The following is a 72,089-nucleotide window of genomic DNA, read 5'->3' as shown; positions in this document are numbered from 1 at the left end:
GAAGACAATGATGGTGCCATGTCTTCAGGGAAACACACATATTGTCATTTTTCTTAGGCCAATATTTTTTATGTTTAATAAAAAAAGGCTCCCAGCATAACATGATAATCTGGTGCTATTTAGCAGAGCAGGGTTCACACACTGCCCCTAGTTTTTCTTAAAGATGAGTATGATATAATAAGATTATATGGTTAGAATATAATCAAACAAATGCTACAATAGTCCTTTATACAAGTGCTCACAATGACCAAGGTGAAATTTTTGACAAGCATGGATGTATGAATCAGCTTCACAATTTATTGTAACCTAATACTACTTGACATACTTAAGACGAGGGAAGGTTTACATTAAAAGATGGTTACAGGCTGTATTTATTTATTTATTTATTTATTTATTTTTCTATTTATTTATTTATTTATTTAATTTCATGCTTGAAGTAGATCATTCCACATTCTTCTGAAATTTAGGATTTACTTAGAAATTCTGTTGTATTCTCCTTCATAAGTAATTTCAACAATTTTCTCTTACAACTTTCAATATCTGTCTTTGTTTTATACTCTTGTTATTTTAACTATAATGTATGTAGAGAGACTCTTTTCTGCATATTTATTTGTGGCTCTAAATGCTTTACTTAGATTTCCATATTATTCCTTATATTTTAAAGAAATTCTGTTGTATTTTCAGCAAACAGTTTTGTACATCATTAGTCTGAATTTTGGTACCTTCTTCAATATTCAGAATTTATACTTCTGGTCTTTAAATCACATCACCAGGGTCTTTAATGTTGTGGCCATCAATTTTTTGTTAGTTTGTTTGTTTTGTTTATTATTATCTGAATGTAATATGTTCTCAGCCTTATCATCAGGACCTGATACTCTCTATTTTCTTTTCTGACATTATTCTATTTGATCTAGTATATTCTTTATCAGCATTTTATCTGCTTTGACATCTTTGAAATACTCATGTTACTTTGCTTTTTAAATTTTTGTGGTTTTCTGGAGGTATTGCCATCCCTGATTTCAAGCTGTACTATGGAGAAACAGTAATGAAAATTACATGGCACTAGCATAGAAATAGAATAGTGGACCAATGGAATCAAATAGAAGACCAAGAAATAACCCCACACAACTACGGAAACTTAATTTTTGACAGACAAGGCCAAAACAATACAATGGAAAAAAAGATAGCGTCTTCAACAAATGATGCTGATCTACTTGGATATATACATGTAGAAAAGTGCAAATTTATCACTCTGCAAAAAAACTAAAGTCTATGTGGATCAAAGACCTCAGCATAAAACCAGACACACTAAATCTGTTAGAAGAAAAAGTGAGGAAGAGACTGGAAATCATTCGCACAGTAGACAGCTTCCTGAACTGAATATCAACAGCACAGGCTCTAAGATCAACAATCAATAAAAGGGACCTCATGAAACTGAAAAGCTTCTGTAAAGCAAAAGACACTCATCAGAACAAAATGCCAGATTACAGATTGGGAAAGGATATTCACCAACCCTATGTCTGACAGAGAGCTAATATTCAGAATATATAAAGAACTTAAGAAGTTAAACACCAACAAACCAAATAGTCTAATTAAAAAAAAATGGGTACAGAGGTAAGCAGAGAATTTTCAATAGAGGACTATTGAATGGCAGAGAAACACTTAAAGAAATGTTCAATGTCCGTAGTCTTCAGGGAGATGCAAATCAAAACAATCCTGAGATTTCACCTTTCATCCATAAGAATGGCTAAGATCAAAAACTCAAGTGACAATACACGCTGGAGAGGATGTGGAGAAAGGGGAACCCTCCTCCATTGCTGGTGGGAATGTAACCTTATACAACCACTTTGGAAATCAATCTGGCGTTTTTCTCAGACAATTAGGAATAGTGCTTCCTCAAGATCCAGCTATACCACTCCTAGATATATATCCAAAATATGCTCAACTATACAACAAGGACATCTGCTCAAACATGTTCCTAGCAGCTCTATTTGTAATAGCCAGAGAATCTGGTAACAATCTAGATGTCCCTCAAAGGAGGAATGGATACAGGAATTGTGGTATATTTGCACAATGGAATATTACTCCACTATTTAAAACAAGAAAATTATGAAATTTTCAGGGAAATGATGAGAGCTAGGAAAGATCCTCTTCAGTGAGGTAACCCAGAAGGAGAAAGGCACACATTGTATATACTCACTTATAAGTGGATATTAGCCATATAATATAAGATAAACATTCTAAAATCTATACTCCTAAAGAAGCTAAACAACAAGGAAGACTCTAGGGAAGATACTCAATCCTCATTCAGAAGGAAAAATGTGATAGACATTGGAAGCAGGAGAAGACAGGGAACAGGACAGGAGCCTACCATAGATGGTCTCTGAAAGACTCTACTGATCGAAGTATTGAAGCAGAGGCTGAGACACATAGCCAAAATTTGGGCAGAATGCATAGAGTTTTATTAAAGAAGGGGGAGATAGAAATATCTGAGGGGCCAGGAGCTCCCAAAGAAGACCAACAGAGCCAAAAACCTGAGTCCTGGGGGCCCTGCAGAGACTGATACCCCAACCAAGAACAATGCATAGAGAGGACCTAAAACTCCTGCACAGATGTAGCACATATAGTCAGTCTCCAAGTGGGTTACCAAGTAAGTAGAGCAGGGGTTTTCTCTGGCATGAACTTAGTGATAGGCTCTCTGATCACCTCCTCCTGGTTGGTGCAGCCTTTGGAGGCCAGAGAGGAAGACAATGCAAACAGTCCTGCTAAGACCTGATAGGCTAGGGTCAAATAGAAGGGGAGGAAGATCAAACCTATCTGTGGACTAGGGGAGGGGCATAAGGGGAGAAGAGGGAGGAAGGGTGAGATTAGGAGGAGATGAGGGAGGGGGACACAGCCAGAATACAAACTGCATAAATTATAATAAATGATAATAATAAAATATTTAAAATATTTTGTGGTTTTCTCTTTTTCAACATAATTAAATTTTTTCTTTGACAATCTCATACTTAAACACAGTGCATACTAATTACTCTCACCCTACTCTCTTAGTTTCCTTTTGCTTTTATCTACTCTGACTTCCCACAAATCTCTTTTTCACACACCTGTTTATTTTGTTTTGTGACCCATTGAATTTTACCAGGACTATCTGTGTGATCATGGATTTAGTGGTATCCATTGGAGCCTGTGTCCTATGCATGGAAACTGAAGATAATGACTGTCCCTCTGGAAGAATCTGTCAGTGGCCTATAGTTCAGCAGGAATGGGTAGAACCTAGTAAGCCCCTCCTTAATCTATGACTGATGTATTAACAGAGCCGCCTTGTGCAAGGCCTTTGAAAGTAACCACAGCTACTGAGAGTTCAAGATTTTGCAGTTGTTTTATCATGCCCAGGGGGTAGATTTCACAGTGTTCTTCCTATACTCCACCTTTTACATTCTTCCCTCTCACCTTTCTGCAGTATTCTTTTAGAGAAGGTGAGAGAAATATCTCATTTCGGGCTTGGGTCTTTACTTGTCACTTACTCTCAAAACTCTGGGCAGCAACAAGTCTCTGCATGCACTTTCATTCACAGCAAAAGACACTTCTTTGATAAGGCTAAAAGTAGCTTTTGCCTATAGGTATAAACATAGATATTTAGAGTTTAGTTTAATTTTAAGCTAGTAAAATATCTTTTATAAGTTTCCTCCTTGGACCTATAACCCCTCAAAACATCAATTATTGATGAGGTATACTATACATAGATATAGTATAGTGGAGTTGATCTCAATTCATATTAAAGAGTTCTTTGGTTCCACTAAAACAACTGTGTCATTATTGGACAAACAGGTGCACCTTGCCTGGCAGGTTTGTTTTGTAGTTCATAGGACACCCAAGTGAGTAAGACCATTAATGCCCCTTTCCCCTCAGATACCTGCACCATATCTTCCAGCCCTGTGAATGTTATTCACTAATGAGGAAATTTCTGACTCAGTTCCAGCTTGCTTTGTATCTTGTAATAGAAGTCTGTGACACCAACAATAGGGTCTTAATATCTAGTTATGGTGGGTAACAAAGAGTAATGCCAGTAAAGGCCCCTATTGTATATGGGGCGTGTAGGACCTCCCTGACCAACAATTTATAAGGAGTTATCGAAAACCTGGCATTGGAGACTTTGTTTTGCAGTCTAGTAAGCAGCATTTCTCCATGGATTCTGCTTCAGTTCCTTCAGGTTTCTGCCTTGACTTCCCTCAATGAGAGACTGTGTGAAGTGAAAGTTTCTCTCAGTTGCTTTTGGTCATGGTGTTTAGCACAACAATGGAAACCCAACTAAGGCAGTAACCCTGCTTTGTATATCTCTTATTTCAATTAACCCTGAACTCCATTCCTTTATCCTGATAGTCCCAAATCCCATCTCTGTTTAGTATTTTTTCTACCCAGTTTTCTTCCCCTCTACTTTTATTTTTCCTATCATCTACTATAAATACTGACCTATGTTTTTATAAGTTCCTGCATTAACAATAACACAAAACTAAACTAAATGTGTAAACATAGTAAATAAAAATTAAAGCACAACCTACCCAATAATAACAATGGAAAATAAAGGAACAAAAGTAATAAAGGATAACCAGTTGAGTCTTGGTATGGTGTGAGATAGGAGGATGGTTGGCCTACATGAGAGTCTGGATTACAGGGAGAGACTTCCTGTCATACAACCAATCAGACAAAAAGTAATACATAAATTAATCTAAGAACTTAAACACCAATAAAGTAAAAACGCTAATAAATAATGGAACATGTTGAGGGAATGGAAAACATAAAAGTACAAGAACAAAAGAATTATAAGGTAAAAACAGGGGTAAACAAAAAATGAAGAGGGAGATTGAGTTATTGATTCTGTCTTTGTCTTAGCCTTATGATTTTCAAAATTTCTAGGTAGGTAACCTTGTTACTGCTTTCCTTTGTTCCTGCCTTGTAAACCCTTCTGTTCTTCCTTGGTGTAGTCCTTGGACCAAGTCTGGTTAAGGGCTCTGAGTAGGTGTGCACATAAATTCTTTAACTTTTTAAGTATGTCTTGCGTTATCTTTTACAGAGTTATAACTTGTACACTTTGCATCATTGAAAAAGTTCTCTTCCTTTTTGAAAATATGCCTTCACCCTTCTAGGCAGGTTTTGAAAACCTTTAATGTTCAAAGACAGGTGAGTTAATCTGCTATATATTATTAGTTATTTTTTTGTTTGGTTTTACTTTAAAAGAGAAAACAGTACCATTTAAGTTAATAGTAAGTTTTGAACCCAGGGCATTTTACATGCTAGGCAAGTACTCAACTCAGCTACAATTTGACCCTTCAATTTGTAGTATTATGATATTCCATTACGATGTTCATTTATTATTTCATGAATGCTATTGATAGAATGTATTGGGGCCATTGCACTCTATGAATGAAAAAAAAAACACTTACCATATCTAAACTTAAAATAGTAATGTTAATTCAGCATACTTATTTTCTCACTTCTGTCTTTTTCCCCTTTTATTTAAAGTAAATTTTTTTTGTCACATAATATATCCTGATTACAGTTTCCCCTTCTTATACTCCACCAAGTTCCTCCCCATCTCTTCTCCCATCTGGATCCACTCCCTTTCCATCTTTCTTTAAGAAACAGACTTATAATGAATTTAATATAATATAATATGATATAATATAATATAATATAATGTAATGTAATATAATACAATAGTATAGTATAGTATATAATAGTATAATACAATATAAGAATATAATATGATAAGATAAAACAAAAACTAACATATTAGAATTGAACAAAACATCCAGAATGAAAAAAGCCCAAAGGAAAAAAAAAAAAAAAAAAAAGCCCAAAGAAGATGCAAGAAACAAGACTTACTCTTTCACACACTCAGGAATTTCATAAAAACACTAAACTGGAAGTGATAATACATACACAGAGGACCAGGTAAATACCAGTGTAGGCCCAGTACTTGTTGTTTCATATGAGCTTGGCTCAGTCGATTTAGAGGGCCTTGCTCTTCTCTGTCTTCCATCCCCTCTGGCTCTTAAATTCTTTCTGCCTACTCTCCTGTGGAGTTCCCTGAGTTCTGAAGGATTGATGGAGATAACTCATTTAGGGCTGAGTGTTCCAAGGTCTGTCACTCTCTGTGTAATGTCTAGCTGTGGGTTTCTGTATTTGTTCCTATCTGCCACAGGAGGAAGTTTCTTTGAGGATGAAATTGACTGTGTCTTGTGAAATATTTACCCGATACATACACTCTCTCTTTCCCCACCCACTCCCTCTCCCACTCTTTCTCCCATCTCCCTCCCTAGATATATATTCTTGATCCAAGCAGAAATACAGCATGCAATTCTTTATAGTTGATGAATGGATTCTACCAGATTCTACACTTCTTAACAAGCCTGTATATACTTTTTGTCATACTAAATTTGTATGAGGACAAAGTTTTCACCCCATTACAAAGTTTATTCACTGAAAAGAATGAGAAATGATATTTCTGATGCCTTTGAACTACAATGTTAAGTTAGAAAAAGCAACTGAAGCCCTTCAGACGTTTGTCTCACAGGCATTTTCATTGAATGTGGTGAACCTTTGAGTTTTAAAGACCATTTGTGATGAAAGGATCCTGTATAGCTATAAGACTAATGATGTACATCAAAGCCAACATTTACATTTTGTGAAATAGCTAAGAGCGGAACGAAGATCATCATTACTAAAGAAGGCAGTTTGTGAGTCCATAAGTTGCTTCCATTGCAGTTTTAAGTGATGCCATTGATAGATCAGTAACTGTTATCTAAAGTAAACAGGCACCCTCCAGAAAGGACCAGAAGAAATGAGTTTATTATGTGTCTTTTAATCTTTATGGATAGTTGCCAGAAATGGTTTTCTCTGGCTAAGCATTAGTATTTTAGTCTTAATTATTAGAAATGTGTAACTTACTGAAATTTGAGCTATGTTTTCATTTACATGTTTATCTTTTTGGAAGTTGGTATGTAGCCACAGGAGACAGGGTTCCATATAAAAGCAGTCCTCTAGAGAACTGATAGTACAGATCAATGCACCTTCATCTGAAAGAACTTCCAAGAAGGAAAATACAAAGAATGATCATATAGACAAAGGGTAGTTGAATGTGCATCAGAATGGTCTTTTTTTTGGCATATATCAAAGATGTGGAAGTATTTCTCCCATTGAACACTTTTTTGGCAGTGTTAGAAATGCAATCCGGGCCCTTGTTCTACTATAAGGTGACGTCACTTTTATTTTTTTCTTTCTCTTTTAGATTTTTTAATGAGAGTAGAGTTATTTAATATTTTACATGAAGTAAAATACTTTGCTTAATCAAAGTTCCAGTTTTTTAGCACTTTAACAAGACACATTTTTCTACATGTTAGGAATAAGATGCAAGAAATAAATTCATGCTGTTTTTGTAAGGGTTTAAAAAGTAATATCACTGAGTATTACCCAATTTAGTTGTGCTACTCAATTTAGTGTGCTGCCCCTTTTAATTTAATGTTCCACGTGGTTTCAGAGAAAAATATAATTTAGCTTGTCCCTGTACTTTGGAGAGATAAGATGGACTGATTGGCAGAGACTTCCAAGTAATAAATGGTTGCTAAGAAATTTCATTACAAGTAATGTAAAAGGGAAGAAAATGTTCAAAGAAGAACATCATAGAAATTAAAATTACAGGTATGTTTAAAATTAAATAGATTCTAGTGAATTGCTTTAATCTTTTTCAGTTTGATGGGTAAGCCAATCACTATGAGTCACTAAGGAAACTGAGACCACAGGGTACATGTAAATAAAACGTAGCCATTCATACCTCCAGCTGCTAGTGAGGATACACTAGCTGGAAAATATCAACATTTCTTCAGCACATGTATAAAGACCTTATGCAAATTACTAAGCAAAATGGGGCACTAATGCATACTGATTAGAAAATTAAAATAAAAGGTCTGGACTGCAGAAGTGACACAGTGGTAAAACAGTTGTCTAGCATGTATAAGTTTATGGGTTCTATTCCCAGCGCTATAAATAAATAAATAAGCACAGAAATTAAAATACATGATTATCTCTATATCTATCAAATGGCAATATATATACATATATAATTGACAAATTTTAATAAGCAGGTATAACAATGAATATTCTCATGCACTATTAGTGGGAATATACATTATAAAGTCAATTTTGATTATATTTTAGAATAAAGCATAAAATGTGTACAACTTATGAGACAGCTGTACATAAAATGTGTATAGCTTATGAGACAGCAATTCTATCTCTGGCTCTTTGTCCCACAGAAATTTGTGCTTACACATAACCAGGAAATATGCCCAAGCATGTTTCCTAAAGCATTGTTAGACAATTCTCCGGATAGGATAAGCATATAATTCACCTAGAGACTGGATGAATTAGACCTCTGCACAACATGGATAAATTATTAAATGCAAATGAAAGACTGAACTAAACAAGCTAAGCTGTATACTAAATGATTTGATTGATACACATTTCAAATATTGACCGGATGAAGTAATTGTTATTCATTATGAAAGTCAAGATAGTTTTGGCAGGGGATGGTTTAGGATTATGATCAGGAAGAGACAGATAAACGACTTCTAGGGAGCAGACATCATTCTATTACCACAGCACGGGAGGGAAGATACAATGGTGTTTTTCATTAATCTGTTAAATAAGAGAGTTATTCATTATGGTTTTGTTTTTAATGCCAAAATAATACATTAATGAAATAGGTCTTAATACTGTTTCAGACATATGAACATATTTGTACCACAAATGGGTGCCTACAGAGTTTACTTTGTTTTTCTCATTCCTCTGGAAAGCAAAACAAAACACCTGAAAAGCAACATAAGGAAGAAAGGGAGGAAGGAAGAAGGGAAGGAAGGGTTTTCCTTTGGCTCATAATTTGAGGATACAATCTGTCATGGCAAGGAAGGTGTGCTGGCAGAAGAATGAGGCGGCTGGTTGCATTGTGTTCACAGTCAGGTAGCAGAGAAAAATGAATGCTGGTGCTCACACATTTTCCTTTTAATTCAGTCTGAGACACCAGACCTTAAGGCGGTTCCAGATGGGGGTTGAGGGGAGGCTCCAAGGTGGTGGCAACCATCAGGCACCATACTGAGGAGCAGAATATCTGAAACTCTAAAACTGGTAAGTGGAGGGGCTGCTGAAGCCACAATATCGATATTGAGTTTTCCTGGGCTGAGCTGGGACAGTTTGGATCCAGGCACGAACCTCCATTCTTGGCTGCTACTGTGGTGGCTGCCATTGCCCCAAGCATGAGCCTCCCTGCTTGGTGACAGAGACAGTATAAGGAGAGGCTGTATGGAGTTCCCATCTCAGTGACTGAGACAGTGGAGGCCACCCCAAGTATGGGAGTCCCTGCTTCACCACTGCAGCAGGCAGCTGCTGCTCCAAGCATGAGTCTCCACTGTGACTGAGTTGGCAGAGGCAGCCCCAACTCCAGGCCTCCCTGCAAGGTGGCCAAACACTGGACACAACTGACCGATCTCCTACACTTTAATTTGCACCTAAGGGTCCAAATCTGAAGTTAAAGAAAGGGGGAGGGGGAAGGGGAGGATCCTGTGCTTTCCACATAGGCCTGCGAGTGAGTAAGTGTGGCTTCAAGTGAGTGTATGCAGAGCCCCAGATCCAGGATCCCTCTACACTAGCAGCCAGACATTATATCCATCCCATCCACACCCCCACTGTGTGCAACATAAGGATTCCTGGGACAGGAAGTGCCTGTTCTGCCAGTCTCCCAGTGGAGTCCAGGTAAACAATTCCTGGAGTCAAGATGATGCAACCCAGAAAGATCTGAGTGCTTGGTGCACAACACCACCACAGCCTGTAGGCCACTGAGCCATCCAGGGCAAGCTGCAAATATGCACTATGCTTTTGAAACTCTCCAGCAACCCCATCTGTGCTTAAGCTCCACCCTCCCAGGCATCTACATGTGCTAACATCTGGTCCTCCAAGGCACACCTAACACACTCCTACACTTGCGTACATGCACTTGCGACCTTTCCCCCTTAGGGACAACTGAAACACTAACATCCCACAAGTAGAGCAACAGAACCAAAAAAATCTGGGCCCAGAGGTCTTTTCTGAGACTGATACTCCAATCTAGGACCACACATGGAGATAACCTAGACCTCTTGCTCAGATGTAACCCATGGCAGCTAAGTGTCCAAGTGGGTTCCATAGTAGGGGGAACAGGGGCTGGCGAGAACTCAGTGGCTGGCTCTTCGATCACCTCCTGGTAAGGTGGTGGAAAGCCTCATCAGGCCACAGAGGAAGACAATGCAGCCAGTCCTGATGAGACCTGATAGGCTAGGGTCAGATGGAAGGGGAGGAGGACATCCCCTATCAGTGGACTGAGGGAGGGGCATGGGAGGAGAAGAAGGCAGGAGGGTGTTATTGGGAGGGAATGAGGGAGGGGGCTATAGTTAAGATGCAAAGTGAATAAATTGTAATAATCAAAAAATTAAATTAAAATAAAAGATGGTTCCAGACACATTCAGAGTAGGGTCTTTGTTCCTCAATTAAACCTTCCTGGAAACACCTTCACAAACATAGCTGAAGGAGTTTTTCTTAGGTGACTCTAAAGCCTATCATGAAGATGAGCTATTTTACTGAGCCTCTGCTTTAGATGTCTCATTATTTAACCCAGGTGAGCTAAAAGACAACAACAACAACAACAACAACAAATAGAAGAGTTACACGTCATTTAGTTAGTTATCAACATAGAATACGATTGGGAAATGCTGTAGTTCAAAATGAAGGAAAAAGCAAGTCACTAAAGACAGCCCAAGGCTAGAAATGGTCCCAGAAGCCTCAAACGTCTAGGAGGAACTCTATCTGCTAATGAATTTCTTTCCCAGGTTTGAACTATGTCCTCAAGCCTATTTGAAAATTGCTTGATTTTATTTTTCATCCTTTATGCTTTTCCAACATTGCCTGTAAGATGTTTCGATTAATTTTCTTAAACTACTGACCAAGCACTTACAACATTTGTTATTTGGAAGAATATAAAGAAATCAAATTCAATCATTTTGAAAGCCCCTGATTAAGTGTTGGAGCCTACGGGGTAAACACAAAAATCAAACTTGAGAACTTTTGACCTTCCTCTCACTGATGTACGTTGAAAGCAATTACATGAATATGTGTTCCTGCCCTAGAAAAAAGAAAAAGCAAAAACAAAACAAAACAAAACTACTTGGTTCAAACTAAATTTCCTACCAACAGTTTACCTGTGCTGTTGACATTTTTGACATCTCTCTACTATTGTAATTTATAACATTGTGTGTGACAAGATATTTATTGGCAAAGGTCATTTGAGTTAATAAATTTAGAAGTTTTAGAATCCTGAACAAAAGAGTAGATCCTCATGTGCAATGTATTTATAAATCAACCAATATAGTGCCTAAAAGAATATAACATTTAACAAATTACAATTCACTAAAATTTTATGATGAAAAAGCAGAGTAAATTAGAATGCAAATTCCTGAATGAAGTCAAGCAACCTTTTCTTTTACTACTGCGTATAAATAATAGCAGGCACTCCAGAATCTTTGACTAGATTTTTATTGTCATTAAATCTATAAGTACTAAAATAAAATTATCATCTCTATTAAAAACATGATATTAAAGTGTATTTTCAAAATATGCTCTACAGCTTAGGTAGTAACTTCAAATCCTTTCAGAAATGTATATCTACTATCCCCATGAAATGTGTGGATCAGTTTTAGTTGCTAAGAAACCAGAGCTTTAAATTACTTCTACTATCAAAGGGCAAAGAATGAAATAATCATTTGTTCCTAGTTGAAAAAGGAGATATGCAATTTCATACCAAATGCTATGAAATGTCTCTCTTTGTCTGAAGATTTAGTTGTATGCTGGAAATCATTTGGAAATATATGTCCACTAGTTCCTGTCAAAGGAATGTTAAGAAAAATGACTTTTTTGTGTTCCCTTTTTATTAATTTATGTTTTTATTAATTACAGTTTATTTACTTTGTATCCCATTTATAGCCCCCTTCCTCATCCCTCCCAATCTTACCCTTCCTTCCTCTTCTCCTCCCTTGCCCCTCCTCCATCCACTGATAGGGGTAGTCCTCCTCCCCTTCCATCTGACCCTAGCCTATCAGGTCTCATCAGACCTGGCTGCAGTGTCCTCTTTTGTGGCCTAGCAAGGCTGCTCCCCCCTCAGGGGAGGTGATCCAAGAGCCAGCCACTGAGTTCATGTCAGAGACAGCCCTTGTTCCTTTCACTAGGGAACCCACTTGGAAACTGAGCTGCCATGGGCTACATCTTGGGCAGGGCTTCTAGGCTACCTCCATGCATTGTCCTTGGAGTATCAGTCTCAGAAAACACCCCTGTGCCCAGAATTTTGTTTTTTGTTCTTTTGCTCTCCTTTTGGAGCTCCTGTCTCTTGTAGGTCTTTCATCTCCCCCTTCTTTCACAAGATTCCCTGCATTCTGCCCAAAGTTTAAAATATACGTAGATAAGGGTTTTTCTTTACTTATGTTTTCCCCAAGGGACCTGAAAAATGGGATATTAGGTATCTTTGATGCTACCTATGAACCACCTGTGGACCTCCTGAAACCACCTGTGTATGCTCTGGGTCACCTTATAAGAGAACTCTCACTACTCCTCTCTCTCTCTCTCTCTCTCTCTCTCTCTCTCTCTCTCCCTCTCCTACCCAGTCCAAAGATGGTCTCTGTGGCTCCTCCCCTTTCCCTTAATAAAACCTCCCATGTGGAACCAGTTGTGTGGTGTGATTTATGAACCCGCCATGTACTTTTGCTGTACAATTTTAACTTTGGTGCATTGGCCAAATAGGCTCTTTCAGCGGCCACACTGTGTGGTGGTTGCTTTTGCACCAGTGCCACAACTGGAGCTCCTGGAAAACTATTTCATTTCAAACCCTCCTGTGACCTACTTTCCAGCAAGCAGTTGCTACTTCCTACATGTAGCACCTGCTGGATTGGTGAGTTCCCCTCATTGGTCAGCATAAACATCTTTCTTGGTAGAGGAAGATTGACTTTTGAGTGTCTGACAACTTCCTGGTACCTTTTGAGACAGAGGAAACCCCAACCACGGCCATCACTGGCCACAGTTAACCTTTTTGCTCACCTCCATTCAGGGCTTCTCTTTCCCTTGGGTGAGAATTTTTTCCCTCTACTAGCACAGTTTCACCCATCACCCCTCCTTGCTCATCTATGAAAATCCTAGCACTAGGTAAACCATGTCTACTATGGGCAGCTGTAGCCTTGGTCTCTGGACAACGCTGACTAGCAGTTGGATCAGGTAGTACCATACTACTCTGTTGAGCTGAGCCTTGCCTTTGGGCTGCCTGTGGCAGGTCACTGACTCCTACCCTCCCAGTGAGAACTGCCCATTCTTCTGTTCCTCCAACATCCCCACTGGGATGTCTTCTGGAGAATTTTAAAACCCTATGCCTGGAGCCTGACTTAAAGGCCTCCAAGCTCATACACCTCTGTAATAAAACTTGGCCTGCATATTCCCTAGATAATGGTTTAAACTGGCTGATTAATGGTATATTAAATTCAAATATTTTATGGGATCTTTTTAATTACTGTCAGCAATCTGGTAAATGGAAGGAGCTTTCCTACTTTCAAGCATTCTCTCTCCTCCTCTCTAAAACTTCTCTCTGTTCTTACTGTTCTCCTACCTAACTTCTTCTAGCTATAAAGTCTCAACCTCAAGAGTTCTCTACCTTTGACCCCACAGATGAACCTCCGCCTTGCTGTTCTCAACCTCCGCTTTTCCACCTTCGGCTTTTCTCTCCTCTTCTGCTTCCTCTTCTTCCTTTTTGGCTTCTCCAGCATCCTCACCCCACTCACCAGCAACAGGCTGTCCTATTCATCCTACTTTGTCACCCACTTTCAGGCCTCCAACAGCGCCCCTGATACCCACTCTTGTTCTGTAGAAAAGCCTCCTCCTTCTTCTACTAAGCTTAAACCAGCCTTAATTCTTCCCTTATGATAGTTGGCCAGAGTGGATGGCTTAGTTAGGGTGCTTGTTTTCTTCTTATTAATTGAACTTTCTCAAGTAGAAAAGAAACTAGGATCCTATGTCTCTAATCCTTCTACTGTCATTAAAGAATTTCAATATTCAATATCTCACTCAATCTTATAGTCTTACCTTCCATTATACATACATACATACATACATACATATATATATATATATATATATATATATATATATATATATATATATATATATATATGTTTCTTATCAACACCCTATTACCTGAGGAGCACAGGCGAGTTTGGGAACAGGCTAGAACGCATGCAGATGAGTTTCACCAAACAAACACAGCACACCTGGTTGGGCTGAGGTGTTGTTAGGACCAGTAAAATGATGATGCAAACAGATTTTATATGAAGGTGATTTATTAGATGGAGAAGATGAGAGAGAGAAAGAGGGAATGAGACATGATGGGAGAAGGGGAGGGCCACCCCAAAAGAGAGAGGGGAGAGAACATGAGAGTGAGAGAGTAAGAGGCAAAGTGGCAGTTTGATCCTTTTAGGGAGCAACTTAACCAGGTGTGGCCCCCTGGGGGCACACAATGACATCATAGGTTGCTAGGCAAACCAGAAGCAGGCTGCCTAAATACTAACATTCCTCCCTTTTTCTATAATTAAAAAAATGAGGAGCTTGGCTTGCTTCTCATGCAAGGCAAGTTAAAGTATATCATCAATTTAGGGTCATTGGAAGCAACTCTTGGTTATTATACAAAGGGCTAAGAAAGAGACAGGAAAAAAAGCAACAGATTATAGATTAAATGGTCAAGAGAAGAAGCGGAAGCCCCTGCCCTGGAAAGTTCAGGGTAGAGGGTTGCCAGTAGAGAGTTGCCAGCCATGCAAGGCAGCAGGTAGCTACTGAGGGATGCTGGGAGAACCTGGACCTGAAGCACACCATTCCAGCCTTTTGTTATTAATAAGTGAATAACAGATGGAGATTCTCTTCTGGCTACTTCCTGCTGACACTGGGGACATTGCAGGGAGGTCAAAAGTCTGAAACACTGGCCATGTCCAGAAAGAACATGCTGTCCAGGGTCTGTGAGAAGGTCTATGGTTGGGAGTAAAGGTGCAGGTCCACTTGAGGCAGTCTGCAAGGTTAGACTGGAACACCTGTGGTAGAGCTTTGGCACTGTCGTGGATGTAGGAAAACTTGGGTCTGGTAGGATACTGAAACATATATATAAGCAGAAGACAAAGTTTATGTAGGTTATGGACAAAATTCCTTTTGTACATTTAAAGCTTTTCGGGAGTGAACAGAGGTAGAAGGTTTGGATCAAAGAGACTTGAACATGGGAACCTTCATTTACTTGAGGGAACCTCCTTTTACCCAACTGCTGGCAGTAATTTAAAAAGTTTTACTTTGGATCTGTCATCTAAGGAAATTGAGGCCAAGTTTGGTTACAGAGGAGTGTAACATTAAAAGCTCTTAAAGCGGCACTAGGTGTAGAAATGTGAAATTCTCCAGAAGACATCCCAGAGGAGAATCTGGAGGAATGAATGAATGAACTATTCCTATTGGGCAGGTAGGAGTCAGTGACTTGTCAAGGCATCCCAAGAACAAGGTTTGACTCAGTAGAGCAGTATGGTACAATTTGTTCCAACTGCTCATCAGCATTGGCCAGAGACCAAGGGCTCAGTTGCCTGTAGCAAACTCATATTACCTAGCACTAGGATTTTCATAGACTAGGAAGAAGGAGAGGGAGAGAAACCATGCTGATAGAGGGAAAATCTTACCCAGGGAAGAAGATGGTCCTAGGTGAAGGGTTTGGATATAGGTCTGTGAGGATGGTAGGAAGTGTTTGCACCAACCAGAAGTGAAGACTCAACAAATGTCTGGTGTTGTGTGCAGGAATGTAGTGATCAGGTAGCCAGGAATTGATACCAACCAGAAGGGAAGACTCACCAATCAGCTGGTGTTGGATGTAGGATTGTAGCAATAAAGTAGCCAGGAAATGGAAGTCTCAAAACCAGGGAAAGGGGAGGAATCCCATCCTCAGAGATAAGAAATAGGTGCGAACTTATCTGGAGCCCAATTGACCTGAAAAGTGGATTTAGAGAAAACAACTATATCACTATCCAAACAAATCTAAATTTTCAAAGCAATGGGAAATTTTATTATTTGACCAATGCCTACATTATACATATCAACAGGGTTTACTTTACTCTTCATTGGTTTCTTCCACTTAACAAGCATTTTAGTAGAACATAAGGTAACCATGGTTACTGAAATAAAACTCCTTTCATGTGTGAAAGCAGAGGCTGAGCATGTTTGAAGTGTTACTCATACCTCTACATCTTAAGAGCATTTAACAAATTGGACTTGTCTTCACTGTTCTGCTTCAAATGGCTTTTGTCATTATTCGGAAGGCATATACTTCTTCATCTGAAGTACCTGCTGCTTCAATACTTGTAAACTGCCTTGATAGCATACTTACAAGAAATTCTCCTGCCCTACTGCTTGATGTTTTCTTCCCCATGAAATTCATTTTCAAGTAAATAGCCTAAGAAGTGATTTTATGAGCATTAAACAAGTAATTCCTCAGTACATTAATTTTTAAAGCGTCGGGTGGCAGTGAGTACAAAGAAAGAACAAATTTCAAGACTGACATTTTCTTGTGTGAGGACAAGAAGGCATTTATCTGAAGATTCTTTAAAGCAGGCAACTGGACAATCTTTAATAAAACCATAAACAACAACTACAATAACTCTTAAATGTAACTACATTATGCAAAAGACATAAATTTTTTTCACTTATAATACAACAGCTTCATAAAGATTTTATCTTCTCAATTAAGCAACCCAACTAGTAAGATCCAGAGTCCCAAATCTCAGTCCAAAATTCTCCTCCAATGCAACACTTGCTACATGCTTTTAAAATTAATTACCACTTAACATTTTTGTTTCTTTTTAAGGCACTGAGACTTTTTTCTAAAAGGTTTATCATAGAGAGGTGATGTTATCTCCCATGTCTTAGTAGACTTTTGCACATGATTTTTCCCTTTCTTGTGAAATATAGGGGTAAACCACAAAAAATAGCTGTTTTTGGGCTTGATTTTGCCTTATCTCCTACTGTCTGCCATACCTAATGAACTAGCAAATGTGTCTTGCTGTTATTTTTATGATGGCAGCATGTCTAAGAATCAATATGATATCCCTATCAAAGTGATGATCATTGGTATAGTAGCAGAATTTGTGTTATTATTATCATTCTCCCTTAAGATGTCAAAGCAACATGAAATGGTTGTGCTTTACAATTAACAAAGCAAACCTTGGTCTAATTCTTATCTCCTACTTATGAAAGAGCCAATATTTCCAATTTCACTAGGTTTCATGAGATTTCTGGGGAAAAATAGGGGCAAGAGCTCAGTGTAAATGGAAATGTATATTCCTGCAGTTGTGGCTAAATTCGGAAATACTTTTCTCTATTTCACTGTTTCATGAATGTGAGTGTGGATGCTTTTGATGAAGAGTTCTCAATACACTTGCCACGAAAACCCACCTAGCACCAAGCTGTTGACAAATGATTCTAAAGAAAATACAATCAGATTTAATTTGAATACTATTTAAAGAACGATCCAAGGCTTTGAAAATCATTAAAATATTCACCAATCTTAACAATCTTAGATTATTCTTCTCTTTGAGAGTGAAGTATTTTGGAGAAGGACAATGACTGCTGACAACACTACTGTCTAACTGCAGTGAATATAGAAAGAAAAGTCAAACTCTGGAGGGTGCCAAAAGATATTAAATACAAAGCAAGTATAAACAAAGTTAATCCTCAAAGATTATAAAAGGCCAGGAGCTGTCAAGACGATTTCATAAAGCAGAATAAATTTTGAATTGTCCTCAGTCCCCTAGACAATCTATTAATATCAGTATATTGTCCAAAAAACTAGACCAGTGACAATTAAAAAAAAAAAAAACAAACAAACATACTGTTCAGCTTTCCACCTGGAGTTAGAATGTATGCCAATGAGATTTCTTAACTGTTTGGAGATTGTTAAGCCAGGTCAGGAACTGGACTCACAGAAATTCCTTCTTTTTTGTTGGATTATTTATTGAATCATTTATTTTCAGCAGCATGGGTTGTGCCTATTTAATATTTGAGGCTATAATTTAGTCCTATTTTACTTATTTTGTTACTCAAATTGTTTCTGTTTTGGCCATTATGAAAGGTTCAGAGTGACTACTGAAACTGAAAGAATGTCACTGTGCTTTTGAAAATGGAAAAAAAAATGGAGGGGGTACTTGGAAAGAGAGGGAAACTCCCAACTGGGAAGCAGAAAAATTCAGTACTAGTCTCAGTTCTGAACCAATTGACTTTTGGCTTCAAGTCAATCACATAGCATCTAAAGCACCGTAATTTAGTAGTTCTAGACAAGAACTAGAGCCAGCCTACCTGTGCTCAGATCAAAGCTCCTTTGTTGGCTATTATCATATCTCTGGAGAGGCACTTAAGCTTTTGGTGACTCAGTATTCTACCTTGGAAAGTAGAGATAAAAGTAGTTCCTCCACTGAGTGGTTGTGATGATTATTTGAACTATATGACATTATATCTAATCTATATGGGGCTGTACCCAACACATAATGAACACAATAAAATATGTGTGACTTTACCACTTGGGATACTCTGATGTGTGAGTGTGGTTTGGAAGAAAATGAAATACAGAATTAAGTTGTTGCTATGAAGCTCCGGTTACCAGTTAACAGCTACCAGTTTTTTCCCACCATTAAGTTGTTACTGTTGCTGTTACAAAGCCCCACATCAGTAACAGACTTTTATCAGTTTTTCCAATAATGCCATTTTCTAGTCCAGTATACCTTGCTGCATTAGCTTCCCTGTTTTCCAAACTCTGTGCTCTCTGATGTTTTTTTAGACTTTTCTTAATCTTAAAAATTTTGAAGACTACTAGCCATGTATTGTCTAGAATGCCCCTAATTTTTTTTTGTCCTTTGATTTCTCTCTCTCTCTCTCTCTCTCTCTCTCTCTCTCTCTCTCTTAGAGATTTTGGAGGGAGAAAACCACACTGAAGTGAAATGCTTTAATCACATGATATCAGGGGATATCCCCATGACCACTGATCCTAACTTTCATAATAACTAGGATGAGATGCTGTTTGCCAGCACTGAATTGTTACCAGTTTTCTCTTATCATACTTTGTTCCTTAGAGTAAGTCAATAAACAGTCTATACTGAGTGAGATTAAGCTCCAAGTTTTGGAGAAGAGGGGAATCTAAATATTACATAAAGAGTAATACATGGTTCTATGTCTTGTCCTTATGTTCTGTTGTGGTTTAAATATGAAAACCCCTCACAAGTTCATGTACTAAGGACTTGTTTGACAGAAGATGGAATTTGGGGGAAATGATGGGATTGTCCTCTGTCTTCACTCATGGATTGTTCTAGGAGTGGCACTAATCCAATTGATGGCAGTGTAGACTTCTGGAGGTGGGGTCCTCTTGAAAAATGTTAGCTGTGGGATTAAGTTTGAGGGGCTGTTTCTTGCCTTGGCCACTTCTTTTTGTATCTCTCTATTTCTTGTTTACTGTGAGATAATAACCCTCTGCTACATGTTCCTACTCCCATAATTCTCTGCTTCACCATGGACCCAGAAACAGGGAGTCATGTGGCCATGCATTGAGCCTTCTGAAAATCTGATCTAAAATAAGTAATTTGTCCTTTAAATTGCTTCTGTCAGAAATCTGCTCACAGCAATGCAAAAGTAACAAAGAAAGGTTATGATCAGACATTATATTTTATTGTTCAGTTTTGATCAATGAGGCGCACATTAAGGTTCACTTGCCTATTAGTCTTGAATACTCTAAACTTTATTTCTTATTTATTTTGTTTTCTGGCACCACAAAGCTATTCCTAGCCTCATTTTGTCCCATTGTGTATTTCTGGCTCCCACCATAGAACTGCTCATTTTTCTGAGAATCACTTATGCTTTTAAATGAGAAATGGAAGGTTTTTGACACATAACATGAAGAGAACAATGTGGAGTGTGAAGACTGAGTTTAAGTTTTGACTTTGTGAACATAGAAACTTGTCCTGTTTACTAGGAACGGGTTTCCTCATTGTAATATAAATATAAGTAGATAAACATCATTTAATGTTCTCATTTTTTGTCACGGTTGCAACAATTCACCATAAGCTTAGTGGTTTCAAACAATACATATGTGATTTTACATTTCTAGTGGTCAAATGTCTGAAATAAGTCTTATAGTGCTAAAAATCAGGGTTTGGCAGATGTGGACACTTCTAGAGTTTTAAGAGAATATGATCTTTGCCTTTCCTACCTTTTAGAGGCTTCTCACCTGACTTGATGTCATAAATCCCATTTTGGTTTAATTCTCCAAATTTGATCCTCCTCCTCCTAGTTTCATCCTGCCTCTGTCTTACCAACTTTTCCTGGTAGCATTGACTTTTCCAGGTTATTTAAGATCATCTTTAAAACTGTTTTCTTTTTTTTCCTAAGGTAAAATATTCACAGGTTCCAGATATTCCACTTTAAGCATTATTGGAAACTGTTATATAGCCTGTCAAACAAAGATTAAGAAGAATGTTAGTATTCCAAAGTTTGATTTTCCAAATTAACAGTTTAGGAGAGAAGATGACACTAAAAATAAAGAGAATTAAAACCCCCAGACATAAAATGACAAAATTACTACAAGGTTTGTAATTTTTATCTTAATGAATACTTAGTTTGGAAATTTGGCAAGAAAGCACCCAAATGTATTGCTTTGATGTTGCTCACCACGTTTGGCAGCTCTGCTTTCCGAAGTCTCTGCCAGAATGAACTCTCCCACCTCCTTCACAAATTTACTTTTGCAGTCAACCCTTTTCTTAGGTGAAGTTCACAGTGTTTTTCTTGACGTCTAGCAAAGGATCATATCTCCCTGAGATCTTCTCCCTTAATCTAGTTCTTCTCCAATCTTCTCATTTTTTTCCCTCTGTTAAGTTCTTAAGAGACTTGCCACACACAGATTTTGTTAGTTATTCTCTTTAAAGGTTGTGTCACAACTACTAAATTACTTATTATGGTCTATACAAGTAGTTGCTGTTTATTAGTCTTTTTTTTTCTAATGGTTTTATTAATATCTCCTCTCTTCTGTTGAAAGCATGTCCTTGAAGTTAATTAATAGGTACCACAGCCAACAATAACACCAGCCATTTCTTTGTTATCTGTGGATATTTGTTAATATGAATTTTGAGACTTCAAGCTTCAAGAACATGGTAGGTTAGATTTTTATTAAACAATAATAATCTCCCTTATTTTATTTCTACAAGATAAATATTATTCTCTGCATATTTTTATTGATAAGCTTGGCCAATGAAAAGTGAGCAAAAATGACAAGGAGTAAATTCAATATCTTAATATTATCTAAGAAGCCCCAAGTTTTTTTTCCCAGATGACTGGAAGTCTCTAAGCCTTGCTATGAAGAGACTTTGCACACACAGTCATGATTTGGAGACCAAGGTATGTTCCATACCTGCTGTAGTCACCTTGCACTTCTATATAGTCTGATTCATGTAGAGTATCCTACATTTTGTGTGTGCAATTGGATGTAGCTCCTTGAAGTGAACTTCCAACTTCAAAAATATGTATTGTGGGTCTCTGTGACCCCTAGAATTCACTGGTCCTATGGCAGTGCAGGTTGGTAATGCCAAGAAACTGATATCTTTGAGAGTAGTGTTCCACTAATGAATGACAGAATTAGTGAAAAATACTATGTTCCTATGTTCCTTAGACAAGATAATGAAAACACATTGTAGAATGATTCCAAGAGTTTCCTGGTAAGTTGAGCTCCTGATTGCCCACAAGACATCTCTCTCCTTCTCTCTCTCTCTCTCTCTAATCCCTGTTTATGTTCCATTCTACATCTCACCTCCCTACCTTCCTTTTTTTTTTTTCCTACCTACCCTTTGACTGGCATTCCTTATATAAGAATTCTAATTTCAGTAATCATACTAGGACACTTAGGGGATTTGACTATTGTGTTGCTATACTACCTAAGATGGCTGCTTACTTACTCAGGTAACCCCAAAACCAAGAAGTGTAGAAATTGAGGTGAAATTGAAAGAAACTGACCTTAGGGTAGCAGAGTGGTCCTTTCAGGTCATGCCTCACCAAGAATTCAAGCCCTCAAACTCCAGCTCCACCAGAGATTCAACATATGGTTTCCCCTGGAGGTCTTCAGTATAAAGATCCACATATGGTGTTAACTAGTGACACTATGATAGGCAAAAAAAAAAAACCATAACAATCACTTTAAATAAGGAGGTACTCCTTATCTTCCTGTGCTTGTTCTCTGTTACTCTCTAGTTAATTCTGGAAATAATATAATGGTAATAGGTCATACCTTAGAACCAATCAAGTTCCTCCTCACCAGTAGAAAACATTGTTCCACATTAAATTTGTTTTATTTTCAGTTAACAGATGATCTATAAATAAAGTCTGAAGTTGAAACTTTAACTTGGGCCACCAGAGCATTCTGAAATATCCATTAAGCAAGACACCATTGTCCAAGAGAGAACATCTTACAGCACATAATAGAAATGAAAAATGAACCCAGTCATGTTTATAGTCTCTTTCTCTCTCTCTCTCTCTCTCTCTCTCAGTAAACTGGTTATTGGAGCAAATTCAGAAATGAACACAATTCAGGCACTTATTTTGGAGTCATTTTAATAAAAATTGTCTGTCTATGAGCTGTTAATATTGACGCATAAATACATCTTTTCTCCTGGCACCTGCCATTACAGAATACAGGTCAAAATGCTTGTTTATGATGATAGAACTTTCATTACACTGCAACTTCTTCTGATAAAACCTGTAAGCTGAAGAAAGTTGTTTGATGTACAGAGACACTTAGCCCAAAGTCTTCAGTATTTTATTGTTGAATCACTTCAGGTCTTAGAGGTCAAGAGTAATATCCTGTTGGAAAAGCAAGATGAGACAGTGCCTATGTAGCTGTTCAGAGTTCTTAACCCCATGGAAGAATATTAAGCCTTGACAGCTTCAAATTATAGGGTTCAGTTGATATAACTACCTCTCTCTTCCTAGAAGGAGAGTGGTATAATACAAAGATTGAAGGGGATAAACTTATCCATCAGACACCATAATATGAGGGTTTCATAAGGATCTTATCACAAAATAAGGCTTCTTTTCTTCAACCATGAAAAGAAAAACTAAGAACGTGCTTCCAAAGTATATAGTCCTATAAAATGTTACAATTGTAAAGGACCTCAGAATGATCTCATGTAATTCTATATATTTTACAAATCCAGAAGTATATCCATCTGATGCCCAGATTATCACTTTCATTATTGACTACAATGTCACTTCACAGACTGCATACTCTTAAGGTTACAGCCTTATGATCATGCAACTAGAAATTCTCTATCCTTAGGCCATGAGAAACAATTAGGGTAAGGGCATTGGTTTTGATGAATCTTCTTGTGTGCACCAGACTGTATAGACATTTCATTCCTTAAAGATAAGAAATTTTACATTGCTTTATAGATACACTGTGAAAATCTTCTCAGGAGCTGAAGGAAGAGGAGAGTGGGGGTGGTTATGAAATGTTTTTTTATTTCACCTTCTGGATATTTGGGGTTGGACAGAAGTAATTCTCAGAAGTTCTGAGAAAAGCAGAAATGGAAACATTTATGTTAAAGACTGTCTCAGTTACTGAATCTATATGTACACACCCATTCACCATTCTTTATCTGATTCTCAGTAGCAAAGTTAAGAAGTCCTGGAATTATTATGCATACTGTACCTACCTAAGGTTAAAATACCAAAAGCCAGGGTGGTGAGATTGCTCTGTGTTTGCTGTGTAGTCATAAGTAAGTACCTGAATTTGTCTCCCTACCACTCATATTTTTTCTTAAAACTGTCCATGACTGTGTGGGCCTGTAATCCCAGTGCAAGGGAGAGTGAGAAGTATGAACAAAGGCAGAGCATTGTAGTCTATTGAGTAGCCACTCTGTCTGAAATGCTAAGATTCTGTTTTAGTGAGAAATACTGTCTCAAAAAATAAGCGGGAAGAGCTAGAGAGATGGCTAACAAGCTAGGAGCACTGGTTGCTCTTGCAGAGGACATGAGTCCATTTCCCAGCACCCACGTGGTAGCTCATAACCATTCATAACTCCAGTTTCAGGGAATCCAGCATCTTCTGATGTTCTGAACTCTACAGGCACCAGGAATTCATGTGGTGCACAGGCATACATGCATGCAAATTACCCGTGCACATAAAATAAAATCAAATCAAATAAAATCAAATAAGTCTAAAAATTAAAATAAAATAGCAATAAAGGAACATATTTGAAGCTGATTTCCACCTTCCATATCCACATGTTTGTGGTACATGTACACACACACACACACACACACACACACACACACACACTTACACTAAAAGCTAACAGACATTTTAAAGTCAAACAAGAGTCAAGAGAAAATAAAAAAGAAAAAGAACACTCAAAGAATAGGAGAGTGTTTAGCCATGATGTTGTGTTTCGGAAGAAAACAGGAGTAACAGAAGTCTACAAAATGAGAAAAGTGGTAAAAATATTTTTTAAAAGAAAAGAAGGAAGAGTGAGCTGTCCCAGAAGCAAAAGGACACACACGGTATATACTCACTCATATAGACATGTAATATAGGAAAAACCTACTAAAATCTGTCCATCTAAAGAAACTAATCAAGAGAGAGGACCTTGACTAAAATGCTCAATCCCCATCCTGAAAGGCAAAGAGGAAGGGCATCAGAAGAAGAAGAAAACAGGAAACAAGCTAGAAACATGCCACAGAGGGCTTCTGAAAGGCTCTACCCTGCAGACTATCAAAGCAGATGCTGAGACTTATGGCCAACTGTTGGGCAGTGTGCATGGAATCCTATGTAAGAAATGGGAAATAGTAAGATCTAGAAAGGACAAGAACTCCACAAGGAGAGCAACAGAATCAGAAATTTGAACACAGGGGTCTTTCCAGAGACTCATGCTCCAACCGAGTACCATGCATGGAGATAACCTAGAACCCCTGCACAAATGTAGCCCATGGCAGTTTAGTGTCCAAGTGGGTTACATAGTCATGGGAAGAGGGACTGCCTCTGACATAATCTGATTGGCCTGCTCTTTGATCACCTCTCCCTGATGGGGGAGCAGCCTTACCAGGCCACAGAAGATGACAATGCAGCCACTCCTGATGAGATCTGATAGATCTAAGGTCAGAAGGAAAGAGAGGAGGACCTCCCCTATCAGTGGACTTGGGGAGGGTCATGCGTGCAGAAGGAGGTGGAAGGGTGGGATCAGGAGGGGAGGAGGGAGGGGCTTATGGGGGGATACAAAGTGAATAAAGTGTAATTAATAAAAAAAATCCTGTTTACCCAGAGCTCAGGGTCCCACTTCTCCACTGTTGCGCCAGTGAGACTTGGGTCCTGAGTTCCATCGCTCTTGTAATAAAGCTCTCTTGCAATTGAAAAAAAAAAAAGAAAGAAAGAAAAGAAGGGAAAAGAAGGAAAGTAGAAACAAAGTGATATAAGACCATGGCTTTTATTTAATAAAAAGAATGAGAAAGTAGGGACAAGAATGGTCTGTTGAGCCCCTTGAGATCTTACTTATCAGCTAGTATTTAATGAATACCTTGTCTTTCTTTTTGAGGCCACCAAACTCTGCTTCTATTTGGTGATATCCAATTCACTATTTAGTAGTTCTTACCCTACAAATGGTTGTTGGATTAGAGATCAAGTAAAAAACATAGTTTGTGTTTTTAAAACAGTTACTTTAGAGTATGGACCTCAATGAATTGTGATAGATTTTTTACTCAAGTTTTGGGATTTTGTAAGTATTCCCGGGGGCTCATGTGTGATAGAAATGACAAATAAATGTGATAAACACAATTTTCAACTGTCTTCAAAATCAGAAACACTGATTGTGCAATTTCATGAAAGTAGTTTTTACAAGCACAAGTGTTTCCAGGTCAAATTATTTTTGCAGCCTGCATTTTTGGACAAAAAAAAAATACATTAGGCTCCATGAGATTCAGCAGTATGAGAATCAGACTTTCCAAATCAACATAATTTTGAGAAAGAACCATCTTTAGAGGTAATGGAGAGCTAGAATATTTTACATTTGGTTAGGGCTCAAGAAAAAGAATAAGTACCATGGTATTTTAAATCATTAATATTATTTTTGCAGTGGAAACTAACCAGAAATTGCTGAATAATAGACATACCTCTCAAGTTGAAAAGCTATTTCCCACCTTTATAAAGGAGAAACAGGGAATTGTGTCACAAATATGATTTCTAAAGTGGTTATGTAAAATGTATCTGGGAAATAAGGATATTATGTTCATTCACATTATTATCACAAACAAAGTAAGTGCAAGAGGGGTAGGGGCATTAATACATATTAGATTAGCAGAAAACTCAGTAAGGCTGAAAAGTAAGAAATTGCAGAGCATCTCTGAGACTATTTCTTGCCATCAAAGTAGCCTAGAACTGAATGAGAGAAGAAAAGGAAATGGTCCATAGAGAAAATGTGACTTCACCATCCCCATTACTTGAACACATTATTTCTGTGTCCTGTTCTTATATCACATATTTTCATTGTTGGATACTGGATGTCTTGTAGGCACTCACAAGGTATATGAACCATTAGGAGAATGTCAAAGTGAAATGATGACTAGCTGATGATGTCTTGCACTTGCAGGCAACATAGACTTCATATTTTTCAGGCACATAGAGAAAGCTTGTGAAATATGTTGTATCTCTCACACACAAAAAAATACCTTTCAGCTGGACAACGAACAAATGGAATGAAAAATAATTTTAAACTAAAAAACAGTATGTTAAAACCCAAGGTACAGTAGTTAAAGTTGTGAGTACATTAAAGATATAACATATCAGATTGGTGGTTTCAAGTGATGCCATCTACACTCTGTCTGCAGTACTTGGGGTAAACCTTAGAACCTCAAAATAGTAGGCAAGTACTCCACCACTGAGCTACACCCTTATCTTGTCTCTTCATCTCCTGAAAGCTCAACATATGTGAGACAAGATATCATCAAAAAGCCTGCTCAGATGAATAGGTGATGTCAATAAGCCCAGTCTTCCAAATAGATATTCAATCTTAAATTTTTAAACATATGAGAGGATATGAAGCATTAGGAGGTACAAGGAAAACACTGAAATACCATATTGAGTGCAATGACAGTATCTTAGGGAAAAGGCAAGTTAGGAATTACAAATTAAAGAAACATAAAATATATCATTAGTATCACAAGAAAATATAAATATTGGAAGGATGAGTACATTAATTCCTCAGGAAGCATTTAGCGGATACAAAACCAAAACCCAACAACATGAATTGAGAGATTTTAAGAACTGTGTTCAGAAAGGGTAAACCCTTTTATCTCCATATTATTCACTTCAACTTTGATTTCTTATGTTCATAAGTATATAGGTATTATAGAAATCTACATTATACATAGAAAACAAAGTATGAATCCTGAACTAACTTAGGATTTTTCTTAGGTCCAGAGAATCAGAAGATTTTTGAACAATTGAGAAATTATATCTCATGCCAGACAGGGGTTGGTGGTGATAAGACCACATACTAATATTCAGAAAGTTGAGTGCATACTGGCTCTTCAGTAGCAATATTAGAAGCTACAAGAGAATGGAACAGTGTTTTAACATGATTTCCATCCTAATTACATACCCAACCAAATTGCCAGTGAATTGGGAAAACATAACAGAACATTTTATGCTCTATGAAGAAGCCACTGTAGGCTATGTTTATTCATGAAGGAATTTGTCAGTATAGCACCCAGAAGCACTAGCACTGGAGCAAGGGGAAGATACTTTTCACTGTAGCAGTAGTGCTGCAGGCACAAAAGCAACTCATCTAGAGTAGAGCAGCATCAACCTAAACACACTGGGAGAGAAGACTGGAGCAGTAGCTCTGAGGACTTGTCTAGTACTAATGAGTTCCTGAGTTCTGTCCCCAGCACCACAGAACAAAACCAAACAACCAAACAAATACTGGTAGGTGTTTTGAAAAGAGAAATGAATACTGTGGAGCAACTGATATAACGGGGTCTCTGGAGAAGAGAGTCAAGCAATTGTCAAGTGTGTGTTTAATCTAATGTTGTATACAGAGACAGCTAGCATCTTGTATAAAAAAGAGGGCAATCATCTATCACAAGAGAATGGAAATTACAGAAATGGAAAAGCAATCATATTTTACTACAAAGCTAACAGTTACATAGTCATAATAAGATAAGTGGTATTGATCTAAATGAAATTAAGAGATGAGTATTGAGAAAAGTAGAGTACATTAACTACTCATTTTCTACAGTGAGAAGTCAATCTCTGATTTCTGAACCAAAACATAAAAAATAGCATTGCTGAATGAAATGTGCTATTTGGAGATATGAGATAGTTAAATAAAAATAAATGAATAAAATAAATAAATCAGCTATAAAAGGAGAAAGCAGTTTTCTCTGGAAGCAATGACAGGTCAGGGTTGTAAGATGATGTAGTTTAATATAAACTTATAATAAATATGTGCATTATACATGTCTTATAACTTTATATGGAAATAAAACTTTGATAAAAATAATAGAAACCAAATCCTATTCATTTTGTAGTCCTAGGAATTGTTTCCAAACAAATGAATGCAGTATTTTATCAGTCCTTTAAGAATTTCATACAATGTATTTTGGTAATCCTCGCCCTCTACCCCACTCCTTCCTCTAACTCTTCCCAGATCTGCCTTTATATCACTACCCACTTTTTCATCTACTTTCTTTAATTATTATTGTTATGTACGCATATATAAATACAATCTGATGACTTCATTTAGTGCTGCTAGTGTGCATATGTTTTTAAGGCTGAGTACTTGATACTGTTTAATCAATTAAGGGTTTCATCCCTGCAGAAAACTAATTTTTTCATCAATCGTCTATAGTTCTTCATTTAAGGGTGGGGGCTTTGTGAGATTTCCTGCATCCAGGTTAGCATGCCAGCTCCTGTTGTCATTGTTCAGGTTTTATTTAGACAGCCATATTATTGAGGTATCATGAGTATAGCTGTGATTTAAGAGGCAGAGTCTTGCAGCAAACATTCTGGTCTTCTGGCCCTTATAATCTTTTTGTCCCCTCTTGCATGATGTTCCCCAAACCTTGGCAGCTGGGGTTGCATTTTAGCTCTATTACTTGTAGTGGGATATTCCATGATGAGTTGCTCTCTGTATGTTCAACAGGTGTGGTTTCTGTAATGGTTGCAAAAAGAAGTCTTTTTATGGGAGAAAGTAGATATAAAATTTAAGTATGGTAGAGAGGTTAGGAGGATCTCAGAGGAGTTAGGAGAGAGAAAAAATATGATAAAATGTGTAGTGGAAAAATATGTTAATAAAAGACAAAAACTTCTTTGATAAAGAGTCACAGCTACACTTACCTTTACAAATAAAAATAAGTATTAAAATGGATTTTGAAATTTTGCTGGTTTAGGAACATGGCACTAGAACATTTTCTTATACTTCCCATAGCCTCACCAGCCATGTGTAGTTGGTTTAAGTAACAATATCAAGCATAGACCTTCTTAACTTTAAATCTCTATGGAAGAGTTAGCAGTACTATCAAGATCAGCTCAAAGAAGGCCTGGACAAAAGTATTTTTATCCCTTGAGATGTAAATTTGGTCCTAGGGATGGGGATCAGTTCGTAGAGTTTTTGCTTTGCATGTACAGTGCCCTGGATTAGATATTTAGTGTGGAATAAAACAAACATAATCACAACACTCAGACAGTAGATGCAGGAGGACCAGAAGTTCATTGTCATTTTTGGTTACACAGAAAGTTTGGGGGTAGCACGGGCTATAGAAGATCTGTCTCAAAACAAAATGTCATAAATGTCAAAATTTCATAGATCTAATGTGTAATAAATTAGAAGGAATGAGGCTGTCATTGTAACTCAGTGGTAGAGCACTTGCCTAACACAAGTGACCATAAAGGTTTTTTTTTTGTTGTTGTTGTTGTTTTCAGACAGATTTCCCATTATAGAAAACATTGGAAGAACACTTATTTCTCCTAAATGGAATCACACTATAGAAACTGTTTTTTTTTTAACTTTCATACTTTTATAAGGTGGAAAATAATAACATTGTCTTCTAAAATGGATGAGCATTCAATAATAAAATCGTCCTTTCTCAAACCAAATTAATTGTCAGAATCAACTCATTTCCATCAGTTTTCAAAAACTATGAACTTAAAAATCAGCAATCTATCCTATGTAGTAGCAAAAATGAAACAACTTTATAGTCAGCCATATGCCAATCTAGAGACATAGAAATATAAGCAAGTAAAATGGAAAGGAACAATTATGACAACATAGCTAAAATCCAAGCTGGGCTGTGAGAGCAGAACAGAGAGTATAACTAGAAGAAAAAATGGGGAAGAACCTTGACTTCATTGGCACAGGAGACAATTTCCTGAACAGAACACAAACAGCACAGGCTCTAATAACAATAATTAATAAATGGAACCTCATAAAACTGAAAAGCTTTTGTAAAGCAAAAGACACTGTCATCAGAACAAAACGGCAGCTGACAGATGGGGAAAGGATCTTCACCAACACTATATCAAACAGAGGGCTAATATCCAGAATATATAAATAAGTGAGGGAGTTAAACACCAACAAACCAAGTAATCCAATTAAAAAATGAGATAGAGATAAACAGAGAATTTCAATAGAAGAATATTGAATGGCAGAGAAACATTTAAAGAAATGCTCAAATCCAATGAACCTTTAGATTTCACCTTACACCCATCAGAATGGCTAAGATCAAAAACTCAAGGGACTGTATACAGAAATTGTGGTTCATTTACACAATGGAATACTACTCAGCAATTAAAAACAAGGAAATCATGAAATTTGCAGGCAACTGGTGGGATCTAGAAAAGATCATCCTGAGTAAGGTATCCCAGGAGCAGAAAGACACACATGGTATATACTCACTTATACAGTCCTATAAGATAGGATAAATATACTAAAATATGTGCACCTAAAGAAGATAAACAAGAAAGAGGACCTGGGCTAAGATGATCAATCCTTACTTAGAAAGACAAATGGGATAGACATGGGAAGTAGGAGAAAACAAGTAACAGGATAGGAGCCTACCACAGAGGGCCTCTGAAAGACTCTACCTAGCTGCATATCAAAGCAGATGCTGAGACTCATAACCAAACCTTTGGGAGAGTACAGGAAATCATACGATAAAAGGGAGAGTTAGTATGACTGGGAGAGGACAGGAGTTCCACAAGGACAAAATAAATCAGGGCACAGGGGTCCTCTATAAGACTGTTTCTTCAACCAAGGACCATGTATGGATATAACCTAGAACTCCTGCTTGGATGTAGCCCATGGTAGCTCAGTATCCAAGTGGGTAGCCTAGTAAGGGAAACAGGAACTATTTCTGACATGAACTCAATGACTGGCTCCTTTACCTCCCTCTACATGCCAAGGGAGGAACAGCCTTGGTAAGCCACAGAGGAGGACATTGCAGCCAGCCCTGAAGATTTCTGATGAGCTAGGGTCAGATGGAAGGGGAAGAGGACCTTCCCTAGCAGTGGTCTTGGAAAGGGACAGGGAAGAGATGAGGGAGGGAAGTTGGGATTGGGAGGGAATGAGGGAGCAGGATACAGCTGGGATACAGAGTTAATAAAATGTAACTAATAATAAAAATTAAAAAAGGAAACAACTACCTTACAGAGATCTCCCTGTCTCTGCTGGGATACAGATTAAATAACCTGCGATTAATATTAAAAAAATAAAAATTAATAAAAAAGAAATTAGGAAGAATACTAAAGAATAAATGTTTAATCAAATAATTCTTTGAGACAGCACTTATTCTCTAATCATTGGTTTTAATTATTATAAGAGTAATGTGTAGCAGCCTTAACATTTTAATGCCATTAAAGAATGTATTTACTTGTTTTTAATTGCTGAGTAATGTTCCATTGTGTAGATGTTCCACAATTTCTGTATCTACTGCTCAACTGAGGGGCATCTGGGTTGTTTCCAGCTTCTGGCTATTACAAATAAAGCTGCTGCAAACATTAAAAAAAACAACAACAACAAAAAACAAAAACAAAACAAAAAAAAAAAAACAACCTCAAGGGATGAGTTACTCAAGGGATGCATGCTGGAGAAAATGTGGAGAAAGAGCAACCTTCCTCCATTGTTGCTGGGAATGTAAACTTGTACAACCACTTTGGAAATCAATCTGGTGCTTTCTCAGTAACTTAGGAATAGTGCTACCTCAAAATCCAGCTACAGTACTCCTAGGCATATACTCCAAAATTTCCATCATTCTATAAGGCCATTTGCTCAACCATGTTTGTAGCAGCTATATTTGTAATAGCCAGAATCTAGAAAAAACCTAGATGTCCCACAACAGAGATATGGATACAGTAAGTGTGGTACCTTTACACAACTACTCAGCAATTAAGAACAGGAAATCATGAAATTTGCAGGCAAATGGTGGGAACTAGGAAAGATCATCCTGAGTGAGGTAACCCAGAAGCAGAAAGACACAAATATTATATACTCACTTATAAATTGATATTAAACATATAATGTAGGATAAACATACTAAAATCTATAGTCCTGAGGAAGCTAAACAGCAAGGAGGACCCTAGGGAAGATGCTTAAACCTCATTCAGAAGGGAAAACATCTATAGTCCTAAAGAAGCTAAACAAGAAGGCTCCTAGGGAAGATGCTTAATCCTCATTCAGAAGGATAGACATCGAAAGTAAGAGAGGACAGGGAACAGTACAGGAGCCTTCCACAGAGGACCTCTGAAAGACTCTACCCACCAGGGTATTGAAGGAGATACTGAGACTCGTGGACAAACTTTAGGCAGAGTGCCAGAATTCTTATGGAAGAAAAGGAGATGGAAGGACCTGTAGTGGAAGGAGCTGCACAAGGAGAACAACAGATCCAAAGTACCTGGGCCCAGGGAGACCTGTGGAAACTGATACTCCAACTAAGGACCGTGCTTGGAGAGGACTTAGACCCCTTGTTCAAAGGAAGCTCATTGGCTGTTCAGTTTCCAAGTGAGTTCTCTGGTAAGGGGTACAGTGGCTCTCTCACATGAACTCAGTGGCAAGGTGTCTGATCACCTCCTCCTAGGGGTGGCGTGCAGCCTTCCCAGGTTATGGAGGAGGATGCAGTCAGCCTTGTTAAGACATGATAGACTAGGGTCAGATAGAAGGGGAGGAGGACAGCCCCTATCAGGGAACTAGGGGAAGGGCACAGGGGGAGATGAGGGAGGGTAGGAGAGGACTGAGAGGAGACAAGGGAGGGGGATGCAGAGGGGATACAAAGTGAATAAATTGTAATAAATAAATAAATATATAAATAAAATTAAATTTAAAAAGAAGATAGTTCTTAAATAGAAGATAATTACAGATAGCTACAGATAGGGCAGAGAGGGATTTCTGAAAAAAAGTTCTTTCTGAAATTATATATACCTTCTTTCATGTGTAAAAACTTAGCTTGGGCATCCATCTTTGAAGCAGCAAGTGAAATTTCACCAAACACCACACCTTCTGAGGTTCTCTCCACAAACTCATTGGGGTCTCGATCTATAAGCAGTAAATTTCTAATGCTTATAATTTTTAGTGTCTTATAATTGAAAAATCATATAATATAAAATGTACATATTTATATATTGTCATGGAATAGATCTCTAAAACTTTCTCATCTTGTGAAACTGTCACTCTAATAATCTTATTCTCTTAGAATTTTCTTTTCTGTGTTAGGAAAATAATCAAATATTTAGAGAACTATCATCTCCCACTTCAGCCAGACATTTTGGGGAGTGGGAATCAGAATTGTTGAGATTTTCCAAAGTTCTGGCTCACTGAGGTAGAATTCTCAACTTTAGTCTTTCACTATTAACACTTCAGGAGAGATCTGCAAGAGACTGTATGAATCAGCATCTGGTTTGAAAGAAGATCAATAAAGCTTAGTGTTCTCAATAAACTAAAACCAAGGAGCCAATTTAATTATTATGCTTCTGTTGAGCTTTCTATCCCAAAGCTAATTATTTTGCAGTAAGGATCTCTACCTTGATGATAGCCCATGCTATACAAAATTTAGAATTCAATAATGTTGCATCTGACTTAAGGGAGTCAAAGCTTGACAAACACATTTTGATTATCTAAAAGCTCCGGGAAAGGCATAAGCCCTGAGAACACACACACACACACACACACACACACACACAGAGAGAGAGAGAGAGAGAGAGAGAGAGAGAGAGAGCAAGTTAACAGGCAAGCAAGTGAAAAAGGAAGGAGGAAAGACACATAGAATGGAAGAGAGAAGGAAAGAGTGAAGGAGAAAGATGAGGAAAAAGTTGAAGAACAGTAACTTGAGATTTTAGAATGTTTTTCAACTTGAACAATTTTTTCATAAATTAAAATTAAAAGTGTTCATTATCAGCACAAGCCAGCTTTATTCTATTCTATTTCAGATATAATGAGTGTCTGTCTGACAAATGGATTGAAACTACGGTTATATTCAGTCGGCTGGCTGTGATTCCAGTCAGCTTCATTATCACCATAACTTCTGGCACCACGTCTCTAGAGCCTTTCTATGGATCATTAAGCTTCTGAAGGAAAGAGGAGAGTTAGAGGACAATGCTACCTCCAGCATTTCCTGTTCAAACCTGGCTTTCACAGGTGTTCTCAGAATTCTGTAAAGATTTATGAACAGGATGCAAAGGAGACCCAAGAAAGGAATTGACTTGCAGAAAATGTATTAGGTCAGAACATGGTCTCAGAGTCAAATCTGTGAGGAAAAAGAGGAAGTAGACTGGATAGACATAAAAGCAGGGTATCAATCACAAAAGGGATACCACAGAATGACTAATATATTCCTCTTTGCTAGAAATTGCATTAGGTTTTTGCAGTTAATGTCCAGATCATAGAAAACGCCTCAAACCAAGGCAAAACAAGATAGTAGGTTGGTCACCCTAAAACATCTGGAGCTTGTATGGTCTTCTGCAGATCTTGTTCTTTCTATTGTGTTGTTGTTGTTGCTGCTGCTGCTGCTGCTGTTGTTGCTGGAGATACACCCAGGATTTCATACATCTGATCTACTGCACCTGCCCCCAGAAATAGCTTGAATCCTGCAGAGGTGTATGTTTATGCCCCAATCAACTTGCTAGAGGGATCTTCAGCTAAGAGCAACTTCTGGAAGCGAACTCAGCTATATGTCATTTACTCACTGTTTTAGCAGATGATAAAATAATTCAATTCTAAAGGGAGGAGCATTGGGAGGTGGTTGATTTACTTGTAGGTTATTTTCCAGACACTCACAATTATAGCATAGTAATAGGCATAAATGTGGGTCCAGTCACTCTTTTGTAGAGCAGTCATATTTCTCTTTAGAATCAAATACCTTATTCACAACCTCTACCACCACATTTTGGTATTTGAAGAAATTAAAATGAAAAGTCAATCATCACTCTGATGAGTATTTCTAATCTTTTAACAACTCTACACTATCAGGTGATAAGAATTCTGATGGCTTGGATACTGAACAGCCGTGGGCTTCATCTGTGCAGGGGTCTTAGGTTTTCTCCATGCATGGTCCTTGGTTGGAGTTATCAGTCTCAGGAAAGACCCCTGTGCTCAGATTTTTTGGTTCTGTTGCTCTCCTTGTGGAGTTCCTGTCCTCTCCAGATCTTACTGCTTCCCACTTCTTTCATGAGATTCCTTGCACTCTTCTCAAAGGTTGCCCATAAGTCTCAGCATCTGCATTGATAGGGTTCCATTGTAATAGGAACAGGGACTGTCTCTGACATGAACTGATTGGCCTGTTCTTTGATCACCTCCCCCTGAGGAGGAAGCAGCATTACCAGGCCACAGAAGAAGACAATGCAACCACTCCTGATGATACCTGATTGACTAGGATCAGAAGGAAGGAAAAAAAGACCTCCCCTATCAGTGGATTTGGGGAAGGGCATGCATGCAGAGGGTAGAGGAAGGAAGGTATTGGGACGAGAGGAGGGAGGGAACCACAGGGGGGATACAAAGTGAATAAAGTGTAATTAAGAAAGAATTTAAAAAAAAAAGAATTCTGATGGCTCCAAATTCATCATCCATCTTCATTTCTACCAACTTAGGAAATGGCTTTTACGGGGAGGTCACATGCATGCTGTATACATTGCTACAAAATGGCTCTCCTTACTTACCAAGGCAAATATAAATCTCTATATGCCAGAAGCAGGTGCTTAGAACTCAGGAAGTTTATGCTTCCACCCATCCCTTATTCCTTAAAGTTCTTAATGCCTCAAAGCTTTAACTTTCTCATGTGAATAGGATGCTAACTATGCTTACTTCTTGAGGTTCTTGTGGATGTTAAATGAAATTTAGACAAATTTACAAAAAAAGCAATCTATAGATGATATAGATAGATACATAGATCATAGATAGATGATAGAGTAATTAACAAAGAGAGAGATAAAAAAGATATAGACAGGTCCATATTGAGAGGTACTATGTCTTAAGAGTCAAGAGCTCACATTTTTATTTTATATTTTTGTCTACATATTTACTACCTATATGCCACATTTCCCTGAAGAAACTCCTAGGCTCTATATGTTTTAGTTTTCTGACTACTAAAATGAGTTGTAGGGAGATTTTTTTCTTTAAATTACTATGACTAATGTTTATTGCACATATGAAAACTCTGCTTGTTAACTATTATCATTTCATTTAAAATCCTATCGCAGTATCTGAAATACAGTGCAGGTATAATAAATTGCCTATTATTGATGGAGGTACAATATCATCAAATGGTCAACAGTGATGAAGCCATGATAGACAACATTCTCTTTCCAGTGCATCAGATGTTTTGGATGGTGAATGTTGAGAGATAAAATATCTTTAACGTGGAAGAGGTGAGAGGTCCTACCTTGGACATGTTGTTGTCTGTGTCTTGGGCCAGGGATTCAAAGGGTATAGTTGTCAGATAAACACAGTAATTTCTTGAGAACCTGTTATAAATATAAATTCCTGAGTTCTACCTTAGAATTAATAACTTGGAAATTCTAGAGTTGAAGCCAAGGATATATGCTTTAACAAATCATCTTGACAAGCAGTCAAATTTGAGAACTGATATCTTAGGTTTTGGAAAGGAGACAATAATAATCTTAAAATTTTCCTATGAGATAAATACTGGTGTCTTTGTCAACAAATGACAAGGAATTTTCTTCGAAGATGCCTATGAATTAACAGTCCTCTTAGCTGGCCTCAAATAGAGTGAGGAATAGCTATCTTGCCATGTACAACTCATAATATATGAGTACAACTTAGTTACTGTTTTTACGTGATTGCCCTATAGTAGATGTTCAACACATAATTACTCTGCTAAGGAGCAAGAAAAGATATGTTGAGGACAAAAGTCCTCCAAATTTACTATTGTTTAATCCACCAGAATCTCTTCTTAATGCAGTTCCAGTAAAAAGATATTCCTTACTTATGGGCCTGTCTCTTGTACTCCTGTGTATCTTTCTGGTGAATAGAGACTTAATATTAGGGCAACCAGGGAGAAGGTTCACTATGTCAGAGCACTTAACTACACAAGCCTGACAACCTGAGTTTGAACCCATATTAAAACCCTAATGTAGTGACCCATATCTGTTATTCCCAATCTTATATGGTGAATTGGGAGGTGGAGACAGGAATATCATCCAGGAGTTCATGGGCTAGCTAGACTGGAGTATGCTGAGCATCGGAAATGATAAGAGATACTGTCTAAATCCAGTGCAAAGCAAAAAACCACTCTAGAAAGTTGTCCTTTGACTTCCACAATATTACGGTAGAAGGAGGGCACACACTCTCTAATACAGTAAATAAATAAAGACTATTTTAAAGAAAATATTAGATTTCTGTTTCTTTAGCTTTTCAGAGTAAGCATGATGCCTTGCCTGATAGAGCTGTTGAAATTGCCATAGTTAAGGGGAAAATTTAAACACTTATTTTATATTTTCAGATATAAAAGCATATGGGTGTCACATTGAGCACAAATGGCTCTATATTTTCAAACTCTTTCTACAACAAATGTAGAATCTTTTGTTCTGAATTCCATATGGCTTTAATTAACTTGCAAACTGAATAAATGCATTTTCCATTTAATGAAAAAGGCTTTTGGCAGTAGGACCACTTACTTTGTGGTAGTTAATGGAGCATTAAGAAAAACACAGAGAAATATTAATCATATTTGAAAACATAGCTAGCTTTGAGGCTGGGTTATTATCCACTATTGTACCACTTAGAAAAATGATGCAACCTATTCAAGTGGAATGCTTGTCCTCCTATTAATATTATCATATTAAATGTTAATGAAATAAGCTACATGTTCTAAAATGTCTCTACAACATTCTCAAGAAATTAATAGAAAACACTATGATTTGCTGCTACTGACCAATGCCATCTCCTCGGTGAAAGAAAGAATCTTATCATTTTAACATGAGACTACTAGTTTTCACAGCTGCTTCAAGCAAAATGGAAAGCATGGACAGAAATGTTAGGATTCTTGGTCACAAAACTTGTAGGAAATACTTCTGTGTGTTCTTCTTAAAAATAGAGGAATATTGTGCATTTCTTGAACAACAAAGGTGTCGTGAATAATGTGAAAGCAGCTTCCTTAAACAGTATTGTCTTATGCTCTTAAAGTGTCTTTGTCTTTCATATGACTATTGATCTCTACCCATGTAGTAAAGGTGCTACGTATAGCACCAAGGTCACTTCATCCCTCAGTTTATAAAGATTGGCTTTCAAAGTGAACATACAGGACAGTGATGAATGCTACTTCATTTAGAGCAGATGGGAACATCCTGGCAGAGTCAGAAACTATATTTGGCAGAGTATGTGAGGGCAGTTCTTGAAGAATGAGCTAGTGTTGGGTACATTCCAACCTAGTGCACATTGACCCACTGAAGTTATGGAAATATATTCATTTTCCTGAGCTTCCTTAACAAAGCACAGCAAATGGAGTGCAGAAAATAACAAACACTGGATTTTTTTCACAGTTCTAAATGCTGGAAGTCCAAGAACAAGACTGTTGGTAACATTGGTTTCTTCTTTTTTGTCTTGGCTTCCAGGTGATTACCTTTACAGTCTGACTGTTTCTGTGTGTCAAGCCTTTCTCTTCCATTTCTGTCTTAATACGGCCTTCCTTTAAGACTATCAGTCACAGGAGCTGGAGATGGCTCAGTGGTTAAGAACACTTGCTGTTTAGTCTTGCTGATGACTCAAGTTTGGCTCCCAGCACACACAGAGTAATACACAACTCTCTGAAACTCCAGTTTCAGGGGATCTAGTGCCCTCTTCTGACCTCTGCAGGCACCAGGCATCCACACGGTTCACATACATACATGCAGGCAAAATACCAATATAAATATAATACATAAACTTAAAGAAAGACTACCAATAACATTAAATTATGACATAATAAAGTCACTTTAACTTGATTTCTTTTTTACAGGAAATAATTATACAAATACAGTGAAAAGACGTACTGGAGGTAGAGCTTTCAACACAAGATGGGAGGGCAATAGAACCTACAGTTAGAGATAAGAATATTTTCTCTTTAGGAATGTAGATATTCTTTATTAAGCAATTACATGCAGTTTTTCATTCATTGAACAAGTAGTTATGACTTTCTATTATAATAGTTGTAATCCAAGAGAGGTATGCAGGGTGATGAAAGCTTTTATTCAGATTTTGCCTAGTCAGAGAAGTAAATAAAGCATCAATAAGAAACTGAAAATTTAGCCAATATTTTAGAAATTAGTGAATATAGAACAAATTGAGTGAGAAGGAATGTTTTAAGAAGGGGGAAACAGAACTGGGCATAGTGGCTCATGCTTTTAATTTCAGTACTTGGAAGGCTGAGACAGGAGGATTGTCATAAGGTCCAGTCAAGCCTACGCTACATAATGTGGTCTATACCAGCCTGAGTTGAGTGTGATTTGATCGCAAACAAACAAACAAACAAACAGGACAAGTAGAAATGCAGACAGAGAGGGAGGAGGAGGAAGATGGAAAGAAGATACAGAGACAATGAGAGTATGCTCAATCCCTATCCAGAAAAGCAAAGAGGATCAGAAGAAGGCGAAAAGAGGGAACAAATCAGAAGCCTGACACAGAGGACCTCTGAAAGGCTCTGCCCTGCAGACTATCAATGCATACGTTGAGACTTATGGGCAACCTTTGGGCAGAGTGCAGGGAATCTTATGAAAGAAGTGGGAAACAGTAAGATCTGGAGAAGACAGGAACTCCACAAGGAGAGCAACAGAAGCAAAAAATCTGAGCACAGGGGTCTTTCCTGAGACTGATACTCCAACCAAGGACTATGCATGGAGATAACCTAGAACCTCTGCACAGATGTAGCCCATGGCAGTTCAGTATCCAAGTGGTTCCATTGTAATAGGAACAGGGACTGTCTCTGACATGAACTGATTGGCCTGCTCTTTAATTACCTCCCCCTGAGGGGGAAGCAGCATTACCAGGCCACAGAAGAAGACAATGCAGCCACTCCTGATGAGACCTAATTGACTAGAATCAGAAGGAAGGAAAAGAAGACCTCCCCTATCAGTGGACTTGGGGAGGGGCATGCATGCAGAGGGTGGAGGAAGGAAGGAATTGGGACGAGAGGAGGGAGGGAACCACAGTGGGGATACAAAGTGAATAAAGTGTAATTAATAAAGAATTAGAAAAGACAAAAAAATAAAACCTCATTCTATGAAGCCACCATCACCTTGCTACCTAAACCACACACAAAGACCCAACAAGAAAGAGATCTTCAGACCTAACTCTCTTATGAACATTGATGCAAAAATAATAACGGGACAGACATCAGAAGAAGAAGAAAACAGGAAACAGGACAGGAGCTTACCACAGAAGGCCTCTGAAAGACTCTACCCAGCATTGTATCAAAGCAGATAGTGAGACTCATCAACAAACTTTCGGCAGAGTGCAGGGATTCTCAGGAAAGAAGGGGGAGACAGAAAGACCTGGAGGAGATAGGAGCTCCACAAGGAGAGCAACAGAACCAAGAAATCTGGACAAAGGGTCCTTTTCTGAGATTGATACTCCAACCAAGAACCATGCATGGATATAACCTAGAACCCCTGCTCAGATGTAGCCAATGGCAGCTCAGTATTCAAATGAGTTTCCTAGATATGGGAACAAGGACTGTCTGACATGAACTCAGTGGCTAGCTCTTTGACTGCCTCCCCCTGATGGGGGAGCAGCCTTTTCAGACCACAGAGGAGGGAAATGCAGTCAGTTCTGATGAAACATGATAAGCTATAGTCAGATGGAAGGGGGAGTCCCTATCTGTGGACTTGGAGAGAGGCATAGGAGGAGATGCAGGAGGGAGGGTGAGATTGAGAGGGGATAGAGAGAGAGCTACAGTTGGGATACAAAGTGAATAAACTGTAATTAATATAAAAATAAAACTTTAATTAAAAAATCTTTTTTCCTTTTTAATTTTTTTTTTATAATTTATTCACTTTACATCCTGATTGTAGGCTTCTCCCTTATCTCCTCCCAGTCCTTCCCTCCCTTCCTCTTCCCCCCTATTTTCCTCCCCTAATTTCCAGAAAGGGGGGCCTTTCTCCTTCCCCTTCTGACCCCAGCCTGTCAAGTCTCATTAGGACTGCCTGCATCTTCTTCTTCTGTGGCCTGGCAATACCACACACACACACACACACACACACACACACACACACACACACAAACACACAACAGGGGGAAGTGATCAAAGAACAGGTATCAGAGTCCATGTCAGAGATAGCCCTTGCTCCTCTAACTTGGGAATCCACATGGATACTGAGCTGCCAATCAGCTACATCTGAGCAGGGAGTATACGTCCTCTTCATGCATGGTCCTTGGTTGATTCATCAATCTCTGAAGTCCCCCATGGGCTCCAGATTTGTTGACTCTGTTGGTCTTCTTATGGACCTCCTGTCTGCTCTGGGTCTTTTTATTCCCCCACTCTTTCCTATAACTCCCTGAACTCTGCCCAAGGTTTCACTGTGAGTCATAACATCTGCTTCAATCCCCTGCTGGTGGAGTCTTTCATAGGACATCTATGGTAGGCTCTAATCCTGTTCCCTTTCTTCAACTGCTTCTAGTATCTATCCTGTTTGCTCTTTAGAATGATAATTTAGAATGATAATCCTCTGTAAGGTCCTCCTTGCTATTTAGCTTCATTGGGTCTGTGGATTATAATGTGGTTATCCTGTATTATATGGCTAATATCCACTTGGATGTTAGCATAGAGTATATGCCTGTCTTTCTTGTTCTGGGATACCTCACTCAAGATGATATTTTCTAGTTCCATCCATTTGACTGCAAATTTCATGATTTCTTGTTTTAATAACCGAGTAAGCTCTTGTGTACAAGCAAAGCAGAGCATCATTAATAGTGTCAGGAGCTGGATCTCTACTATGGGGTAGGTCTTAGGTTGGGCCATTCATTGGCTAGACATTCCCTCAATCTCTGTTTCTTCTTTATCCATTCACTTCTTGTAGGCAGGGTAATTTTTGGATCAAAGGTTTTGTGGATGGGTTGTTCCCCTCCCTCCACTAACCCTGCCTAGCTAAGAGGTGTCACTTCAGTCTCCATGTTTCCCCCCTGTTAGGGGTCTCAGCTAGAGTCACACACGTATCCTATCAGGAGTCTACCCTGTTGCAGGCCTCCAGATTGAGGATTAAAGGCATGCACAAATGTCCTTGTTGTAAGGTGGAACATCTTTTGGGTAAATGCTCAGGAGTGGTATAACTGGGTCTTGAGGTAGCGCTATTCCCAATTGTCTGAGAAAGTGCCAGATTGATTTCCAAAGTAGTTGTACAAGTTTGCACTCATACCAGCAATAGAAATAGCCAGAATCTGGAAACAACCTAGATGTCCCTCAATAGAAGAATGGATACAGAAATTGTGGTGCATTTACAAAAAAATAAAAAAATAAATCCTAAAAAAAAAAATGTAAACCAAAAACAAGAACACATAAAAGATATCATCCACCATAACCAAGCAGGCTTCATCCCAGGCATGCAAGTGTTGTTCAATACATGGATATCCATTAAGAATCCACCATATAAACAAACTGAAGGAGAAAAACCACATAATAATCTCCCTAGATGCCGAAAAAACATTTGACAAAACCCAACACCTGTTCATGTTTAAAGTCTTGGAGAGATCAGGGATACAAGGCACATACCTAATCATAGTAAAGACAACATACAGCAAGCCTATAGCCAACATCAAACTAAATGGAGAGAAACTTAAAATCAAGTGCACAAGGCAAGGCTGCCCACTCTCTCCGTATCTCTTCAACATAGTACTTGAAGTACAACCTAGAACAGTAAGACAACTAAAGGAGATCAAGTGGCTACAAATAGGAAAAGAAGAGGTCAAAGTGTTACTATTTGCAGATGATATGATAGTCTACATGAGCAACCCCAAATATTCAGAGAACACCTTCAGCTGATAAACACCTTCAGCTAGGTGCAGGATACAAAATTAACTCAAAAAAATCAGTAACATTCCCGTATAAGAAAGACAACAAGGCTGAGAAAGTGAGGAAAATCAATAGAGGAATGAAAAGGGAAGTGAGAAGGGAGGCCCATAAAAGATGCATTGTCCAGACTACTATCACTGTAGACATTTAAAAACTGATCCTGTTGGAAAGCTTTCAAAGAAAACAGGGTTTTCCTTTTCAAGGGAGAGAGCAAGCAAGAATTTTCTAGTCTACTTCCTGTGTTTGACTGTGGTCTGGCAATAGGGAGCATCTGCTGCTTGGTGCATTGCCAGCATACGAAAGCAGTCTTCAGCAACAATCCCAGGCAGAGAAATTCTGTCACTGAAGCCAGGGGTGGTGGCTGATGCCTATAATCTCAGTCTAGTGGGGCAGAGGCTGGAGTATGCACAATGGGAACTCAGCCTGGGATACATAGCAAGACTCTGAGTACAAAAATGAGGTATAGCGTGAGAAAAAGGAAACAGAAGGAAAAAGAGGAGACTGGAAAGATTGTTTAGTGATTAAGGTCATGTGCTGCTCTTGCAGAGGACCCAAGTTTAGTGTCTGGAACCTACATCCAGAAGCTCACAGTGCTCCCTGGGATCCAATGATCTCATCTGTCCTCTGTGAGGACCTGCACTCACATGCATATACCCACACAGAGATACACACACATACTCATAATTTTAAAATGACAATAAAAATAAATTTTTAAAAGGATAAAAAGAAATGCATGCACTACCTGTTGGAAGGCAAACTGGTAGACAATGATGCAGTAGGTTGAGATCATTGAGGCTAAATTCTACTGACATAAAGCATATCATTGATGTTCATATGTTTATGTATGACCTGCTTAATTTTATGAGAGAGGCTTTTAATAGAGATATTTCTGAAAGTATCAGCAAGGAAAACAGAGCTAATAGTATGTTGATTCATTGTAAAAGTTTATCTCATGTGATATCAGAGGATGAGACATTCCAGGATCTGCCATGTTTAAGCTGTCAATCCAGGAAAGCCACGGGTGTAGCAGCAGTCTATGTCCTAAAGCCTGCAAATCAGGATAGCAAATACTTTAATCTTGTCTGAGGGTTGGAGAAGACTAATATTGTAGATATATATAATTTCAAAATATCAGTTCAAGTAGTTAACATGGGAGAGTGAATTTTCTGTGTGACTTTCTGTTCTATTCAGATGTTGTGTGAATTTTTTCTGAGCAAATTTTTCTATTTACCTCAGACAAGGTACCAATGACAAAAAGAGAAGTGTTTCACCCAAGTACAGCTTGATGAACCTGTGAGTTTATTTCAGGTTACTTACAGGCACATGGGAAAATTATGAGAGGTTACATTATTGACCAAAAATCTCTCAGCAACTGTTAACTGTTTGTAAATTGGAGAAAGAATCTAATGTGACCTTACCCCTAACAATCATTAACTGTCTAAATACTCACAAACTTCCCGCCATCTGCCACAAGAAAAAGTTAATGGACCCACAAGCCTTGTACACGATCCCTGTGGGTAATCACAGATGCTGAAAGTTCCAGGGAGCAATGGCCATGTTATACCAGTAAAAGTGTTCCACAACACAGTTCTTTAAGGTATTGGGTAAGGCCCACAGATATGGGACCAAGGCATCTACTTTACTAAGTCCATGATCTAAGTGCTAACCTTGTCTACATTCTTTAAGGGTAATGTTTTAGCTAGATATCTGAGCACTCTTATGACCATAGCAAGGTGACAACAAAACTTGAATATTATTTGTCTATCAAAACTTTGCTGAAACATTTGTGGTTTAGAAGTTATTTGGATATTTTGTGAATCCAAGGTATCAAGACCAACTATTACATGCTGATAAAAAAATGGAAGAAATACTATTGTATATTAAAGCTTTCTCATGGCCTCATATATTAGTTTACACTTGTAGATGAAACTTTTTGTGTTATTTAATATTAGTTGTATCATTGTACGGTATATTAAAGAATACTGGGTTGTGTCAGCTTGCCCGCTTGATTCCCTTAGTTTTTCTCCTGTTAAATTATATGTAGCTACAAGCTAAGAAACAGCTTCTATTCAGAGTTCACAGGAAGTTTTTTGACTTCTTGATACCAGACTCTTTAACGATATCACAGCATGAACTGGTCACAGTGGACTCTCAAGCCTTGGAAATATCTCATCTTTTTCGAGAAATTTCAGGGTTTCTCTACTCTTCCTTGCTGGACTTGGTATTGAGACTCAATATTTTACTACATTTTTCAAGCACATAAATTAATGTAGAGTCACGTGCTTATGAGAGTCCTTTTTCTAGTACCATAAGGAACTTGGTTGTTTTGAGAAGGGGGCAGAATTTCTGGGTAGTCCTGTAGTGGTGGTGGCTATGTGCTTTTCTAATCACTCTCATGTGCTTATATCATTTCACAAGCTCACTAAATATTTGCTGAGTTGATTACAAAATAATTAGTGTGTTATTTTATTTGTTGAAACTTCTATTATTCACATAAACTTTAAAAATAATATTTAATTAATTTTTGAGAATTTGATAGGACGTACTTTGATCATATTCACCCCTGACACTTTCAACTTTTCCAGACTCATCCCCACCTCCCTTCCCATCCAAATTCATCTCCTCTTTCTTTAAAAATAATAAACCATCAAGTCTAATTTGTATTCCTCATCTACCCTGAGTATAGGGCCTACCTTGGAGTGTGACTGACTTATCAGTAATCACACCATTAAAGAAAGTGAACTCTCCATTGTCCAACAGCTATAAAATGCTAATGTCTCCTCCGACAAAGATGGGACTTTGTGACCACTTCCCTATCTTCATACCAGTATTTACTCTGGCATGAGGTTGAACAAGTCTTGTGCATGCTGACACAATTGCTATGAATTCATTTGTTCAGTTTTTCTGTAGTATTCATACAGTACTGTTATGTTAGTCATCCGCCATCTCTGGCTGTTTCAATCTCCCCTCACCACACTTCCATTATAATCCTTGAGCCTTGTTGGGTAGGAGGTGAGTGTGATACTGATGTACTATTTAGAGTTGGATATTATTATATCTTATTCTTTGCACATTGACCAGTTGTGGATCTCTGTATTAACTGCCATCTACTGATAAAGGCTGAAAATGCACCAACCTATGGGTATGCCAGTAATTCATTACTACCTGTATTAATACAATATCACTTTAGCAGAATAAAAGTAGGAACTCTATTTGAGGATTGACATAGTAAAAATGGGCATTTTACCAAAACAATCTACAGTTTCAATGCAACTCCCATCAAATTACCAACAGAATTCTTTATAGACCTTGAAAGAAAAATTCTCAACTTCATATGGAATAACAGGAAGCCTCTACAATAAAATAACTTCTGGAGGTATTGCCATGCCAGATCTCAAGCTGTATTATATTACAACAGTAATAAAAACAGCATTGTATTAGCATAGAAACAGCCTGGTAGACCAATAGAATAGAAGACCCAGAAATAAATCCACACACCTATGGTCTCCTGATTTTTTACAAAGATGCCAAAACAATACAATGGAAAAAGATAGCATCTTCAAAAAATGGTGCTGGTCTAACTGGAAGTTCACAAGTAGAAAAATGCAAACAGACCTATATATATAACCCTGCCCAAAACTAAAGTTCAAGTGGTTCAAACACCTCAACATAAAAACAGACATGCTAGACCTGTTGGAAGAAAATGTGGGGAAGAGCATTATACTCATTGGCACAGTAGAAAATTTCCTGAACAGAACACCAACAGCTCAGGCTCTAAGATCAACAATCAATAAATGGGACCTCATGAAACTGAAAAGCTTCTGTAAAGTAAAGGATACTCTTGTCAGAACAAAACAACAACATATAATCGGAGAAAAGATCTTCACCAATCCAATATCCAATAATGGGCTAATATCCAGAATATATAAAAACTCAAGAAATTAGACACCAACAAACTAATCAAATTTAAAAATGGAGTATGGAGCTAAACAGAGAATTCTCAACACAGGAATTTAGAATAGCAGAGAAACACTTAAGAAATGTTCAACATCCTTAATCATCAGGGAAATGAAAATCAAAACAACTCTGAGATTCCATCTTTCACTTACCAGAAATGCCTAAGATCAAAAACTCAAGTGACAACGCAGGCTGGAGAGGATGTGGAGAAAGGGGACCCCCCCTCTACTGCTTTTGAGAGTGCAAACTTGTACAACCACTTTGGAGATGAATCTGGCAGTTTGTCAAAAAATTGGGAATAGCACTACCTCAACATACAGCTATACCACTGCTGGATATATACCCAAAAGTTGCCCCACCATTCAATAAGGACATTAGCTCAACTATTTTCATAGCAGCCTTATTCATAATAGCCAGAATTTGGAAACAACCTATATGTCCCTCAACAGAGGAATGGATACAGAAATTGTGGTAAGTCTACACAATGGAAAAGTAATCAGCTATTAAAAACAAGAAAAACATAAATTTGCAGACAAATGGATGGAAGTAGGAGAAATCATCCTGAGTGAGATAACAGAGAAACAGAAAGACAGGCATGGTACATGCTCATTTATAAATGGATATTAGCCGTATAATATAGGAAAGCCATCTACAGACCTAAAGGAGCTAAACAACAAGGAGCACCTTAGGGAGGATGCTTAAATTTCATTCAAAATGGCAAACAGGATAAAAACCAGAAGTGGTGGAAGAGGGGAAACCAGATGGGAGCCTACTTTGGAGGGTCCTCTGAAATGATTCACCTAATAGAGGATCAAAGCAGATGCTGACTCTCGGGGCCAAACTTTGGGCAGAGTGCAGGAAGTCTTATGGATGAGGAAAAGGGTGGGAATAGAGGTAGATGGAGGAGACAGGAGACCCAGAAGGAGACAAACAAAACTAAAAATCTGAACCCAGGGGGTCCTGCATGGACTGATGCCCCAACTGAGGACCATGCATGGATAGGACCTAGACCCCCTGCTCAGATATGGCCGATTGGCAGCTTAGTCTCCATGTGGGTATCTGAGTGAGGGGAGCTGGGACTGCCTCTATCATGACTATCAGTTATGGAACCTTGCCAGGCCGTAGAGGAAGAGTATCCAGGCAGTCCTGATGAGACTTAACAAGCCATAGGCAAATGGCAATAGTGGAAAACTCCCCCTTTCAGTGGAGTAGGGGAAGGGGATGGGGGATGAGAGAAGGAGGGTGGGACTCGGGGGAGTTGTGGAAGGGATCTTCAATTGGGATGTATAATGAATAAATTGTGAAGAAAAAAATAAAAATTAAAAAGTTACAGTTATGACGTAGCAACAAAAATATTTTTATGGTTGAGGTTCACCACAACATGAGGAACTATAGTAAAGGGATCACAGACTTGCTTTCTGGCTTTTGCACTGGCTTTTGTTCATCTAACTGTCTTTCACAGCCTAGGCTTACCTTCTCAGGAATGTGCCATCCACAACTGCCTAAAGCCCTCTCACATAAAACATCAGTGAAAAGAATTGTTCCCAGGTATGGTCACAGACCAATCTGATCGAAGCAATTCTTCATTTGAGGTTTCTTCTTGGTTACTGGCTCTAGGTCAGGTCAAGTTGACAATAGAAACTAGCCAGTACTTTATGTTAGGTTGAGTTCACCTCAACCACATTCATAACATCTTGTTTTCATTCAATTTTTTTATTTTGGTGGTTATTCCAGAAATGATTGTGAGGGAATAGGAAAGTCAGCTAGTATGAAAGAAAAGCCAGTGATGACTAAGTTGATGAATGAAAGCTTCGAATGGGCAGCTGAAGTTCAGTCTGCTGGCCACTTACTAATAGACTTCATACAGTAAACACAAAATATCTTTGTGTTAGTTGTGTTCTGTATAATATGAATCATCTAAGGATGACAACAAATAAAGTCAATGACTAAGTGCTGAGCTACAGTAACATAAAGATTATAGAACCCTTTATTGTACTTATTGCTTTTCATTTGCTATCCATTATACCATAAGCATATGTAATATTGATTGACATTCAATCATTTCTTATTAAAATATTGAATAAATTTAATGATGAATAAAGGTGAAACTAAAGAAGTCAACATATAGTATAAACTTTACTGGACATCATTTAACAATTGTTAATTAAATGGCATATTGCAGATGCTGAAGTCTCAGTAAGTATATAGGGATGTTGCAAATTGACAAAAACACATATTTAATTTGGCTGGGATTATGCTGAATTTAAGAAATAAAATGCGGGGGAGCCAAGATGGCGGCACCAGGAGAACACCATGTCTGAGAAGCAGGACAACACACTCCGAGCAGCGACCAGGAGACTGAACTCTGGGCCCTAAAAGAACAGCAATCGATCGTGTTTCCCAGGTGAGGGGAGGCTCCCACGGCGTGGGAATCGGTTGGTCCACTCTCGGCTGCCCAGCCAGAACCCGGAAGAGAACCTGGCTAACGCAGGCTTTGGGTCTCCAGGCTGGTGCTGCAAGCCTGCTTGTCCCGATCAGTTTCCCAAGCTGATTGGTGGGCACATGGGTACCTGAGGCTGGGAGTCCCAGTCGCAAAAAAACCCAACGGGGAAGGAAAGTTGTCAGACTGGTCAAGGGTCACCCAGTCTTTCCCTGGAAGGTCTCTCTGACCTCGGTGGGTACCTGCTGCCATCACAACTGAGCTCCCGCCACGCACTGATTGCAGCTGCACGCCCAGCTCAAAATCCCTACTCCCTCTTCAGAGGAGGCAGGAGGCATCCAGCAGAATCTGCCACAGACCACATTGTCTGTACCCCAACCCGAGATCGGGGCTGAGAAAACCCAATCCTTTCGGGCACTCCCCCAAATGCCGCCATAACCCTGCCGCAGTGGAGTGGAAGGATAAAGAGGCGCACAGCAGCTTCACAGTTCCGGAACTCCAGTGCTGCCGGCCGTTCCTAGCAAACAAACTACAGCTCGGGATCTGGGACTGTGGTCATCCTATGCGTCCTGAGATTCTCCTGGGTCCAGCGCAATAAGGTCTAGCAGCAAGTTCTATCACCGGCGACCCCCCCCCCCCCCGGGGCAGAGAAACGCCGCCGGCTCAGGGCTCAGGATCTGACTGAGAAGCCCCAACCCCTGCTGGCACTCCCCTGAGAGCACCTCCATAAGCTCGACCTAGCAGAGGAGAAGGTCAGAGGGGAAGGACAGAGAGGCAGCCTGCCAAGGACACAGCACCCTCTCTCCAGCGGCCCCTAGCAGAGAAACCCAAGTTCGGGATCTGAAGACACTCAACCCTACCCGGTACTCTCTTGGGATCAGCAAACATAGATTCTACCGCTAGGCTGCTTCTGGCAGAGAGATCTGGGCCCGGGATCTGGGATTGAGTACACTCAGCCCAACTCTTTCCCATGCCACCCAGGGACCAGTCAACATAACCCCTCCTGGCAGAGGGAAAGGACAAAGAGGCAGCACACAGGAAAGGTGGACACCGAGTTCTGCAGCCACAGGGTCACAGAGCTGACTGATAGCCTACCCGTGCACTTCCGCAGCAGGACCAAAACAGAGAGTAGTGAGCAAGGGGAACCTCTGTGCATTCCAACTGGTCCTGCAAGAGAGTGAATGAGCCTTCTAGGGAGAGATTGCCCCAGACCCAGGGCCTCTCCACAGAAGCAACCAGACAAGATCCCTGGCACCCACACTCCTAGTGTGAGCATTAGAGGGATTCTTGGGATAGCGACCCCAACAGTGAAGCCTCTGCCTTGTGGGTCCACCAGGGTAATCCTGCGTAATAGAACTGTGTAATAGTGGCTTGCAGGCCACTGCAATAGTCAGAGAATCCATGCATGCACACTGCGCCCACTAAAAGCACATGCGAATAGAGCCAGCGTCACATTCTTTACTTAGGCAAAACTGAAAACAAAGTGCACACTCCCAAAGCAGTGAACCTCTCTCATCTTCCTGAAAAAACAGTCCAGAAAACAGAAAGAGAGGATCATAGCCCAAACTACAATCTCGAGGAACAACCAGTGAGGATTATAAATAACCAGATGGCTAGAGGCAGACGTAAGAACACTCCCAACAAAAATCAGGACACAATGACCTCACCAGCAACCCCACAAAAAAATGGACACTTCAATTCACTAGATATACAAGAAAACGACCTCAAAACTATGTTTCTCCAGCTACTAGAGGCCCATAGAGATGAAATGAACAAAGCCCTCAGAGAAATAACCAAAGAAATCGAGACTAACCAAGAGGAAACAAATCGTGCTCTCAGAGAAATGACCACGAAAATTGAGACAAACAGAGAAGAAATGCACAAAGCTCTCAAAGAAATGTCCACACAAATGAAGGCAAATAAAGAAGAAATAAACAAAGCTCTCATAGAAATACAGGCAATTATACCCAAAGAAGTAGAGGCACAATTACTGATACATAGAGAGGTAACGGACAAAAAAAATAGAAGCTATCATTGAAAAGCAGGAGTCCACATTCAAAGAGATGAAGGAAATGGTGCAAGACATGAAAACAGAATTAGAATCAATAAAGAAAACACAAGTAGAGAAAAAACAGGAGCTGGAGAACATAGAGAAAAGATCAGGCACTACAAAGGTAAGCATCACCAACAGAATACAAGAAATGGAAGAAAGAATCTCAGGAGCCGAAGATACACTTGCGGAAATTGACGCGTCTCTCAAAGAAAAAATAAAATCAGAAAAGTTCCAAACACAAAACATCCAAGAAATCAAGGACACCATGAAAAGACAAAACCTAAGAATAATAGGAGTAGAAGAAAAAGAAGACATCAGGCTCAAAGGTCCGGAAAATATTTTCAAGAAAATTATAGAAGAAAACTTTCCCAACTTAAAGAAGGAGATGGCCGTAAACATACAAGAGGCCTACAGAACACCAAGTAGACTAGACCAGAAAAGAAATTCTTCACATCACATCATAGTCAAAACACTGAACCTAGAAAACAAAGAAAAAATTCTAAAAGCAGCAAGGGAAAAAGGCCAAGTAACATATGAAGGTAGACCTATCAGAATCACACCAGATTTCTCAACAGAAACTATGAAAGCCAGAAGGGCCTGGACAGAAATCATACAGTCCTTAAGGGACCACAGATTCCAACCCAGACTACTATACCCAGCAAAACTTTCAATCAACATAGACGGAGAATTCAAGATATTCCAAGACAAAACCAAATTTAAACAATATCTACATAGTAACCCAGCTCTACAGAAGTTACTAGAAGAGAAACTCCAAACCAAAGAAAACAACTACATCGAAGGAAACAGAGGAAACAGATAACTACACAACAAAAAAAACAAAAGAAGACAAGCAATGAAACTCAGTGACACCACCAACACCACATCTAAAGTAAGTAACAATTGTTGGTCACTAGTTTCTATCAACATCAACGGACTCAACTCCCCAATTAAAAGACACAGACTAACAGAATGGTTGCGGAAACAGGATCCATCATTCTGTTGCATCCAAGAAACACACCTATGCAACAAAGATAAACACTACCTCAGAGTAAAGGGCTGGAAAAATGTCTTTCAAGCAAATGGTTCCAGAAAACAAGCGGGAGTAGCCATCCTAATATCTAATAAATAGACTTTCAACCCAAGTTAATCAAAAAAGATAAGGATGGCCACTATATTCTCATCAAAGGAAAAATCCACCAAGAGGACATCACAATTTTGAATATCTATGCCCCAAATACAAGAGCGCCTACATTCGTAAATGAAACAATATTGAAGGTTAAATCACACATTGATCCTAAAACCCTAATAGTGGGAGACTTCAACACTCCACTCTCACCAAGGGACAGATCAACTAGACAGAAAACAAATAGGGAAATAAAAACACTTACAGAGACCCTAAATCAAATGGACCTAATAGACGTCTACAGATCTTTTCATCCAAACTCAAAAGAGTATACCTTCTTTTCAGCACCACATGGAACGTTCTCCAAAATAGACCACATAGTTGGTCATAAAGAAAGCCTCAACAGATACAAAAAGATTGAAATAATCCCTTGTATTCTATCTGACCACCATGGACTTAAGCTGGACCTCAACAACAACAGAAATAACAAACTGCCTACACGTACATGGAAACTGAACAACCTGTTACTCAACGACAGCTGGGTTAAGGAAGAAATAAAGAAAGAAATTAAAGACTTCCTAGAATTCAATGAAAATGAAGGCACAACATACCCAAATTTATGGGACACACTGAAAGCAGTGCTCAGGGGAAAATTTATAGCATTAAGTGCCTGCAAGAAGAAATTCGTAACAGCACATACAAACAACTTAATGGCCCAACTGAAAACCCTAGAAAAAAAAAGAAGCAGATACACCCAAGAGGAGCAGAAGGCTGGAAATAATCAAACTCAGGGCTGAAATCAATCAATTAGAAACAAATAAAACTATTCAAAGAATCAATGAAACAAAAAGCTGGTTCTTTGAGAAAATCAACAAGATAGACAAACCCTTAGCCAAACTAACTAAAAAGCAGAGAGAATCTATCCAAATCAACAAAATCAGAGATGAAAAGGGTGACATAACTACAGACACAGAGGAAATTCAAACAATCATTAGGTCATACTACAAAAGCCTATATGCTACAAAATTTGAAAATCTAAATGAAATGGACAATTTTCTTGATAGATTCCATCTTCCAACATTAAGTCAAGATCAGGTAGAAAGACTGAACAGCCCTATATCCCCCAAGGAAATTGAAGCAGTCATTCATATTCTCCCCTCCAAACAAAGCCCTGGGCCAGATGGTTTCAGCGTGGAATTCTACCAGACCTTCAAAGAAGTGCTAACACCAATTCTCCTCAAACTATTCCACAAAATAGAAACAGAAGGTACATTACCGAACTCATTCTATGAAGCAACAGTCACCCTGATACCTAAACCACACAAAGACCCAACAAAAAAAGAGAACTTCAGACCTATCTCTCTTATCAACATTGACGCAAAAATATTCAATAAAATACTTGCAAACCGAATCCAAGAACACATCAAACATATCATCCACCACGACCAAGTAGGCTTCATCCCAGGCATGCAAGGGTGGTTCAACATATGGAAATCCATCAATGTAATCCACCACATAAACAAACTGAAGGAGAAAAACCACATGATCATCTCCTTAGATGCTGAAAAAGCATTTGACAAAGTCCAACACCCATTTATGTTTAAAGTCTTGGAGAGATCAGGAATACAAGGCACATATCTAAACATAGTAAAGGCAATATACAGCAAGCCGATAGCCAACATCAAACTCAATGGAGAGAAACTTAAATCAATCCCACTGAAATCAGGGACAAGACAAGGCTGCCCACTCTCTCCCTACCTCTTCAACATAGTACTTGAAGTCCTAGCCAGAGCAATAAGACAACTAAAGGAGATCAAGGGGATACAAATCGGAAAGGAAGAGGTCAAAGTGTCACTATTCGCAGATGATATGATAGTATATATGAGCGACCCCAAAAATTCAACCAGAGAACTCCTCCAGTTGATAAACACCTTCAGAAAAGTGGCAGGATACAAAATCAATTCAAAAAAATCAGAAGCCCTCCTGTATACCAAAGACAAAAGGGCCGAGAAAGAAATTAGGGAAACAACACCCTTCACAATAGCCACTAACCACATAAAGTACCTTGGGGTGACACTAACCAAGCAAGTGAAAGACCTGTTTGAGAAAAACTTCAAGTCTCTGAAGAAAGAAATTGAAGAAGATCTCAGAAGATGGAAAGATCTCCCATGCTCATGGATTGGTAGGATTAACATTGTGAAAATGGCCGTCCTGCCAAAAGCAATCTACAGATTCAATGCAATTCCCATCAAAATACCAACTCAATTCTTTACAGACCTTGAAAAAAAGATTCTCAGCTTCATATGGAGAAACAAAAAACCCAGAATCTCCAAAACCATCCTGTACAACAACAGATCATCTGGAGGTAGCTCCATCCCCAATCTCAAGTTGTACTACAAAGCAATAGTAATAAAAACTGCATGGTATTGGCATAAAAACAGAAAGGAGGATCAATGGAACCGCCTAGAAGATCCAGAAATAAACCCACACACCTTTGAATACTCGATATTTGACAAAGAAGCCAAAACCATTCAATGGAAAAAAGACAGCATCTTCAACAAATGGTGCTGGTCCAACTGGATGTCCACATGCAGAAAAATGAAAATAGATCTATATTTATCACCCTGCACAAAGCTAAAGTCCAAGTGGATCAAAGACCTCAACATAAAACCAGATACTCTAAATCTGTTAGAAGAAAAAGTGGGGAACAGCCTAGAACTCATTGGCACAGGAGACAACTTCCTGAACAGAACACCAACAGCACAGGCTCTAAGAGCAACAATCAATAAATGGGACCTCATGAAACTGAACAGCTTCTGTAAAGCAAAGGACACTGTCATCAAAACAAAACGCCTGCCTACAGATTGGGAAAGAATCTTCACTAACCCTTTATCTGACAGAGGACTAATATCGAGTATATACAAAGAACTAAAGAAGCTGAAAAGCAGCAAACCAAGTAATCCAATTAAAAAATGGGGAACAGTGCTAAACAGAGAATTCTCGAAAGAGGAATATCAAATGGCAGAGAAACACTTAAAGAAATGCTCATCCTCATTAGCCATCAGGGAAATGCAAATCAAAACGACCCTGAGATATCACCTTACACCCATCAGAATGGCCAAAATGAAAAACTCAAGGGACAACACATGCTGGAGAGGTTGTGGAGAAAGGGGAACCCTCCTCCACTGCTGGTGGGAATGTAAACTGGTACAACCACTCTGGAAATCCATCTGGCGCTTTCTAAGACAATTAGGAATAGTGCTTCCTCAAGACCCAGCTATACCACTGCTAGGTATATACACAAAGTTTGCTCAAGTACACAAAAGGGATATTTGCTCAACCATGTTCATAGCAGCTTTATTTGTAATAGCCAGAACCTGGAAACAACCCAGATGTCCATCAACAGAGGAATGGGTACAGAAATTGTGGTATTTTTACACAGTGGAATACTACTCAGCAATCAAAAAGGAGGAAATCATGAAATTTGCAGGCAAATGGTGGAATCTAGAAAAGATCATCTTGAGTGATATATCCCAGAAGGAGAAAGACAAACACGGTATATACTCACTTATATAGACCTATAAGATATAATAAACATAATGAAATCTATACACCTAAAAAAGATAATCAAGAGAGCGGACATGGGGTAAGATTATCAATCCTCGTTTTGAAAGACAGATGGGATACGCATTGAAAATTGACAGGAGTTTAATGAGCGCATTGGAAAGACTCTAACTAGCAGTGTTTTCAAAGCAAAGACTCATGACCAAACTTCTGGCAGAGTACAGGGAATCATAAGAAAGAAGGGGAGTTAGACTGATGAGGAAAGGATAGGAGCTCCACAAGGACCAAACATATCTGGGCACAGGGTCTTTTCTGAGACTGACATTCAACCAAGGACCATGTATGGATATAACCTAGAACCTCTGCTCAGATGTAGCCTGTGGTAGCTCAGTAACCAATTGGCTTCCCATAGTGAGGGGAACAAGGACTATTTCTAACAGGAACTCAATGGCTGGCTCTTTGGCCTCCCCACCCCCCAAGGGAGGAGCAGTCCTGTTAGGCCACAGAGGAGAGCTTTGCAGCCAGTCCTGAAGATACCTGATAAAACAAGATCAGATGATTGGGGAGGAGGTCCCCCCTATCAGTGGACTTGGCAAGGGGCATGGTGGAGATGAGGGAGGGAGGGAGGGAGGGACTGGGAGGGAATGAGGGATCGGGACAAGGCTGGGATACAGAGTTAATAAAATGTAACTGATAAGAAAAAAATAAAATACAAAAAAAAAGAAATAAAATGCAAATAAAGATAGACTAAAAGCTTTTCCTGCCTGGGTCATGAGGTATTTTGGTAGAGAAAAAAGCTCAATAGTGGGATTAGAAGAAAATTTTGTGTAATTTGAAAAGAGTGATCTAAAAATATTCAGCTTACATCATCTTTTAATGTATTTCAATCACTTAGAAAACTGTATATATAGTATTGTTAGGGTGACTATGTTGATCTATTACTGCCATTTGAAAATAAAATTGTCCCATATCATAGTCACTTAAATAAGCCAGAAAGCAGCCAAGTATGCTACATTTTTTGTCCTTCCTGTGTAGCTTCTTAGTTTTAGAATTAAAAACTGTATAAGAAAGCATATAATGCATGTAAAGATTTGTATCTCGTTTACTGTAAAATTGCAGTGAATGCACTTAACAATAACCTAGATTGCAGATGGTATGAAATGAAGGAAGTATGGCGCAATAATGTTGACACATCTAGAAATAATTGTCCAAAATATCAGTAGACAGCTTTGACTGATCAAATGTCATTTTTTGCTTATAGGTGTGCCTTGTCACTTTCACTAATTTTCTCATGGTGAACTTTGGGCTTAAAAATCAAGATACCCATGTAAACTTTATCTCTGACCAGTAAATTACTTTCAGAACAGTAAACATCTCTCTCTCTCTCTCTCTTTTATCATCTCCAAGTTTCCTCAATAAACCTCACCCTCTGGGGCCACCTAACTCCCTTCAGTATCCAGTCCACAATCAGCCAGTAGCATCCTAACTTAAGAATCCAGGATGATATTCTATTCAGTCCCATGTGCGGTATTCCACAAGGGTTGGGAAATCCAAACCCTTTGAGACATCTCTCAGCCAATGATGCATGATGGCTGAAAGATGAACATGTACTGACTAGTCCCATCTCTGAGGATGAGAATAATTCTGTGTTGTGTTCTGTTATTTCCCAGATGTTCCCAGGGACAATAATCTTCTCAGTACCACCTCTTGCTCCTTCCATCCGTATTTTTCCATCCTCTTCTCTTCCCATGCCAATCCCCCTGTCCACTGTTAGGGGAGGACCTCCTCCTCTTCCATCTGACCATAGCCTATCAGTTCTCATTAGGACTGGCTGCATTGTCTTCCTCTGTGGCCTGGTAAGGTTGTTCCCCCATCAAGGGGGAGGTGATCAAAGCCAACCACTGAGTTCACTGAGATGCCATGGGGCTACATCTGTGAGAGAGTTCAAGGTTATCTCCATGCATGGTCCTTGGCTGGAGTATCAGTCCCAGAAAAGCCTCCTCTGCCCAGATTTCTTGATTCTGTTGCCTCCTTGTGGAGCTCCTGTCAACTCCAGGTCTTTCATCTTCCCCTTCTTTCACAAGATTCCCTGCACTTTGGTTAGGAGTCTCAGCATCTGCTCTGATACCTTGTTGGGTAGCATCTTTCAGAGGCCCTCTGTGGTAGGCTCCTGTCCTTTTCCCTATTTTCTACCTCCTCCAATGTTTATCCTGTTTGTTTTTCTGGATGAGGATTGATCATCTTACCCAGGGTCCTCCTTCTTGCTTAGCTTCTTTAGGTAAACTGATTTTAGTTTATTTATCCTATATCATATGTCTAATACCTGCTTATAAGTGAGTATCTAACATGTGTGTCTTTCTGCCTCTGGGATACCTCACTAAGCATGAACATTTCTAGTTCCTACCATTTGCATGCAAATTTCAGGATTTCCTTGTTTTAATTGTGGAGTAGTATTCCATTGTGAAAACATACCACAATTTCTGTATCCATTCCTCAGTTGAGAGACTTCTGGGTTGTTTACAGATTCTGGCTATTACAAATAAAGCTTCTACGAACATGGTTGAGCAAATGTCCCTGTTGTATACTTGAGCATATGTTGGCTATGCCTAGGAGTGGTATAGAAGGATTTTAAGGTAGCTCTATTCTTAGTTGTCTGAGAAAACACCAGATTGATTACCAAAGAAATTGTAAAGTGTACATTCCTACCAGCAATGGAGGAGGGTTCTACTTTCTCCACATCTTCCCCAGCATGTATTGTCACTTGAGGGTTTTTTTTTGTTGTTGTTGTTGTTGTTTCGAAAACTTTTATTACATTGTCTTCTCTGTGTTTGCACTTAATGTATCTATGAGTTTTTTTTATTTTTTATTTAACTTTTATTAATTACACTTTATTCATTTTGTATCCCCCCATAAGCCCCTCCTTCCTCCCCTCCCGGTCCCACCCACCCCCCCTTTCTGCTTGCATGCCTCTCCCCAAGTCCACTGATAGGGGAGGGCCTCCTCTCCTTCTTTCTGATCTTAGTCTATCAGTTCTCATCAGAAGTGGCTGCATTGTCAGGGTTCTAGGTTATCTCCATGGATAGTCCTTGGTTGGAGTATGAGTTTCTGGGAAGTTCCCTGTGTTCAAATTTTCTTGTTCTGTTGCTCTCCTCGTGGAGTTCCTGTCCTCTCCAGATCTTACTATTTCCCACTTCTTACATAAAATTCCATTCACTCTGCCCATCAGTTGGACATCAGGCTCGGAATCGGCTTTGACAGTCTGCACAGCAGAGGCTTTCAGAGCACGGCAGAGGCTTTCTGAGGCCCTCTGTGGCAGGTTCCGAGGTTGTTTCCTGTTTTCTTCTTCTGGCTTTCAGAGGCCCTCTGTAGCAGATTCCTAGGTTGTTTGCTGTTTTCTTTTTCTTCTGATGTCCATCCTCTTTGCCTTTCAGGATGGGGATTGAACATTTTAGTTAGGGTCCTCTCTTTTGCTTAGTTTGTTTAGGTGACAACACATGCTGGAGAGGTTGTGGAGAAAGGGGAACCCTTCTCCACTGCTGGTGGGAATGTAAACTTGTACAACCACTCTGGAAATCAATCTGGCACTTTCTCAGACAACTAGGAATAGCGCTTCCTCAAGATCCAGCCATACCACTCCTAAGCATATATCCAAAAGAGGCTCAAGTACACAAAAAGGACATTTGATCAACCATGTTTGTAGCAGCTTTATTTGTAATAGCCAGAAGCTGGAAACAGCCCAGATGCCCCTCAAATGAAGAATGGATGCAGAAACTGGGGTACATCTATACAATGGAGTATTACTCTCAGCAATGAAAAATAAGGAAATCATGAAATTTTTAGGTAAATGGTGGGACCTGGAAAGGATCATCCTGAGTGAGTTGTCCCAGAATCAAAAAGACACACACGGTATATACTCATTCATATAAACATACAACATAGAATAAACCCACTAAAATCTGTACGTCACTTGAGTTTTTGATCTTAGCGATTCTGATGGGTGTCAGCTGAAAGCTCAGGGTTTTGATTTGCATTTCCCTCATGACTAAGGATGTTGAGCATTTCTTTAAGTGTTTCTCTGCTATTTGATGTTCCTCTCTTGAGAATTTGAAGTTTAGTTCTGTACCCCATTTTTTTAATTTTTATTTTTTTAATATTAGTTACAGTTTTTTCACTTTGTATCCCTGCTGCATCCCTCTCCCTCTTTCCCTCCCAATCCCACCCTCCCACCCTTATCTTCTCCATGCCCCTTTCCAAGTCCACTGACAGGTGAGAACCCTCATCTCCTCTCTGCCCCTTTCCAAATCCATTGATAGTGGATATTAGCCCTTTGTCAGATATAGGGTCGATGAAGATCCTTTCTCAGTCTGTAGGTTGTTGTTTTGTTCTGACAAGAGTGTCCTTTGCTTTAGAGAAGCATTTTAGTTTCATGAGGTCCCATTTATTGATTTTTGATCTTAGAGCCTGAGCTATTGGTGTTCTGTTCAGGAAGTTGTCTCCTGTGCCAATGAGGTCAAGGCTCTTCCCCAGTTTTTCTTCTAACAGGTTTGGTTTGTCTGGTTTTATGTTGAAGTCTTTGATCCTCTTGGACTTTAGTTTTGTGCAGGGTGGTAAGTATGGATATAGTTACATTTTTCTACATGTAGACATCCAGTTAGACCAGCATCATTTGTTAAATATGCTATCTTTTTTCCATTGTATGATTTTGGCTTCTTTGTAAAAAATCAAGTATCCTTAGGAGTGTGGGTTTATTTCTGGGTCTTCTATTCGATGCTGTTGATCCACCAGCCTTTTTCTATGCCAGTATCATGCAGTTTTTATTACTGTGGCTACAAGTTGAAGCCCCAAAAATGTTTTTAAACAAAATTTCAATAGTTCAATTTTATAACAAAATCTCAGGAGCCAGATGTTGGGGTGAAAGCCTACTAGCTCAGAGAGGCAGATAAAACACCCAACTGACCTTTCTATTCAGTTCATATTTCATAAGAAAAAGGCCCTTCCTACTCAGCTCATGTCCAAGAAGAAAAAAAGTAAAAGCCTCTTATTCTTGTCTTTGCTGTCTTAAATACCTTTCAACTCCAATGTCCCTCATTTCTGTTTACTCCCTGTCAGCTGGTTTCTTGTTCCTCTTCTTGACCTAAGTTTAATTTTATTTAATCCTGTGTACAGAAAGCTCTTAGATTAAATGCATGAGTAAGCAGTGAGCCACACCAAACAAAAAAAAATATTGTGAATTTACAATTCACAATATTGGGGTTCACAATGCAATCAAATATCCTGCAATAGTCTTACATTACTGGACTTCAAATGGAACAATATATACTCAACAGAATATCATTCTGATAAGGAACCTAGGAAAATGCCTACAGAAACCTTCAAAGCTTATGCAGGTGCAATTACGTTATCAATAGCAGTATACTGATTTTTCCCACTAAATATAAAGAGGATAGACAGGTAGATTTAATTTGGCTGATGAGGCTAGATCCCAACATAAGTTTTCATCACCGTACATACCTTTCTTGGATAACTTTTATAGTGGACAGTCATAACTATTTGTTCAATGAACAAAGAACTGCATGTAATTAGTGAATGAAGAAAAGCTACATTCCTAAAGACAGAATAACCTTATCTCTTTCTGTATGATCTATTGTCCTCCCCCATCCTAAAAATCATACTTAGGGCACCCCTCCTGTAACCGCATCTGAACAGAATTATTTGAGCCAAGCACTACGTGCTTGGAGCCACAACTCAGAACAGAAGAAATATTTGAGAAAGTGCAGAGAGGATTTTAAATACCACTGCTGCCTTCTTTGGAGTGTCTCTTGTGTTTGCTTCTCCACTGGATTCAGTAAGCCGAAGTCTGTACAGGAAGAGTTGGTTACAGGGTAAGAAGATCAGTAGGATGGTCAGCAACAAAATATATTTCCCTTTCTGGTAATAAGAACAAAAGGAAGATGTTGGCCAGTTGGTAATTCTACATTGAACAGAAGATGTCTCACAAACTTAGGAACTTCTTGGTCTTTCTAGAGATGATCCTACTTGGAAGTATAGTATACTGAAGTAATGTAGTCTAAGGATAATTGGTCATAATTTCTTCAACATGTAGTGTGTTTGTTTGTTTGTTTTATTTTTTTAACTTACAAGCAAAAAATCCATTTCAGGTGTGAAGCTAGGGATCATGAGACAGAGTTCATCCTGAATCATTCAGGTGAATTGTACAGGTACTCCCAAATTTCCTTATTAAAAAAAAAGAAGCCAAAGGAAGATTCAAAATAGAAAGTAAAGTGGCAATTGCAGTAGAGAGAGAGATGAAGATCATGTACTGGTGACTTTGAAGATAGAAGAAGAAGGCTAGGAACCAAAATACACAGCTCTGGAAATGACAAAAAGCAAGGGACAGGATTCTAGCAAAGAGTTTTCATCTGGAATATGTGCCTGCTTCAACTTATCCCAGTAAGGCTGACTTCAGGTTAGCTAATTTTCAAACATCCTTAGGACCCAGAGAGAAACCTAATACTCATTATTTTAAATGTAATTTTTATTAATTATGCAAAACAAGCTAAATCATAGAAGTCTGGCTTATATTTATCACCTTCTGTTCTTCTCTTCCTGTCTCTCTCTCTCTCTCTTTCCCCCCTCATCTCTGTATTCTATGAATGTATGCACATGACCATGCAGGTGCAAATGTGTGTGGTATATATGTTTACATACATAAATGTATGTAGTGTGTATATGCGTGTGTACATGTATGTGGTTTTGTGTGTGTATTCATGTGTGTGTATGTATGCATTTACCCTTGTTAGTGCATGTGGAAACCAGAAGTTGATGCCGGAGTATTTTCCTCAATTATTTCTCTTCCTTTTTTTTCATTTATTTTATATTTTGTGATTTGTACTATTTTATTCTTATTATTCTTGCTTCTATTTTGATACAATGTGTTTCACTGGGTCTGGGACATATACTATCAGCCAGGTTGGATGAGCAATGTGTTCTGGGGAGCTGTGTCTCCAGACAGAGCATTGGGGTTATGGATTTATGTTACCATGCCCAACTTTCACATGAATATTTAGAATCCGGACTCAGGTTCTCATACATGTACATCAAGTAATTTATCCACAGAGCTCTCTCTTCCATGCCCTTTTTCTTTTTTAAGCTTTTGTTTAGCTTTTAATTGCTTTTTTATTACAAACATATACAGATAATCTCAGATTTTCTAAATTAGGGAGTAGAATATAGAAAGAATTTTCATGCCTTGATTTTTACCACTTAATGATGTATCCTGAAAATCATTTCAGAGATATATTCAGAGCAGTTTCACATTCTTTTTCACAGCTACATTGTTCTGGTGTGTGGGTGTACTGTAGTTTATTCACACAATCTCCTAATTAGGGACATTTAGTTATTCCTAGTCTTTTGCTCTCAAATTTAAATATTTATTTTAATTTTTGAGAGAGAGAGAGAGAGAAGACAACAAGCAGATGTATGTCTGTGTTGTCTAGAGGAGGGCCTTGGATCCTCAGGAACTGTCATTACAAGTGGTTGTCAGCCTCCTGACATGGTGTAAGGAACTGAACTCAAGTCTTCTGCAAGAGTAGTATGCATTTTTAACCACTGAACTGTCTCTTCAGCTCCCTAAGAATCTTTTTATATTATAGTTATAGCTGTATATATATATATATATATATGGATATGGGGTGGGGGTGTGTTTATATTTTTTCTGGTATGTAGAGGATTTAGAAACTCAGAAGTGAAATTGCTGAAGAAAACAGGACTAATTAAGCAACATAAAATTAATATTCTTAGAAGAGCAGCATTTTATTTTTACATGAACATTCAGTTTCTTTTGAGATTTTCATTGATAGGATGCTTTTATGAAGAAATATCGATAATTGAAAATAGTTAATTTTAAAATCAACTTCAAGTCACAGCAAAACCTAGATTTACATTATTTCACACTGACAGTCATATTCATTTGAATGATGCTGCCATATTCCAAGAACAGTCTGTAGGGCTCCTGTCCTTTCCATGTCCTTCTACCCCTGCCCCACCTCCTGCTTCCATAAGTCTCCCTGAGCTCTGCCCAAAGGAGACCAACAAAGCTAAAAAATTCTGAGTCCAGGGGGCTCTGCAGAGAATGATGCACCAACCAAGAACCATGCACAGAGAGGACCTAGACCCCCTGCTCAAATGTAGCCTATAGGCAGCTCAGTCTCCATGTAGGTTCCCGAGTAAGGGGACAGCAGAGGCTGCCTCTGTCATGAACTCAGTTGTCTACTCTTTGATCACTTGTCCCTGGCAATGGAGCCTTGCCAGGCCACAGAGGAAGAGGATCCAGGCAGTCCTGATGAGGCTTGATAAGCTATGGGCAGATGGCAGAGGAGGAGAACTAACCTTTCAGTGGACTAGGGAAAAGGGATGGAGGAAAGAGGGATTGAGGGTGGGACTAGGAAGAGTTGAGGGAGGGGGCTTCAATTGGGATATATAATGAATAAATTGTGAAAAAATTAAGAAAACTAAAGTCACTAAAATTTATGAGTTAAAAAAAAGAACAGTCTGTCATTTAGACTATAGAAATAGACTGCTGTGTTTTTTTAGGGGAAAAAAAACATCCTCATATAAGGAGTTAATATTATGATCTAGTAGCATTCATATCATGCCCTGAAGTATCACTTAACTAAAATATGAATCTTCTACACTTCTGATATCTTCTTTTGGATACTCAACTCACCAGCCTGCTCCTTCACACTACTTCATTTGAGAAACAGAAAACATAGCAGTCCTTTAAAAAATCCCAGATTCCCAATGGTGGAGGACATTTTACAGACAATAAAAGTACCAAATCATGTATTATTCAGATGATATTCAAAGGGACACTCCAGCAAAATCATTTCACCAACCCACACTTTAGTCGAACAAATTTACTTTAGAATAGCATGCATATTTACTAGTTACTCTAAGAACATCTCATTGTTATTCCTCATCTTTATGAGCAATAGCTAGAAGCGCTTTCAAATCACACTACTAATTCTCGTAATCTCTCTACAGAGGCTTGGTAGGTGAAAGTTACAATATTGAAAATTTCAAATTGGATGCAGACAAATGTTTACTCTGTTCCTTATACAAGATAGATTAGATTTCAATTTCTCTGTAATGGTTAAGACATAATGCCAACAGTGTGGGAAATTGTAATTCCCTTGCTTTCATGTTTTCCCACCCACCTAACAAGACTACTAATTTAGTGTTCAATGTGTTTTTGTATTGTCTCAGGCAAAAAAAAAATTAGCAATCAACCATATTCTTCCATTTGAGTGCTAATAGAATTAATAAGTCTTTTTAAAAATTCCAATATGTTTATGAATTTCTACCTCGTTTATGAATTTCTACTCGCATATATGTATATGTGTACATATACATATATATTTATGTATATGTGTTCATGTGAGTATGTGTGTGTACTGTGTGTGTGTGTGTGGATAGGTGCATATGCTTATGCATATGTGTAGAGGTCAGAGAAGTGTATCCTGCTCTATCTCTCCCCACCTCATTCCCTTGAGACAGGGTCTGTTAATGAACCTGAAGCAAAGCTGTTAACCAGCAAACCCCAGTAATCCTCCCATCCCTCCCTTCCCAGAGCTGAGATTTAGGCACATGGTACAATACCCACATAAATGAGTGCTGGGTATAGCAAGTACCTTCACCCAATGAGTCATTTCCACAGTCTCTCAATTATATTTTCTTATTGCAATCTTTTGGTCTAGATTACTTCATCCAAAGCTTACTACCCAGTAGCCAAATCCCATGGTTACAAGAAAAAGACTTGGAGGCTGTCCCACAAAGACCAGCGTTTGACTCTATTATTGCCTATGAGTCCTTGCTAAATTACTCAAACTCTCATAGCTTCATGTACTATTTAGAAAAAGAATAGCAAACCAAATAAACAAAACAAAACAAACAAACAAAAACAGTGGCTGCCACATAGAACTGAATGATATGAACCAAGACTGAGTAAGAATACATATAAAATCCTTCACACTAGGCATCATACTTGATAAGAATTCAATATATGTTGGCTGGAGAGATACTTTAGTCAGTAAAGCACTCACCTCAGAGCCACGAGGGTCTACATTTCATCCCAAGAAAGCTCATAAGACTGTTGAGACATATTGGTAATATCAATACTAAGGAGACAGTGAAAGGAGAATCCTTGCGTACATCAGGCCGGCTGTTCTTGCCTAATTGGTGAGCTCCAGTTCAGCGAGAGACCCTGACTTAAAGAAGGGGAACAGTGTTCTTGAAGATGACAGCCCTAGTTTTTTAGGACCTCCACAGACACGTACATATGCTATTGCATACATGTATGCACACATATGCAAGCATGCCTTCTCACATACTATATGCATGTAGCTTAAAATAAAATTAAGATAAAAATTATACCATCACAACAGTATTCTAATATGATTTGTTATAAATGTTTTGGGTGGTGTAGTGTCAGGAAGGGATCAAAACAAGGTTACCCATGTGAGGAATATGTGATTGAGCCTCAGTAAAAACTCTGGCTACGAGATGGGCATTTTGGTGCACACCTTTAAGCAAAGCTTTCAGTACTTGGGAGGTAGAGGCAGGCAGCTCTCTATGAGTTTGAAGCCAGCCTGGTCTACACAGTGAACTTCCAGGGGAGCTGAAGCTACCAAGTGAGACCCTGTCTCAAATCAAAATAGAATGACACTCTGGACACTAAAGTTCAGGTGAGCTTCTCCCATTGGCAATATGTATACAAATGTCACACACTGACTGTGAGTCCACAGAAGATACTGAGGGCTCTGCATTTGCTGTTTTTCCTGATCCTTCTTATGGCTGTTCTCCCTTGGCTGATTTTAATAAGTATCCTTTCACTGAAATAAACTTATGGGAACAGGGATGGTCTCTGAAATGAACTCAGTGAATGGCTTTTTGATCACCTCCCCTTCAGGGGGGTTGAAGCCTAACCAGGCCACAGAGGAAGACAATGCAGCCACTTCTGATGAGACCTCATAGACTAGGATCAGATGGAAGGAGAGGAGGATCTCCCCTAATAGTAGACTGGGGGAAGGGCATGGGTGAAGAGGGAGGAAGAGTGGGACTGGGAGGGGAAGAAGGAGGGAGCTACAGGTAGGATATAAAGTGAATAAAATGTAATTAATAAAAATAAAATAAAAAAGTGTTTGAAAAAAAAAAGTGTTTGAAAAAGAAAAACAAAAACAAAAAAGAGTCCATGATGACTCAGAGTGGCACTGCTGCTTTGAAGCTTGCACAATAGGTTTTTTTGTTGTTGTTGTTTATTTTATTTATTTTTTTTTTTTACTTTTTAATCTTTTTTAAATTTTATTTTATTAATTACACTTTATTCACTTTGTATCCCCCCATAAACCCCTCCCTTCTCCCCTCCTGGTCCCACTTTCCCTCCCCCTTCTTCACGCATGCCCCTCCCCAAGTCCACTGATAGGGGAAGTCCTCCTCTCCTTCCTTTTGATCTTAGTCTAACAGATCATATCAGGAGTGGCACAATAGGTTTTTAAAGACAGCCTGCTTGTTCTGATCCTTGTTGTAAAACTTAAAAGAGACAAAAATCTATGTGAAATTTGCTCTGTGATCTAATTACTGAAAGTGTGCATGGTTTACCTCTTGACACTTGGATTAGTTGCCCAGTGCATTTCCACACTTGTGCCTGGATTCTCTGAGTACTAGCATTCTTGGCTCTGGTGACTAAGAGAGTGTTTTTAATACCTTCAGAGGAAAGGTGTCAGAGATGTTTTGAGAAGAAGAGCTTATTCCTCTGAACAGAAAATGGATCTCGGGTTAGTCAATATCATTGCAATCTACAGCTTAGCAATGCAAAAATCTTCTACTATAAACTTTGAATATTAATGTTTAATTTTTAAAATATGGAGCTTATTTGCTCACTAGGTCCAAAATATTGTTGGGGAGAAAGCAGGGGTATTGTCAGAAGCTGGTTCTTGAATGCATTTTTTAAAACCTCATCTTTTTGATTATGACATTGTTTTTCTTTCTTTTTTTCTTTCTCTTTCTTTCTTTCTTTCTTTCTTTCTTTCTTTCTTTCTTTCTTTCTTTCTTTCTTTCTTTCTTTCTTTCTTCCTTTTACCAGCTGTGTACCTTTATTACTCATTCCTCCTATCTAGAAATTCAATACTTCACCCTTTCTTGTATCTATTAAAACCAAACTCATGCTTCTTCTAATTAGGCAGTTATGGCCCCAGTTTCATCTGCAACATTGTCTATGCACATTCCTGAAGAATTCTGAAGTCTCAAGACAAGTTCCTCAGACTTAGCATTTGTAGTACTATGTCACTGAGTACCAGAGATTCTGCGGTCCTGCTTACATTTGCTCTTTCTGACTGCTGTTGTTGTTGTTGTTGTTACTGTCCTTGGCTTTTCTAACAGATTTTATACTCCATGCCTTTTTGGCTCTCCATACACAGATTGTTTGTGGCAGAAAATAACGCTGTGCATGTTGGTACTTCTTCTGGCCTGGACTTATCAGCCTGTACTCCAGAGTAGAGAATGGGAGTGGGATTTTAACTAGTAAGACTCTGTTACTCAAGTCTTTTGAGATGTATGGAAGTTGACTCTATGCTACCTATGCCCATAGAAGGGAACAAAACTTTGAACCACACTAGGCAGATCACAGAAAGTATGGTGGCTACTCTTTGCTGCTAAAGCAGGGCCACTCAGATTCTGCATTCTCTTTTTTATTTTCACTATTCAGCTCCAGAGTGTAGTATTTATATGTTTACTTCCTTTAGTAAAACAGATAAATTAATAAAACTATCACATGGGAAGCACACATAGAATCATGACAGAAAAACATTAGGTTCTCAATAAGTACTGTTTTTCATTTCCCCCCATGTGTCTACCTACAATCCTTACCTCAGGCATGAGATGATGACCAAATTATGCTGATGAGAATGGGGTTTGTGCAGAACATTCCTTACCCTTTCCTGTTTGTCTTACATCTGGATGATGGAGGTCTGAAGCCTGTAATTCTGACTCCCTGTGGGAGTTTGAGCACGGAGTCAACATAAACACCAAATAAAAGAGATATAGAAATGACATCTCTTGATGACAAAGCTGGTGTTTCTGGGCTTTGCAGCTAGATGAAGTCAAATTGATCATTGCACTTTCCATTTCTTCATAACAGTTTAATCTTTTCTTGATTTTAAGCCAGTTTAAGTTGGGTTTCTGTTACTTGCAATTGGAAGATATTAATTGATTTAAGTCAAAGATGAAAAGTGTTTGGGGCCAGATAGCAAAATATTTTCCCTTATTTTCTTGAACTACATTTCTAAAGCAATTCTTTGTGTATAAAGCCTCATCACTTCCCAGAGCTGGGCGTGCTGGAGAGAGCCCAATATGTGTGTATGAGCACCAAAAAGCAGAGACTATGGGTCCTTCCTTCCTACAACTACTTGGCATGGTTCTCAACACAGCAGGGTTCACTGAGCATTTAATGAGCAAATACTGACTGGCCAGGTACACAGCTGGTACTTTGGTTCCCTAAACTTCATTTGGGCTCATAAAGTCTGTCTGAAGGTTTCCAAGAAAAAAAAATGGAGTTAAGGGTATGGAGGACCCTGATTTCATTCTCTTCCTTTCTCCAGCCTCTTAGTAGAGTTCCTCGTGGGCTAACTAACATTTAAGGAAGGTAGCAGAGAGCATAATAAAGCAAGGTCAAGATAGTGGATATGGGAATGCAACAGTAAGGTCCACAACAGCAGTATAATGTTGATTAGGTTTCCCCCTGTAACCTCCCATATTTGATTACATCATAGTATTTCCAATGTTCATTGAATTAGCCAATTTGGGGACTCTACAAGAAATCTACAATGTTTAATGGATAATAGTGAAAAACTTGAAGTTGTACACAGAAGAACTTTTATTATGAATAATAACTTTAGCAAATTGATTTTGAGGCAAGGGCATACTATAGATAACAGTCTGGTTTCAAATGCTGATCCACCTGCTTCCACTCCCAAGTGCTTTAATTATAGCTTGGCAGTAAATGAAAAATTCTGTTTCTGCATAGCATACAAGTACATTATAAGGAGACTGTTTATATAGGCTGGTACATATGCTAAACTGAATATTATGGAGACATACCAAAGACTGAGGTGTACTTACATATTTCTGTGTTAATGGGAGTACTTCTAAGTAATCTTTTGTATGTAAATGCTTCTCCCAGTCTCACCTCACACACCCTTCCATCCATCTTCCCTCTCCTTTTCAAGGAAGGGGATGCCCCTCCCCATGGGTACCAACCCATCCTGGCATCTCGACTTGTGGCAGAAGTAAGTTCATCCTCTGCCACTGATGAGGCAGTCCAGTTAGGACAAAGGTATCCAAATGCAGGTATAAGTTAGAGAAGGCCCTTGTTCTGCTTGTTAGGGAATCCACATAAAGACCAAGCTACACATCTGTTAGGAATATGCAGAGGGCCTAGAACCAGTCCATGCTTGCTCTTTGGTTGGTGGTTCAGTCTTTGTGAGCCCCCATGTGTCTAGAGTAGTTGCTTCTGTAGGTTTTCTTGTGGAGTTCTTGACCTCTTCAGCTTCCTCAATCTCTCCCCAACTCATCTACAGGGCTCCCTGAGTTCTGTCTAATGTTTGGTTGTGGGTCTCTGCATCTGTTTCCATCTGTGGCTGGGTGAAGCCTCTCAGAGGCTTAAGTTAAGCTAGGCTCCTCTCTACATGCATAGCAGAGTAATATTAATAGTGCCATGGATTGGTTCTCTTCCATGGGATGGGTCTCAAGTAGGACCAGTCTTTTTTTTTTTTTTTGGCCCTTCCCTCAATCTCTGTTCCATCTTTGTCCCTGTGCATCTTGTAGGCAGGACAAATTTTGGGTCTAAGGTTTTGTGGATAGGCTGATGTCCTTATTCTTCCACTGGAAGTCCTGCCTGGCTACAGGTTCCATAACCTCAGCTGCTAAGAGTCTCAGACAGAGTGACCCCCATAGTCTTTCTGGGGACTCCCCTTTCCAATGTCTCTGGCAAGTCCCAGAGATGTCTCCTACCTCATCAACAACGAGAAAACCAGCAAGATTTTACCACCAATTAAAACATGAATGAAAGGAATAGACCTATTTCTAGATCAGACATATTGGGATAACAAAATAAATACCTTCCTTGATGGGGGATTGAAGGAAGTCAGCATAACCTCCAAGGGAGAGACTTCATTGTGTGCCTATAGGCTGGTATTACACATTCACATTGC

The sequence above is a fragment of the Psammomys obesus genome, unplaced genomic scaffold (genome assembly GCF_907164565.1).
Source record: "Psammomys obesus unplaced genomic scaffold, mPsaObe1.curated_primary_1811, whole genome shotgun sequence".
NCBI classification, from domain to species: domain Eukaryota; kingdom Metazoa; phylum Chordata; class Mammalia; order Rodentia; family Muridae; genus Psammomys; species Psammomys obesus.
The sequence above is the reverse complement of the archived record's forward strand: the minus strand, read 5'-3'. Positions refer to the sequence as shown.